The sequence below is a fragment of the Sminthopsis crassicaudata genome, chromosome 4 (assembly GCF_048593235.1).
Source record: "Sminthopsis crassicaudata isolate SCR6 chromosome 4, ASM4859323v1, whole genome shotgun sequence".
Classification (NCBI taxonomy): Eukaryota; Metazoa; Chordata; class Mammalia; order Dasyuromorphia; family Dasyuridae; genus Sminthopsis; species Sminthopsis crassicaudata.
Genome location: NC_133620.1, coordinates 303,388,158 through 303,439,779, shown reverse-complemented (window position 1 = coordinate 303,439,779; position 51,622 = coordinate 303,388,158). Strand labels below are relative to the sequence as shown.

Genomic DNA, 51,622 nt, shown 5'->3' with positions numbered 1-51,622 from the left:
ATGAAAATACCAGAGCTGAACAAAAAGTTTGACCTTCAAATATAGAACTCAAGAAAAGCATAAAAAGATTAAAAGGAAAGAACTCTTGAGAACTATATTTCTGTTATGGGTATACTTAGTGCAGATATAATTTGATTTTATTTGATAATATGAAAAAGAAACTAGAGATGGAAAGGGGATTGTACTGGAAAAAGAGGAGAATGAAGGTAAAATAAGGGAAATTACATCTCATGAAGAGGCAAAGACCTATTATAATTGAGTGAAAGAAGGGAGGGGGATGAACATTGTGTGAATCTTACTCTCATCAGATTTGGATCAAAGAGAGAATATCAGACATACTTGGTTTCACAGATAAACTTATCTTATAGACGAGAAGTTAAGGAGATAAACGGAATACAAGAAAAGTTAGGTATGATAGATCTTTGGAGAAAATGTATTTATTTTTTGCTGGGGCAATTGTGATTAAGTGATTTGCCCAGAGTCACACAGCTAAGAAGTGTTAATCCTGACTTCAAGGCTGGTGCTCTATATTGGAGAAAACTGAATGGAGACAGAAAGGAGTATACTTTTTTTCTTGGTGATTCATGGAACCTGTACAAAAATTACCATATATTAGAGCATAAAAACCTCAAAATCAAATGCAGAAATAATAATTACATTTTTTTCAGATCATGATGCAATAAAAATTACATGCAATAAAAGGCCAGGGGAAAATAGATAAAAAAATTAATTAGAAACTAAACAATCTAATCCTAGAGAATGAATGAATGAAACAACAAATCACAAATACAATCAATAATTTCATCCAAGATAATGACAATAATAGACAACATACCAAAATTTGTAGGGTGCAGCCAAAGTGATTATTAGGGGAAATTTTATGTCTCTAGATGCTTAATTGCATAAACTAGAGAAAGAGAAGATCAATGAATTGGGCTTGCAACTAAAAAAGCTTGAAAAAGAACAAATTAAGCCCAACTAATTACTAAATTTGAAATTCTAAAAATAAAAGGAGATATCAATAAAATTGAAAGTAAGAAAACTATTAAATTAATAAAATCATGAGTTTGTTTTATGAAAAAAAAACAACAAAATAAATGTTTAGTTAATTTGATTAGAAAAAGGAAAGAAGAAAATCAAATTTTTAGTCTCAAAAAATGAAAAGGGAGAACTTTCTACCAATGAAGATAAAAGTAGAACAACAATTAGGAGTTATTTTGCTCAACTATATGTCAATAAATTTGATAAGCTAAGTGAAATGGAGAAATACCTATAAAAATATAGATTGCCCACATTAGCAGAAGAGGAAATAAATTGCTTAAATAGTCCCACTTTAAAAAAAGAAATAGAACAAATTATTAATCAACTCCCTAAGAAAAAGTCTCCAGCACCAGATGGATTTACATGTAAATTCTACCAAACATTTAAAGAACAATTAATTTCAATACAATGCAAACTATTTGAAAAAGTAGGAAAAAATGTAGTCCTACAAAATTCCTTTCTGACACAGGTATGGTGCCCATGCCTAAACCAGATTGAGTGAAAACAGAGAAAGAAAATTATAGACCAGTTTTCTTAATGAATATTGATGCAAAAATCTTAAAATATTAACAATGGGATTATTCTCAGGATAATCTAGGGACTATGACCAAGAAGGATTTATACCAGGAATGCAGGACTTGTTCAATATTGGGAAAACTATTAGCATAATTGACTGTATCAATAACCAAATTAACAAAAACCATATGATTATCTCAATAGATGCAGAAAAACATTTGATAAAATCCAACATCCATTCCTAATAAAAACACTAGAGAGTATAGGAATAAATGGACTTAAAACAGTAACATCTGTTTAAGACCATCAGCAAGCATATGTAATGGGGACAAACTAGAACTATTCCCAATAAGATTAGGGGGTGAAACAAGGTTACCTATTATCATCATTACTATTCAGTATTGTATTAGAAACATTAGCTTTGGCAATAAGAGAAGAAAAAGAGATTGAAAAAATTAAAGTGGGTAATGAGGAAATCAAATTACCACTCTTTGCAGATGATATTATGGTATGCTTAGAGAATCCTAGAGAATCAACCAAAAATTACTAGAAACAATTCACAATTTTAGCAAAGTTGCAGGATGCAAAATAAATCACATAAATCGTCAGTATTTTTTTTTATATTATCAACAAAGTCCAGCAGCAAAAGATACAAAGAGAAATTCCATTTAAAATAACTGACAGTAATGTAAAATATTTGGGAGGCAAAGTGGGGAACTATATGAACCTAACTACAAAACACTTTCCATACAAAGTCATATCTAATCAATTGGAAAAATATCAAGTGCTCATGGGTAGGCTGAGTGAATATAATAAAAGTGACAATACTATCTAAATTAATCTACTTATTTAGTCTCCTACTAATCAAACTCCCAAGAAATTATTTTACAGATGTAGAAAAAATAGCAAAGTTCATATGGAAGAACAAAAAGTCAAGAATTTCAAGGGATTTAATGGAAAAAAATTGCCAATGAAGGTGGCCTAGCTGTGCCAGTAATAAAACTATATATATATATATATATATATATATATATATATATTTATATATATTTATATATATGTATGTATTATAATGGTCATCAAAACCATTTGGTCATAAGAAATAGAATAGTCAAACAGTGGAATAGGTTAGGTTCACAAGACAAAATAGTCTTTCTTTGTTGAGGCAATTGGGGTTAAGTGACTTGTCCAGGATCACACAGCTAGGAAGTATTAAGTGTCTGAGACCAGATTTGAACTCAGGTTCAATGTTGACTTCAGGGTTGGTACTCTATCCACTACACCACCTAGATGCTCCAGATATGGCTCTTTTCAACAATCAGGTGATTGAGACCAATTCTAATGATCTTGTGATGATGAGAGCCATTTGTACCCAGAGAGAGGACTGTGGGAACTGAGTGTGGATCACAATATAGCATTTTCACTTCTTTTCTTGCTGTTTACTTGCATTTTGTTTTCTTTCTCATTTTTTTCCCTTTTTGATCTGATTTTTCTTGTTCAGCAAGATAATTACATAAATATGAATTCTTAAAGAAAAAGAAAAGAAAAATAAAGAATGTAAAAAAAGGGATTAATAAGTCAAGTGCTAAAAAAAATGAGACAGATTTTCTTACAAGGAAGAGAGAAAATAGCTTGTTCACTTTTGTCATTTTTACATGAGATAGAAACATTAAAAGGATAGGTGCTGGCTTGGAATCCTGAAGATCTAAGTCCAAACTTGACCTCAGACATTTACTATGTGATCTTGGGCAAGTTTGCTTCAGTTTCTTCATTTGTAAAATGAGCTGGAAAAGAAAATGTCAAACCACTTTAATATTTTTGTCAAGAAAATTCCTGAAGGGCTCCTGAAGAATTGGAAACAACTAAACTGATTGATCAACATACATGTTGATCTATAGAGAAAGAATATCTGACTAGTAGTTCCTAGCAGCTTTGTCTCCACATGTAAGTTGCTGGGCCAATTACTCACTTATACTATTGATTGGTTTGGTCAATTTTAGTTAACCTTGTGAACCTCAGTTTGCTCACTTGTAAACTGGATTAGATGATCTTTCACTTGAACATTCTGTAACTTTATGCTATCCTGATTTTTAGTGAAAATGGGAAAGGAGAAGGAGGAAAGGTTGAGGAAGGGAAAACCTCATTGGTTCATGGTCAAGGAAGGGGCAATCTGAGGACCAATGGGATAAGTGAAAGCAAACAACAGATCCTGAAACTATAGACAATGTAACTTTTTGAAAATCAGGCTACCATTAAGAGAACCCAGGAAGGTGAGGTTGGGTATTTTCTTTTTCCTTTCTTACTTAATTCTATAGTCATTCCTCTTCTGTCTTTGAAATAAATTCTGCTAATTCTCTGAGTGAAGGAAAATTCAGTCCAGGTATGTAAAATATATATTTCTGTGCAGGATTTTGTCTCTCTTTTGATTATCCTTCTAGATGTTTCTTTGTCTCTCTTTCCTTTCTTTAGTTTTTGAAAAATTGACCCCCGGTTTTTTCTTGTTTTATCTTTTCTATCTCTGCCATGTACTTTTAAAAAAATTTCATAAACTATACTTCCCCACTTTCATATCTGGTGTCTCCACGTTCAAGCATTTCTTTTCATCTTGCTCTTATCCCTTTTTCTTACCAGGTAAATGGTTTCTGCTTTTTAGTTTCTGCATTTTTTCTCCTTTTCCCTTTCTTCTTGTTCTATGTAATAATATAGGACAGACCTATATTCTTTCCCTAAGAGCAAGACACATTTATCCTCTCCTCAATTCAGAGAAAGTTTTAGCTGGGTTGTTTTAACCAAGAGAGATCTTTGAAGGTGGTAATTTCTCATAGGTGTTGAGGTCCTGGGACCTTTTTTGGAAAGGTGGAAACTCCAGTGTGCTGGAGTTTAAAGAGATTGCAGGTAGGTCAACAAAGCCATTTTTCTTCTAGAATTTTCTCATTTATTTTTTCATGAAAGAGAAGCCATTACAAGTTACTTTCTGCACACCTCAAACATCCTGTATTTAGGAACAGGGCGACCTGGGACAAATGGCTTTTAGACCTTAATCTCTGTGAGCTTCTGATTCCTCATTTGTAAAATGGAGTTGAACTCAGTGAGCCTGTAAGCACCTTCTAGCTCTATGATCCTATGAATTCATAATTTTTTTCTTGTAAAGAGATTTGGTATAGTTTCTTCATTGTCATCAAGTGGGCTTCCCTGATAAGCTAGAAGATTCCTTTCTATGAAAGCAAAGAATAATGAAAACCTGAGCTGGAGGGAGTGTTTTATTTAATCTTTTGTGTCTTCACTAGGACCTAGCACAAGACTAACATTCAGAGATATGCTAGTAAATATTTAATAGTTGGCTCTCTGAGGAAAAAAAATATGTAGGAAATACTTATTAGGTTAATCTTCATTATTAACATTTTTACCACTTTCTAAAATTGAACAATCAATAAAGCAATAAATGAGTCCCTTATTTGTAGCATTTGCTTATTAAGCAGTTAAGTGGCTTTTGTGAATAGAATGCTGGGCCTAGAGTTAAGAAGAACTGAATTGAAATGTAGCCTCAGATTCTTACTAGCTGTGTAACCCTGGGCAAGGCTGTTTGCCTCAATTTCTTTATCTGTGAAATGGGGGCTATAATAATATTTAGTTTCCAGAGTTGTTTTAACAATCAAATGAGATAATTGTAAAGAACTTAGCACAAATGCCTACTATGGGGTAAGAGCCATATGAAATGGGGGCTATAATAATTAGTTTCCAGAGTTGTTTTAACAATCAAATGAGATAATTGTAAAGAACTTAGCACAATGCCTACTATGGAGTAAGTGCCATATAAACATTAATTATTATTATTATTTTCAAGGAACAAATGCTCACATTAAAAATTAACTGTTAAATTAGAGGTGATTTTGGAAACATGGTGGATATGTAATAATGTGTTGGGGAAATTAAGGGTCAGGATCAAAACCTTTACTGCTCAGTCAGGAGAACATGTATTTAGAGGTGGAAGAGATTTCAGAATTTATCTAGCCCAATCCCAATCATTTTATTAAATTTTATTTTATTTTTTGTGAGGTAATTGAGGTTAAGTGACTTGACCAGGGTCATACAACTAGTAAGAGTCAAGTGTCAGAGGCCACATTTGAATTCAGGTCCTCCTGACTTCAGGGCCAGTGCTCTATTCCTTGTACCACCTACTTGCCTCTTGAGTTGTTTTACAGGAAAATGATCCTGATTTACACAGATAGTAAGGTAAGAGGCAGGATCTGAACCCAGATTTTCTTGCTCCCAAGACAGAAAGAGTATGTAGAAAGGGTTTGGGGGAAAATTTCTTGACCTCTCAGATCTGTTTTCTGCTTTTCTCATGGTTGTTCTGTCTAGACATCAATTCATAAGATGAGTCCCCCCAACACAGACAGAAAATCCCCTATGAATATGAAGGAAGCCTTGTGTCTGGGAATCAGCCACTTTCTTACTGCTAAAGGGGATGTTTATTATAATTATACCCTTTGTTAAGGGTTTTTTCTCCTTTTACCATTTTCTATCTTCCCAGGCTCAGACTAAGAAAGAAGCAGGACGGTTGCTATTCACCATGAAGTGGCTCTTTGTCACCTTTGCCCTCATCCTTAACATCACCGGTGAGAGAAAATATACATTAGGCAGTTCTTCCTTCAGGAAGGACCTGGAATCTAGGGGATAGGGAAAAGGGAAATTTTTTTCATTCTGAGAGGGACCCTATGAATCTATATATAAGTGAACTTTTGTGGCCTTGCTTTTGAGGCCATTGAGAGGAAGGTAGAAATGGAAACCCATAGCAGAAGTTTAGACTCCGAAAATCACATGGAGGTGGGGGTAGGGGTGGGGGGATGGGGGGGGTGTAGGAGGGCATGGAGGTCAGGCAGACTTGGGATAGAAACCAGAAATTCCAATATCTGCCTCAGTAATGAGGGCTGATCATGCTGTTTCTGTCCTAAATTAATTTCCTCTTCTGTGTTCTGGAGGTTCTGAAGTTCTGCAGAATCAGAAGGTGTTGGGATACCAGGTATATGTTGAATTGATGGCTGAAAGAATTCAGGCTGCAAACCAAGCAAATACTTTTATTGAAGTGTATGCACACAATGGGCAAGCTAGACTCCTTGAAGGAGTTAGCAGATTAGCAAAACAGGACAAGGATATTTAGAGAATAAATTGTGCTGATTACATCATAAGATAGGTAGATTTTGAGGTTACAGGAGGGGTTTGCTAATATAGGGAGGCCTAAAGCCTTGGTGGAACTGAGCATGCAGAGAAGCTCACTTAGAAGATGATTATTGTATAATAAGGATATTATAAGAAGGTTGCCTACACCATGAGTTCACCCAAAGGACAGCAGAGAAGTGATGTAAATTGTGTCTCCTTTTGGGGGAGGGCCTGAAACTGTCTCCTTGAATCTGTGAGAGAAGGGTGATTTGGGGTCCTAAGCTCTCCCCTGGGAGGGACACACCCTTCTGTTCATAAGGGAAACAGCCGACATAATCTCATTCAATTGGAGATCTTGGTCAAGGACATAATCACCACCCTCTATTGAATTGAAGATCAAGTCCCTAGGAACTGATCCCAGTGGCTCAAACTCCCAGTTAAGTGATCACATTCAATTGGAGATCTTATAGTCAATAGTCCTCTATTGGGTAGCTCAAATTGCTCCCCAGCCCCAGGCCAAGATTTACCAGATATAATCAAGGATTGGTCAACCTATCTTCACAGATGTCCTAACAAGACCTTACCCACTGTTGAAGATATCTTTTTCTCAGTTTAACCTAGCTTTGTTATATTCCTTGCCCACTAGAAAGTCTGTCTTCCTAGTAAGCTGGCTTCTTAGTGTAATTAAATACCATTCTCTGCCACAAACTTCATGCCTGTATTCTTTGGGGTTTGAGAATTCTTTCACAAAGCCTGCCACAGACCAAGGGGATTCCATTGCTATTTGGGGACCTCTTTCTCTCTATTCTCATATCTCATCATTTAACCTCATCATTTGGTGATGGGAATCCCCGAGAATCTGGCTGAGGTAAAGCCTTTTCTTGTTGTCTATTCTGTAGCTAGGACACCCAAAAATTTCCAGGAAAGATTTGGGTCATCATTGGAGCTTTCAAGCTTGAGCATAATTCTTTCAGGATGCCTGAAAATGGGAATTCCTCTGGTCTGATAAAAGCCTCCCTTAATCAGGGAGGGTTTTTTTTGTTTTTGTTTTGTTTTGGTCATTTCTCCATCTCTGGGGATGCCTAGAGACCCGATGAGGCTCTATAATTGAGGAAATCTGGGGCTTGTAGCAAAATGGGATAATCTCTCCCCAAGGATTCTCCCTAGAAAGTTTCTCAAAAAACAAAAACAAATTTGGTTTAAAAGATCTCAAAACTAAAAAGCTTGAATTAAAACAGTATTGCAGGATGCTGCTTAAATTTGCTGGAAGGAAATCAAATTCTCTCCTTCCTGCTCCTCTAGGGACATGGGAGCCCTCCTCTACACCCCTATGCAGTCCCTATCAGGAGGCTTCTCCCTTCTAGAACAGGACCTTATGCCTGACAATATCTCTTTAACTCTATCCCCCTCACCTGAACCAGATGCTGAATCTTCCCAACCCCATTTCTCAATCCCTCTGATACATGGGGTGGGACCTCTTTTTCTCCTCCTCAGGATACTGATTTTAACCTCTGCCCCACCTGGGAGAAGTAGCAGATTCTCAGGGAGAGACAATAAGAGCAGAGGTAGCTCTTTCAATGTCAAACCTCTCCCAGACTAAGGAAGAACCTGGCCATTACTCTGAGGACCCCACCCAGATTTTTGAGGGGTCCAAGGCCAATGTCTTCCTTGATCTGTCCTGGAGAGATGTTAATGTTAAACAATCTGCCCCAGATATATGGAGGAACCTGTAGAAGCCAGCTTTGGGCCCTCAAATTTCTCTCCATCAGCTGCTAGAAATAGCTGTTAAAGTCTTTAATGGCAGGGATCAAACTGCAGCAGAAGAGAGAGACCGAAGAATTAAAGTGAGATTTGGAGAAAAGTCCCGACTCTTGGCTGCTGACATTTCTGAGAACCACAGAGGTTTGTGCTTTAGGTGTCATGGAAACTGTCTGAGGAAACTCCCCAGTCCTTGTCCTGAATTTGAGCAGGAGGGGAACTGTAAGAGGGATTGCCTATAGGAGCCAAGCTGTCCCCCCAAATGCCCTGCCCTCTAGCAGAAGTTTGAGCTTTGATCAAGCTCCCCCTCACACCACCACGACATGGGCATCTTGGCTATCCCCAGATGTGGCCGGTAGGACCAATGAATTTCTTTTTGCTATGGGAGGAAGGACTTCTTCCTTCTCGCTCTGGTACTCTAGTCTCACCTGCCTCTCCCCACCATAGAATGGGGATTGCAGGGGAACTTAAGAACTGTTTTGAGACTCTTCCTCTGCCTCACCAGCTTAGTGATCTGTCATTTAAATGCTCGTTTCTTATTATTCCCTCCTGTTCTGCTCCCTTATTGAGGCATAATTTAATGGTGAAATTGGGGACCCAATTTTCTCTTTTCAGACCTCCAGATGATCTTTTTGGGCTGCTCTCAAAACTCTCCTATATTTCCTCTGAAATCTGGGAGAAAATAGATTTCTCTGCTCCAGTCTTAGCCAGGATTGAGATACAGTCCTGAAAGGCAGGGCCACTCACTGGGCGATCCCAGACCAGTTGCCTAGAATGGCTCTTGTGCCTTAAAGAAGAAACCTTAAAACTTACTTTGGGATAGTCATTAGAGGTTTTAACCTCCTACCAGGCTCAGAGAATTTTAGAAGCCAAAGGACATCAGTGTCTCGATGGTGAGACGCTTGCTAGATATTAGGTTCTCCTACCTGACCTGACACTCTGGGTGTATCACACTTGTAATTCTGCTACCTTGCTCCCTGACACTAACCAGTTGGGAGACATCATTTATAATTGTGAGGAAGTTTTAGATTCTGTCTACTCCAGCAGACATTAAACTTAAAGGACATTCCTCTTGACAACCCAGATGGTGAATGGTTTACAGATGGGTCGAGCTTTCTTGAAAATGGGGAAAGGCAGGATATTCTGGGGTGACTCTCAATGGCACACTAGAAGCTAAGCCATTGTCTCCTGGGACTTCTGTCCAGAAGGCTGAACCCATTGCTCTAACCAGAGCTTTGGAACTGGGAAGGGAATGAGAGTGAATATCTATACTGACTCCAAATATGCTTTTCTCTGTAAAGTAAGTTCTCCATTCTACTTCAATGTTTCTAAGGGACCTTTTAAGAGGAATGCCTCTGACTGGAACCCTCCCCAACCTATAATTCTCTCTACCCAATGGTTAACCTTTTTTAAGCACTATGGTAGTACTCTAGGACACTTAAGTGCTCCTTTCACTGTATATAATGCCGGTGCCTCAAACACTACCCCTACCCCTTCAAGGAGACAAAGATGGGGATTTGGGGAAAATGTTCTTTGGTACTTAAAGGCACAGGATTTCTAGTACCCTGGGTGGGAGACTTAGAACATGAAAACATCCTTTCCAACCTGACTGCCACCATCAACCAGCTGGCCAGTGAACCGGCACACTCCCTCCAGGAGATCCAAGAATCTTTGTATTCTTTTGCTAACATGATTTTAGATAACCGAATGGCCTTGGATTACCTCCTTGCCTCAAGAAGAGGTGTTTGCGTCCTGGTCAATGCCTCTTGCTGTATGTACATTAACAACTCAGGGAAAGTTGAACTTCATACTGAGAGAATTTTAGAGAAAGCTGACTGGATGCAAGACATTCATGGAAAACTCCTCACTCCCTTCCCCTCCCCCTCCAACCCATTTTCCTCTGGGTGGGGTTCTTGGCTATGGTCTCTACTAACTCCTATACTAACTCCACTTCTAATTATTATTTTTTTACTCATATTTGGCAAGTAGTTAATTCCTTCTTAACTTTTCAGCTAGGAAGTTCCATGGGCATTCAGGATTGTTGAATGTGCCATTAACACCCCCAAGGTGGCCCACAGATGGGACTGGATGCATTTTTTGCAAAAGCCCCATTCTCAAATGTCACCATCTCCACCCTGGACGACACCCCACATTTAATCTGCTCTGAGATTTGGTTCTTCTAGGCTTCAAGCTACAAATCTCTAACTGCTCCTTCAGCCTGAAGATCATAGGATAACTGACTGGGACACATAACATCTCTTAGATGCCGCTGCTGCTATCTTCAGATCTCACACTTCCCCTCCTAGCCATTCCCCAGAAAGTAGGGACAGCTCTACAACCCTTGTCAATTTGAAGTAGCTACTGAAGATGAGACCTTTATCCCATTACCCCAAATAAATTTTGGTCTGAACTGCTTGAGGGGGAAAAGGGCTCTGAGACTGTGTCCCCTTTAATATATGGGGGAAGGGTGATTGATGGTCTCAAGCTCTCCCTGGGAAAAGCCCACCTTTCCCAGATTATGCCTTTTTCAAGCTAAGTGGTCTCATTAAATTGGAGATCTTGGTCAGGGACATAATCACCACCCTCTATTGAACTGGAGATTAGTCCCTTAAATGGCCTTCAGCTCATGGGCCTGGGAAAACCCCCCAAACGTCTCAGAAGGGTAAATAAAAGGGAACTCTGAATCTTTGCAGATGTCCTAACAGTACCTTGCCCACTGCTGAAAATATTTTCTTCTCAGTATAACCCACTTTTGCTATATTCCTTGCCCACTTGTCTGTCTTCCTAGCAAGCTGGCTTCTTAGTGTAATTAAATACTACTCTCTGCCACAAACCTCATGCCTGTATTCATTGGGGTTTGTGAATTTTTTTGCAAAGTTTGACACTATCCAAGGGGTTCCCATGGCTTTTGGGGATTTCTTTCTCTCTATTCTCCCACCTCATCAAAGGGAAAGAAGAAATAGGAAACAAATTTCATGGTCCCCTCAATGAACAAAAGAAAAGATCAACAGTATTTTATTATTCTGGTTGAGGAATGGGAAAAGTATAGGGAAATTAAATCCAAATCATAAACTTAAATTTATTCATTTATATTATGTTATCATATTTATAGTATTTATTCATATTAATCCATTTATTCATTTATCATATATTTACTATGAGCAAGGTATTGTTAATCTCTGAGGATACAATGATGAAAACAATAAAGTACCTGTCCTCAAGGAATTTACAATCAGAATTCTGAAACTAGAGGCAAGCACTACAAATTATTAACTACTTGACTTTGGATAAGGCATTTCCTTTTTCTTGATCTCAGTTTCTCATGAATGTGATGATGTCTAACATCCATTCTAAATTTAAAATTATGTGGCTTTGATTCTTTTTTAAAAAATTTATTAATTTTATATAAATTTATTAATTTTATAATTATAATTTTTTTGACAGTACATATGCATGGGTAATTTTTTTTTTACAACATTATCCCTTGTATTCACTTTTCCAAAATTTCCCCTCCCTCCCTCTACTCCCTCCCCTAAATGACAGGCAATCCCATATATAATAAATGTGTTCCAACATATCCTAGATACAATATATGTGTGTAAAACCAAATTTCTTGTTGCACGGTAAGAATTGGATTCCGAAGGTATAACCTGGGTAGAAAGACAATAGTGCAAACATTTTACACTCCTTTCCCAGTGTTCCTTCTCTGGGTGTAGCTGTTTCTGTCTATCATTGATCAACTGGAACTGAATTGGATCTTCTCTATGTTGAAGATATCCATTTCAATTAGAATATATCTTCATACAGTATCGTTGTTGAAGTGTATAGTGATCTCCTGGTTCTGCTCATTTCACTCAGCATCAGATCATGTAAGTCTCTCCAAGCCTCTCTGTATTCATCCGGCTGGTCATTTCTTACAGAGCAATAATATTCCATAATATTCATATACCATGATTTACCCAGCCATTCTCCAATTGATAGACATCCATTCATTTTTCCAGTTTCTAGCCATTACAAAAAGAGATGTGTGACTTTGATTCTAATGAGGGTTATCTAGGGTAATGATTAGAGAGCTGGTCTTGAAGTTAGAAAAACCTGCTTCCAGTTGATGTAAACTCTGTCCCCTTTAATCTTTGGGGGAAGGGTAGGAAAGGAATCTTGGGAGAAGGGTACTCCTGACTATCAAACCCTTCTAGCCTCTACCAGAGGCCCACCCATTCATGAGGGAAACTCCCAGATAAGTAATCTCATTCAATTGGAAATCTGGGCCTGAGGCATAGCCAAGGTCCCTCTATTGAGTTGAAGATTAGTCCCTCCAACTGCTCCCAGCTTGGGGCCAGGGCAAATCTGATAAAACTGAAGGCCTCTCAATCCATTTCTGCTAATTCCTAATCAGGAGTTTGTTAGCTAACAAAGCTATTTTTTTTTTAGTGTAAATAAACCCATTCTTTCCACAAACCTTGAGCCTGTATTCATTGAGTTTTGCAAATTCTTTTGCAAAGCATGCAACTGGCCAAAGGGGATCCCGTTGCTGTCAGAGGATCTCTAAACCCTCAATTCTCACACCTCAAACACAATTCTATCTTAGACACTAGTTGTGTGATTCTAGGCAAGTCCTCTAATCCACTTAACCTCTTAAGGTCCCAAGGAAACTCTTAAGATTATTAGTTACTGTGAAGTGTTAGGGATGCATGATAGAAATTTACATACTGATTATTATCCCACACCAATGAAATCACAGATCTATACCCACCTTCCAAAAAAACTTTTTTTTTTTAATAGAAGGGAGAGTTTTTATTTTCCCCTCCCTCTGTTCCATACAATCTTCCTTAAAGTTATTCCTTCTTTCTCATAAAATATTTACACCCAAAAGTCTCTTTGATGGGATTCTAATTGTTGCCCTCAGCTCCAAATCTCACAGAAATCCTTAATCATGGACCTTGCTAAAACAACAAGCAGATCAACATTCTCTGTGACCATATCATCTGGTTTAAATATAACATAGAAATCAGCCAATAAGAAAGTACTGCCAACAGCAGTTGAGCAGAAGGAACTTTCCCCACTGTGGCACCTCTGCACTATCTATCCTTCTGATGAGGTGCAAATGATGAGATGTGAGTGTAAAGTATGCACTAGCCTCTTGAGTTTTTGTGGTGAGTTTAAAGCACTGTCTCCCCTTAAAATGTCATATAATAGTTGCAATTGATAGGTAGTCAAGCCTAACACCAGATGCATTCATTGGATATTTCCTATCAATTTCCGAAAGTCATTTAAGACGTTTAGCTTCTCTGTTCTTAACAGAAGTTTTTGTACTGTAAGCACCTTAGTGTATATTTCATATCCTAAAATTGAAAAGGAGCATGTCTTTGAATTTTTTCTGGAGCTATATGCAATTTGTACTTCCTTAGTCTTTCTTTGGTCTTTTATAGACATACTTCTAACATTTGCTCCTCAAGTACACATCCCAATATATCATCCATGTAATGTAATAACATTACTTTTGGAAATGCTTTTCTTACTGGAGTAAGAGCAGCAGCAACATACATTTGACACATAGTAGGGCTATTTTTCATTCCCTGTGGCAAAGTTGTCCATTCATACCTTTTATAAGGCTCAGCTAAGTTAATGCTGGGCACTGAAAAGGCAAATCTTTTCATATTCAGAGGGATAGAGTAGAAACAATCCTTAATGTCTGTAACCCAAAGAGGCCATTCTCTAGGCAACTGAGTAGGAGATGGAAATTCAGGCTGAAGAGTTCCCATAGTTCCATCTGTTCATTTACTTTTCTTAAATCAGCCTCCATTTTCCAGATATCTTTTTTACAACAAATATAGGGGAATTCCAAGGACTTAGAGAAAATTGTAAGTCCTTGGTCCTTGGTCCTTGGTCAAGTTGCTCCTGTGTTATATCTAATAAGGCCTGAATTTTATCTAGCTAAGGGCCACTGTTCTATCCACACTGGTGTATCAGTTTTCCATAGAACAGGAACAGGTGAGAGTGTTGGCAGGCCTTCAACAACAGCCCTGATTAAAAAACCCGAAGTACTCATTTGTAATCCTGTTGTAAAATGTCTCTTACCACACATTGATGGGGATTTTTTTCAACTAAAAAACTCCTGTTTCACTTTCAAATGTCCATCTTAAAAGGATAACACTGAGTTCAGCTGCTATTAATCCTCCTACACCAGCCTTAATCTTTGGCCAGTGACTGGGCCAGCTGGCACCTCTAATGAATGTACTTTCTGTACCTGTGTCTACCAATCCTTCTAATGGTATGCCATTTACATAGATAATGAGCAACTGTAACAGCTGCTGTCCAGAATATTCCTGGATTCTTTATTATTATTGCTTAATATTGCCTATTAGGAGTTTGTATCAGTAAACCTGATTCTACTACTTCTCCTGGTTGATGTCACACATTGTCTACCTGTATTAGTGATTGGGATATTATCTACACATTCTCCAGTTTCCCACATCAGTGTATGGATGAACACTGTTTTGTAAGTACTCTCAGGAGGTGAAATGGTTAAGCCTACTGTGCCTGGAGGCAAGGGATTCATAGGCTGGAGAAGAATAGATTTCACTTCCTCCAGAGGATTTCTCAGTATTCCCACCTGCATACAAGTCTATTCTCCCCAATTGTAATCCCATTTCTCCCATCAGATTGCTTCCTGGCTGATTGATTATGTAATCCCTTTCTCCCATCACATTGCTTCTTGGCTGATTGGTCATCTCTGAGTACTGAATTAATAAAGACTCTATGGGTAAAGCATCGGCTGCCATCATGTCCCAAGTATTTTTTTCTTTGGGCTCTGAGGCTGGGCCCTCCAGCCTGTTTCCCTGAATCAATCTACATTCTGATGCCTCTGTTGCATTTTAGACATGGGGTTTTGGGTCTTTTTTTCCAATCCTGTTTTCTCACTCTGTCTTTATGCTCTAACATTGAGCTTTCAAATGCCCTACTTTACCACATTGAAAGCATTGACGAGTCTCTCTGGAAGTCCCTTGCCAAAAGGGACTCTGTCTTCCTATGTTCAGATCTTGGGAAGTCTGCATCATAGCCTGAGTAAAAAAGGTATTTGTGCCCACTGTGGCAAAGAGTCTTATGATCTTCTCTAAAGGAGGATCCTCGTGTAGTCCTAGTATAATTCTTCTACAAACCTCATTAGGATTTTCTTTAGCAAGTTGCCTTCTCATAATTGCTTCTGCTGCATTTTCGCCAATAGTTCATATGACAGCTGTCTGCAGACATCCCACAAAATCAGCAAAGGGTTCATATGAACCTTGCTCTATTTTTGTGAAGGCTTCCCCTCTGTCTTGCTTTCCTGGGAAGGTGCCCCATGCTTTGATAGCAGCAGCAGCAGCAGCAGCAGCAGCAATTTGTTCATATGCTGCTATGGGGTAATTAATCTGTGCTGAAGTGTTTGTGTAAGAACGTACACTTGTTAGTTGGTCACAGGTGATTAGTGTATTTACTCCAGGTTGCCTATTTCATTGGGCTTGTATCCTACAGAGTTCACTATTTTCAGAAAGCCACAACAAGTTTTGTCCAGGTTCTAAGAATGTTCTTGCTATAGATTTCCAGTCACTAGGGGTTAAAATTTCATAAGCCCAGTTCTGTAATAACATCCTAACATAAAAGATGATGTAGACCCATAAAGAGTGCAAGCCTTTTTCAGATCTTTGATAATTTCTAGATTGAAAGGAGTCCTTCCTTGATTTGAAGAGTTAAACTGTTCAATCACAGGATAAATTTCTATTGTCAAATCAGCTGTATTCTGTCCTTCCTCTTTGGGTTTAAGTAGTACCTTTTGCAGTTGAGTTATGGTGGGGTGGTTGCTAGGGAGGGGTGCTGGTGATATTACTGTCTTTCTCAGTCTTCCTCCTCCCTCCATCCAGGAAAGTAAAGTTGATGGGGGGGGGGATCAAGAGCCTGCTCAGGTGTAGCTGAGGTGAAGCTGGGCTATGAGAGTGAGAATCACCACACCCTTTAATTTTATTTAACTCCTCATGCCTTTCAGCGATATTTTCATCAACCTCTCCCTTATCTTCTCCTCATGCTTTCTTGTCTGACTGTTCTCCTTAAAACTTTTCTTTTTTCTAGAACTTTTGGGATTCTTTAAGTCCAATTGTATTATGTTGTATACATAGAATGTTTCCTTAGAAATTGAATCAGGACCATTATCATTGTAATATTCACATAGTTGATCTCCTACTAGTTTCTAATTATCTGTCTCTATTTCTTCTTCCCTGGAAAACCAAGGGGACATGCATTCTAATGTTTCCAAGAGTCCACCAATCTGCTCCGGTTACAAGCAAACCTTGCCTCTCTATTAGTCTAAGTATGCTTTCTATAGACCTCCCTCGGGGTGAGGGTGGGGGAGAATTTTTTCCTAATATCTTTACCATTTCAGCTAGAAAATGAAAGTTACTAGTTTAGCTCTTAACAAAGTTCCCTGTTTGTCTATTTTAATAGTCACCCTATTTCCTATCACAAGGACTTCTTCACTGAAATTGTGGTCCTTGGTCCACATTGGGGCACTAAATGTAAAAACCCTGGAAGGCCTCAGGATCAGTCAGAGTCAGGATTATTCAAAGTCCTTGGTCTTTAGGGTTAGAAGTGAAGGAGGCAGGCAATCTGCCATGTGGCTTGCCAAATATGTATCCTGGATTCTGGAGCCCAGAGTCTCTAGCCTCTCTCTTCCTTGTCCTGCCACCAAGTGACCCTGACTTCTCTCCCTCAGCCCTCCAATCCTTGGCTATGATTACCTCACCACCAAACATTTAGCAAGCCCCAATCATGAGGAGAGCCATCATCTAAATATATGCTTATAGAGCTATTATCTTACATGGAATAGGTAATTAGCCTCAAGTGCTCTCTTGTCTGATTCAAGCACACCTTTTTCAGAGTTTCAGCCCTCTACATGCAAGAATAGAGAGAAAGAGATCCCCTAACAGCAAAGGGATCTTCTTGCCTGGTGGCAGGCTTTGCGAAAGAATTTGCAAATCCCAATGAATACAGGCACAAGGTTTGTGGTAGAGAATGGGATTTAATTACACTAAGAAGCCAGCTTTCTAGGAAGACAGACTTCTTAGTGGGCAAAAAATATAGCAAAGGTGGGTCACACTGAGAAGGAAAGATATTTTCTGCAATGGACAAGGTCTTGTTAGGATGTCTGCAAAGATTTGGGGTTCAGAGTTCCCTTTTATTTAGCCTTCTGAGGCATTTTGGGTTTTTTCCAGGCCCATGAGCTGGGAGCCATTCAAGGGACTAATCTTCCTCATCTCCTCCTCCTCAGGAATCTTATAATGAAGAAAGGGAATTATTCCTACTGTAGGTATCAGTAACACAGAATTTAAGGCTTTCTTTTCCAGGGGAAGTTAACTTTAAGTTACTTTAGTAGCTAAAAGATCACTAAATTAAGCTTTTTTGAATGACATCGAGGGCATCAGAGGGCAGATTAAGAGAGTTCCATTTTTCCCATAATCATAGTAGGTAGATATTGTATATAGCTCTGTCTAACTCTAAACCCAATTTTCTCTAATTGTAAAATCTTATATGAACTACATGATTTTTGCCCAGAATCTCAGAAGTCAATTCAACTTAAAAAGATATTCATTTAAAACTTACTATGTGCCAGGTACTGGAAATTCAACACATTAAATGGTTTTTACCCTCAAAGAGCCCTTAGAACTAGAACGGAATTTAGAGATTATCTAGTCCAACCTGCTTTTTTATGTTGTGTTGGCAGGTGCTAGATCCCCTTTCCTAAATTAATCAGAGACATGTTCATGTACAAAGAGAAAGTGAGGAGAGGTCCAGATGCATGTGGGAGTCATTCCAACTCCCACCATATGCTCCTGAACCAGACTAGCAGGATGTAGAACATCTGGTTAAATAGGAAAAGACCCAAGTCTTTTTATTGGATAGACTAAAAGGAAGTAACGATCTTTGACCAATGTTATCTGCTTTCTGTGGGTCATGTCACTTCCGGTGGGTGTGACTTCTTGAGGGTTTGACCTTTAGAGACCACATGACTCCCTGCAACCCAGGATTCAAGACTGGGAATAGGGATCATGTGACTTCCTGAAACCTAAACCCTAAGACTTCATTTTCCTTCTCTGGGTATAGGGATCATGTGTCTTAGGCCTAGTGTTAATACTGAGAAAACTTCAATCAGTCCCATTCAGTGTGAAGATAAATAATTCAAGGTGACAAAATGATCTCTGTCCATTTCAGTGATAATAGTCTGTAAGTCATTCCTCTTCTAACTTGGTATTGTATATAGCTTTCTCATCTACTACCATTTGTTAATTTATTACTCTTCAAGACACCTTTTGTTAATGATAGAATTGGAACTAGAACATAGTCTTCTATCCCAATTGAAACTCATGCTAAGATTATGTCATGCTAAGATTCCTACTTACTCTGAACTTTGGTTTACAAAGGAGAATATCCTCCTTCATTATTGTGGGTGTTGAAGAGGAACAAGAAAGACCTTGTAGATATCATACCTCCCATTCTCCCCATCTATCACTGATTTTGACATTGTTAGAATTGTTTGTTTATGGAAGAAAGGGATTGAGCAGTGTGTTTTGAGGTGGGATAGGGTCTGATTCTTCATTGGGAATAAATAGGTAAAAACAAATAAAAATATTTTATATAATCTCTTTCCCTCTCTTATCTTTCTCAGGATGATAGGTTCATAGATTTAGAGCTGGATGGAGCCTCAAAGACCAATTAATTAAACTTTTTTTTTTTTTAAACAATTTAGAAATTTAAAAACCCAGAGAAGTTAAATGATTTGTCCAAGATAGCAAAATCCCTGAAGTGCATTGAATGCAAATGACAGAGAAGCCAGTTTTAGTTGAATGTAAGGAAAAACATTCTGAAACTTAGAGCTAAGAGTAGAATAGACTGCCTTGAGAGGTACCAAGTCCTCTATCACTAAGGTTTTTAAGGGGGTGTCAAATAAATACTTGTCAGAGATATTGTAGAAGGGATCCCTGTTCAGATATAGATGGGACTAAATGGCATTCTGTCTCTGACATTGGATAATTCTGTGATATTTAACAATTTTAAAAATCTCTCTGGACCTCAGAGTCGCTATGTGTAAAATGAAGATCTTACTTTTACATGCTTCCTTACAAGATTGTTTAGATGGAATACAATAGTGTTTGTGAAAAGACTGGGGAGGTAATAAAGAACTATATAAAAATGAAAGGTGTAGTTATTCTTAAATGATGTTAATTAGGGGCTGAGGTAGAATTGGTTTTTATATGGATAGAGATTCAATCTTACTGAAGGCTAAAAAATTTCTAAGTATGGTTCACTGTGGAGAACATAAGAAAAAACAGATATTTTAAAGTCATTTTCCTTTCTATTTCTTTCTCTTTGAAGGACCCAAGAGGGTACATAGAGAAGTTCAAAATAACAGCTCTACTAATCTGAGTTGCCTATCATGTGTAAAAGCCAGGAATGAAGACAAAGAAAAAAGAAATGCTGAGGGAAAGATAGATGGACCTCTTGTATCCAACCTTTTGGGACAGCAACATTTGGTGCCACCATTTTCATGGCATGACTTGAAAGAGGAATGGAACAGACCATTATCATCCATTGTGTTACAAGAGGAAATAATCCCCCAAAATGATTCCAATGGCCTACTCTGCCCATCTTGCAATGCACTAGGAGCTCAGCGAATCTGCAACAAACAATTCAAATGGTGTACCCACAAGAACAAGAGTTGCCTCACTATCTACGGGAACACAAAAATGGGTATTTTTTTTCAATCTTTACACTTCTTTGGGTCACACCTGGGGAGAAGCTCATCCAAGGGACAATGAGCAGTTTGTGAGTGGATGAAGGGAAGGAAATTTACATATGTGCTGATAGGGGCAGGAGTGTAGGATAGAAAAAGTTGGACTGGAAGAAGAGAGCAGAATAGAAATAGGATAGGAAAGCTGAATGAGAAGGAAATGGGATAGTGATAGTACCTTTGGAGAAGGTAGAAAGTCGGGAGGATGGGGAAGTAATAGTAGTGGTCTGAGATCTTAGACGTAGGTCAATTTTCTGATTTCCTGGGTATGTACTTAACTGCTTTGGAGAGATATAATGAGAACTTACAGATAAAAACTTAAGCTTTTCAGTTTCATTCTGGCAACATGGGAATCTTTTCTGGGTTTGAACAAGGATGGGAAGGAACAGTTGTAGTTTATTTTTGGGGGTTTGTTTGTTTGGCTTTTATATTTTTGGGTTTGGGTTTGTTGATTTTAAAAATCAAACTCCCAAAAGGGAACTGAGAAAAATTGACTCTTGGATAATTAATAGCTATGCTTTTCTGCCTTTTTGCAGAGGAACAGTCATTTCAGGACCATAGTTGGTGATTTGAGAACAATTCTATTGATACTTGGTTTATTGGAGACTGGAAGGATTATGAGACTTATGTTAGAAAAATTCCGATAATGACTGTGAATTAAGCTTCAGAATTTTAATCAGAATATTGTCTGAGTTAGAAGGAAACTTAGAAGTCACATAATCCAAAACACACCTGACAGAAAATTAGTGTATATAGTATCTCTAACATGTATTCAATAATGATGGAGAACACACTACCTTGAGAAGCAACTCATTTGACATTTGGATAGTTCTAATTGTTAGGAAGTTTTTTCTTATTTTCTTATTATTTTTAATAATAACTGTTTATTTATTTTATTTTATTTTTTTTTTTTTGAGGCTAGGGTTAAGTGACTTGCCCAGGGTCACACAGCTAGGAAGTGCTAAGTGTCTGAGACCAGATTTGAACTCCGGTCCTCCTGAATTCAGGGCTGGTGCTCTATCCACTGCGCCACCTAGCTGTCCCCTCTTATTTTTTTTTAATAAGGCTTTTTATTTTCAAAATATATGCATAGTTTTCAACATTCACCTTTGAAAAACCTTGTGTACCAAATTTTATCCTTCCATTTTTCTACTCCTTCCAGATGGCAGTAATCCAATATATGTCTTTTTTATTATAACTTTTTATTTACAAAACATGCATTGGTAATTTTTTCAACATCGACCCTTGCAAAATCTTCTGTTCCAAAATTTTCCCTTCTTCCCCCCTTTCCCCTAGATGGCAGGTAGTCCAATACATGTTAAATATATTAAAATATATATTAATGCAATATATGTATACATATTTATACAGTTATCTTGCTGCACAATAAAAATCTGATCTAGGAAAAAAAAAAAAAACTTGAGAAGGAAAACAAAAATGCAAGCAAACAACAGAAAGAGTGAAAATGCTGTGTTATGGTCCACACTCAGTTCCCATAGTCTTTCCTCTGGGTGTAGATAGCTTTCTTCATTAAGGAACAATTCGAAGTGATTTGAATCAGCTCATTGTTGAAGAGAGCTACATCCATCAGAATTGATCATCATATAGTATTGTTGTTGAAGTATACAACGATCTCCTGGTCCTACTCATTTCACTTAGCATCAATTTCATGTTTTTCCAGGCCTCTCTGAAATCATCCTGTTAGTCATTTCTTAAAGAACAATAATATTCCATAACTTTATATACCACAACTTATTCAGCCATTCTCCAATTGATGGTCATCCATTCAATTTCCAGTTTCTAGCCACTACAAAAAGGGCTGCCACAAACATTTTTGCACATATGGCTCCCTTTCCCTCCTTTAAAATCTCTTTGGAATATAAGCCCAGTAGTAACACTGCTGGATCACAGTTTGATAACTTTTTGAGCATAGTTCCAAATTGCTCTCCAGAATGGCTGGATGTATTCACAATTCCACCAACAATGTATCAGTGTCCCAGTTTTCCCACATCCCCTCCAACATTTGTCATTATCTTTTCCTGACAGCTTAGCCAATCTGACAGGTGTGTAGGTATCTCAGAGTTGTCTTAATTTGTATTTGGAGCACCTTTTTATATGACTAATAATAGCTGCAATTTCTTTCTCTAAAAATTGTCTGTTCATATCCTTTGACTATCAATTGGAGAATGGCTTGATTTCTTATAAATTAGAGTCAATTCTCTAGATATTTTAGAAATGAGGCCTTTATCAGAACCTTTGGATGTAACAATGTTTTCCCAGTTTATTGCTTCCCTTCTAATCTTATCTGCATTAATTGTTTATACAAAACCCTTTTAACTTAATATAATCAAAATTATCTATTTGGTGTTCAGTTATTCCAGTTCTTCTTTGGACACAAATTTCTTCCCTCTCCATAAATCTGAGAGGTAAACTGTCTTATGTTCTTCTAATTTGTTTATAATATCTTTCTTTATGTCTAGATCATGAATCTATTTCGACCTTATCTTGGTATATGGTGTTAGGTGTGGGTCAATGCTTGGTTTCTGCCAGACTAGTTTCCAATTCTCCCAGCAATTTTTGTCAAATAGTGAATTCTTATCCCCAAAGCTGAGGTCTTTGGGTTTGTCAAACACTAGATTGATTGCTATAGTTATTTGCTATTTTGTCCTGTGAACCTAACCTATTCCACTTATCAACTTATCTTAGCCAGTATCAAATAATTTTGATGACCGTTGCTTTATAATATAGTTTTAGATCTGGTACAGCTAGGCCACCTACATTTGATTTTCTTTTTCATTAGTTCCCTTGAAATTCTTTATTATTATTTTTTTTTAAATTTTTTTTTCTGAGGCTGGGGTTACGTGACTTGCCCAGGGTCACACAGCTAGGAAGTATTAAGTGTCTGAGAGCAGATTTGAACTCAGGTCCTCCTGAATTCAAGGTGGGTGCTCTATCCACTGCACCATCTAGCTGCCCCTGTTCCCTTGAAATTCTTGATCGTTTGCTCTTCTAGATGAATTTTGTTGTTATTTTTTTCTAGGGCAGTAAAATAGTTTCTTGGGAGTTTGATTGGTATAGCACTAAATAAATAGATTAGTTTAGCTTGTATTGTCATTTTTATTATATTTGCTCAATCTTTCCAAGTCTTGATATTTTTCCAATTGTTTAGATCTGACTTTATTTGTGTGGAAAGTATTTTGGAGTTTTGCACATATAGTTCCTGACTTTCCCTTGGCAGATAGATTCCCAAATATTTTATACTATCAGCAGTTATTTTATGTATTTATTTATTTTGTCTTTTTTTTTAAATAATAGCTTTTTTATTTACAAGATATATGCATGGGCAATTTTTCAGCATTGATAATTGCAAACCTTTTGCTCCAACTTTTCCCCTCTTTCCCCCCACCCCTTCCTTCTGATGGCAGTATAAATTAAGTACAACATATCTATATATGTCCAAACAGTTGTTTTGCTGTACAAAAAGAATTAGATTTTGAAATAGTGTAGCTTGTGAAGGAAATCCAAAATGCAGGAGGACAAAAATAGAGCGATTGGGAATTCTATGTAGTCATAGTCATCTCCCAGAGTTCTTTTGCTGGGCATCATGTAGTTTCCAGTTTCTGGCCACCACAAAGAGGGATGCTACAAACACTCTTGCACATATAGGTCCCTTATCTCAAAGTTGTCTTAATTTGCATTTCTCTGATTAATAATGACTTGGAGCATCTTTTGATGTGACTAGCAATAGTTACAATTTCTTCATCTGAGAATTGTCTGTTCATATCCTTTGACCATTTGTCAATTGGAGAATGGCTTGATTTCTTATAAATTAGAGTCGATTCTCTATATATTTTGGAAATGAGGCCTTCATAGGAACCTTTGGTTGTAAAAAATGTTTTCCCAGTTTATTGTTTCCCTTATAATCTTATCTGCATTAGTTTTGTTTGTACAAAAACTTTTCAATTTGATGTAATCAAAGTTTTATACTTTGTGATCAATAATGATCTCTAGTTCTTCTTTGGATATAAATTCATCCCTCTTCCACAAGTCTGAGAGGTAAACTATCCTATGTTTTTCTAATTTATTTATAATCTCATTCTTTATGCCTAGGACTTGAACCCATTTTGACCTGACTTTGGTGTATGGTGTTAAATGTGGGTTAATGCCTAGTTTCTGCCATATTAATTTCCAATTTTCCCAGCAGTTTTTGTCAAACATTGAGTTCTTATCCCAAAGGCTGGGGTCATTAGGTTTGTCAAACACTAGATTATTAGAGTTGTTGATTATTTTGTCCTTTGGATCTAACCTATTCCACTGATCAACTAGTCTATTTCTTAGCCAATACCAAATGGTTTTGGTAACCACTGCTTTATAATATAATTTTAGGTCTAGTACAGTTAGGGCACCTTCATTTGATTTTTTTTTTTTTTTTCATTAATTCCCTTAAAATTCTTGACCTTTTGTTTTTCCATATGAACTTTGTTATTTTTTCTAGGTCATTAAAATAGTTTTTTGGGCTGATTGGTATAGCGCTAAATAAATAGATTAGTTTAGGTAGTATTGTCATCTTTAGTATGATCTTGATGGGAATGGTTCCAGTTTATCCCCATTACATATGATGCTTGCTGATGGTTTTGGTTTTAAATAGATGCTACTGACTATTTTAAGGAAAAGTTCATTTATTCTTGTACTCTCTAGTGTTTTTAATAGGAATGGCTTTTGCTGCATCTATTAAGATAATCATATGGTTTTTGTTAATTTGGTTGTTGATATAGTAAATTATGCTAATAGTTTTCCTAACATTAAACCATTTAAATGTTTGGTAGAATTCACATGTAAATCCATTTGGTCCTGGGGATTTTTTTCTTAAGGAGTTGATTAATAGCTTGTTCTATTTCTTTTTTTAAAAAATGGGACTATTTAAGCAATTTACTTTCTCTGTAAATCTGGGCAATCCTCTATTTTTGTAGGTATTCTTCCATTTCACTTAGGTTATCAAATCTATTGACATAAAGTTGGACAAAGAAACTCCTAATTATTGCTCTAATTTCCTCTTGGTAAAAACTTTTCCCTTTTCATTCTTATGACAAACAATTTGATTTTCCTCTTTCCTTTTTTTTAATCAAATTAACTAAAGGTTTATCTATTTTGTGGGCTTTTTCATAAAACCAACTCTTAGTTTTATTTATTAATTCAATAGTTTTTTTACTTTCAATTTTGTTAATCTCTCCTTTTATTTTTAGAATTTCAAGTTTGGTATTTGATTGGGGGTTTTTAATTTGCTCCTTTTCTAGCTTTTTTAGTTGCAAGTCCAATTCATTGATATTCTCTTTCTCTATTTTATGCAAGTAAGCATCTTCAGATATAAAATTTCCCCTTATTACCACTTTGGCTGCTTCCCACAAAATTTCGCATGTTGTCTCATTATTGTCATTCTCTTGGATGAAATTATTGCTGTTTCACCTATTCATTCTTTTTTTTTTTTTTTTAAATAGCTTTTTATTTACAAGATATATGCATGGGTAATTTTTCAGCATTGACAATTGCAAAATCTTTTGTTCCAAATTTTTTCCTTCCCCCCACCCCTTCTCCCAGATGGCAGGTTGACCAATACATGTTAAATATGTTAAAATATAAATTAAATACAATATATGTATACATGCCCAAACAGTTATTTTACTGTACAAAAAGTATCGTACTTTGAAATAGTGTATAATTAGCCCATAAAGGAAATAAAAAATGCAGGCTAATAAAAATAGAGGCATTGGGATTCTATGTAGTGGTTCATAGTCATATACTAGAGTTCTTTCACTGCATGTAGCTGGTTCAATTCTTTAGTGCTCTATTGGTGGCCACATCCATCAGAATTGATCAGTGTATAGTATTGTTGTTGAAGTATATAATGATCTCCTGGTCCTTCCTATTTCAGTCAGCCTCAGTTCATGTAAGTCTCTCCAGGCCTTTCTGAAATCATCCTGCTGGTCATTTCTCATAGAACAATAATATTCCATAACATTCACATACCACAATTTATTCAGCCATTCTCCAATTGATGGGCATCCATTTGGTTTCCAGTTTCTGGCCATTACAAAGAGGGCTGCCACAAAAATTCTTGCACATACAGGTCCTTTTCCCTTCTTTGAGATCTCTTTGGGATACAAACCCAGTAGCAACACTACTGGATCAAAGAGTATGCACAGTTTGATAACTTTTTGAGCATAGTTCCAAATTGCTCTCCAGAATGGCTGGATGTGCTCACAATTCCACCAGCAATGTATCAGTGTCCCAGTTTTCCCACATCCCCACCAACATTCTGCACTATCTTTCCCTATCATTTTAGCTAATCTGACAGGTGTGTAGTGTTTTCTCAGAGTTGTCTTAATTTGCATTTCTCTGATTAAAAATGACTTGGAGCATCTTTTCATATGGCTAGAAATAGTTTCAATTTCTTCGTCTGAGAATTGCCTGTTCATATCCTTTGACAATTTTATCAATTGGAGAATGGCTTGATTTCTTATAAATTAGAGTCAATTCTCTATATATTCTGGAAATGAGGCCTTTATCAGAACCTTTGACTGTAAAAAATGTTTTCCCAGTTTATTGCTTCCCTTCTAATCTTATCTGCATTAGTTTTGTTTGTTCAAAAACTTTTCAATTTGATATAATCAAAATTTTCTATTTTGTGATCAGTAATGTTTTTCTTTGGATATAAATTCATCCCTCTTCCACAAGTTGGAGAGGTAAACTATCCTATGTTCCTCCAATTTATTTATAATCTCATTCTTTATGCTTAGGTCATGAACCCATTTTGACCTTTTCTTGGTGTTCTCACCTATTCATTCTTTAGGATGAGATTGTTTAGTTTCCAATTACTTTTTGGTCTATTTTCCCCTGGCTTTTTATTGAATGTAATTTTTATTGCATCATGATCTGAAAAAATGCATTTATAATTTCTGTATTTCTGCATTTAATTTTGAGGTCTTTATGTCCTAATATATGGTCAATTTTTTATATAGGTTCCATGAATTAATGAGAAGAAAGTTTACTCTTTTCTGTCTCCATTCAATTTTCTCCCAAGATGTATCATGCCTAACTTTTCTAGTATTCTATTTACCACTTTAACTTCTTTCTTATTTATTTTGTGCTGTGATTTATCTAGTTCTGAGAGAGCAAGATTGAGATCTCCCACTATCTTAACTCTTAGATCTCTTAACTTCTCCTTTAGGAATTTCCATGCTATACCACTTGGTGCATATATATTTAATATTGATATTGATTCATTATCTATCGTACCCTTTAGCAAAATATAGTGCCCTTCATTATCTCTTTTAATTAGATCAATTTTTGCTTTTGCAAGCTACCCCTGCTTTTTTTACTTCACTTGAAGCATAATAGATTCTGCTCCAGTTTTTTTTTAACCTTTACCCTGTATATATCACTTTGCTTTAAATGTATTTTTTTGTAAACAACATATTTTTGAATTCTGGCTTTTAATCCAGTCTGCTATCCACTTCCACTTTATGGGAGAGTTCACCCCATTCGCATTTATGGTTAAAACTATTAATTCTGTATTTACTGTCATCTTATTATCCCCAGATTATACTTTTCCTTTTCCCCTTTCTCTCCTCCCCAGTATTTAATTTATAAGCACCACTTACCTCAAGCAGTCTACCTCTTTAAAATCTCTCCACCTTTAGAGTTTCTCCCTCTTTCTTTTACCTTCCCCCTATTATTTCTATTTTCCCTTCTATTTAGCCTACCCTTTACCTTTTTGCCTTTCCTCTCCCACTTTTAAATAGAGATCAGGTTCTCTATAAACTAAATATGTTTAATATTTTTTCTTTGTACCAAATCTGAAGAGAGTAAGATCAAACAATGATTATCCCTCTCCATTTTTTCCCCTCATGTAATAGGTTTCCTTTGCCTTTTCATGAGATTTAGTTGTCCTCATTTCATCTTCAGTTTTCCCTTTTTCTGGTACCATCCCCTTTCTATCTCTAATTCCTTTTTTTATATATAACAGTAAAATCAAATTATATATGCACTCTCTAAGTGTACCCATAACAGAAATACAGTTCTTAAGAGTTCTTTTACTCTCTTCTCTTGAGTCCTATATTTGGAGGTCAGTTTTTTTGTTTAGCTGTAGTCTTTTCAATTCAAATAATTGGAATTCACCAATTTCTTCCCTGGAAGAAAATGCTCACTTTAGTGGGGTAGTTTATTCTTGGCTGCATTCGAAGTTCTTTTGCCTTTCAGAATATCACATTCCAGGCCCTTCCATTCTTTAAGATGGAAGCTGCTAGATCCTGGGTAATCCTTATTGTTGTCCTCAGTATTTGAATTGTTTCTTTTTGGCTGTTTTTAATAGTTTTTCATTGATCTGATAATTATGAAATTTAGCCACAATATTCCTGGGTGTTCGGTGAATATTTTCATACCTTCTGATTCTATGATATCAGGGTAGTTCTCTTTGATGATTTCCTGAAAAATAGTGGCTAGGCTCTTTTTTCATCATGGTTTTCAGAGAGTCCAATAATCCTTAAATTGCCTCTTCTAGACCTATTTTTCAGGTCAGTTTTCCCAAGTAGGTATTTTACATATTTTTCTTTTTTTTCTTCATTATTTTGGTTTTGCTTGAGTGATTCTTGATGTCTCATGGAATCATTCATTTCCATTTGTTCGGTTCTGAATTTTAGTGAATTATTTTCCTCATTTACTTTTTTTTTTTTTTTAACTTCTTTTTGTATTTGTCCAATTGTGTTTTTAATTGAGTTTTTATGTCTATAGAATTTTTTTCCATTTTACAAATTCTTTTTTTTTTTTTTTACAGTGTTATTTTCTTTTTCCACTTCCCAATTTCTGTTTTCCTGGGAATTATTTACTTCTTCCATTTCATAAATTCTGTTTTCCTGGGATTTCTTTACCTTTTCCATTTCACAAATGCTGTTTTTCATGAGTTTTCTTTTTCTATTTTGTCAAATCTATCTTTTAATGAGTTATATACCTTTTCCATACCCTCTTTCAGAATTTCCCTTTCCTTTGTCCATTTTTCTTCTAGCTCTCTTTTGAGATCCTTTTTAATTTCTTCTAGGAAAGTCTTGTGTAATGGGAACCAGGTTTTATCACCTTTTGGGGCTTCATCTGGAGATGATCTGCTTTTAGTCTCCTTAGGGTTTTGAAATCTGTTCTTCTCTTTCACCATAAAAACTATCTGTTGTTAGAGTTCTGCTTTTTTACTCATTTAAAAAAAAAAAAAGTTGGTATCTGCTTTTTAGGCAAGGGAGTTTTTCCACGTTTTCTTTGCCAACCTGTTGCGGCTGCATTGGGATCATGCTGATTCACTCCCAGAACTAAGTGGGTGTGGCCAGATTTGGTGTGACTCTGGCTCTTCAGGGTTCACTATTTGCCTTTGGTGTTTGTGTTGGATGTTTTAGAACTTCTTTGTTAATCTACTGGCTTGCAACCAGGGCAGAGTAGCTAACACTGGTGTAGATTCCTCCTTGTAGTTTCTCTTCTGTGTGCAGTCTGCACCACCTTGTGGAGACCTCACTCTGCCCAGGGTCTGCACAGTGTGTGTGCTGGACTCCGTGTTTTGCCTGCCTGCCTGCACCTGGCCACCTCCCTCTGTGCCTCACTAAAACAACTCTTTTCTGGCAATCTTCGAAATTATCTTTTTAAATAATTTGCTGCACTCCCAATATTTGTGGATTCTGCCAGTCCAGAACCAATTCAGAGGCTGAATTTGCTAATTTGTTAATGGTCATAAGAGAAGATCAGAAAAAAGAGTGTGTCCTATCTGTCATCTTGGCTCTGCCCCCAGCTTTTTCTTACATTAAACCAAAATCTACCCCTAGTTTTATATTCTGGAACCAAACAGAGTAAATCTAATTCCTTTTTCATATGATCCTATCTAATATAAAATGTAAATGATGCATCTACGTCTTCAGTCTTAATTTGTTATAAACTGACCTCAACTAATCCTTATATGTCATGATCTTCCAACCATTTTCTTCAACTTGGCATTCTACCTAAAATGTGACATTCAGCACTAAACATAATAATTTTTTGACCAGAGCAGAATTATATGTCTGTGGCTTCCCTGGTTTCTGATTGGATCTTTCTCACATTAGCTTTTTTGGTTACCATGTCATGCAATTTAGCTTATAGTTCACTAAAACCCCAGATCTCTTTCATATGAATTGCCATTTAGCCACCTCACCATTTTATTCAAACCATTGAAAAAATGTTAATCAGCATTAGGGACAATTATTTCTATTTTAGACACTTTCCACTTAAGATTTTTTTTTTTTTTTTAATTTTATTTAATGGAGAGATTTACTGGAACCAAATGGATCCATGGTTGGTCCCATGGCTGACTCAAAGAATCCAGCCCCCATGTCAAATACACAAGATTCTTTTATAGTGTAACACAAACAATGACATAATGGGGGAGGTACCTGGATGGGGCTGACCTAATGAAGGGAGACACCTAGGATGACATAATGGGAGGTACTGGAGAGACTCCTGATATTTTAATGATGTCTAAATGGATAAAGACCTTTATCCCATCAAACATTAAGAGAGAATGACTATAGCCCAAGATCTAAGATATAAGACCTTTATCCTAACTTTAAGAGGGAATGATTATAACCTGAGGCAGAGTAACTGAATAGGACAATTAGGGAAACTGGGTCAGGACATTAAAAGAGAACTGTGGCACAACATTCCACACTCTCTCTCTTCTCACTATTCAAATCTTTGAATTACCTTCCTCTAAAAGGAGTCTTAGCACCATAATTTTGACCAACCCTATGTAAAGTAAATAAACCAAATAATAACCAAAGTTAAGCTAGAGCAATGCAAGGACTTATGGCAAGGACAAGTCTCTTCCTGATAACCCCAGAGTTAATCAGCAATACACAGAGCTCCTTATTACAATCATGTCAGGTCCTCTGCAGTTGGGGAGCATATGGACAGTTCATGTGAGTTAGGTCTGTGGTCATTTGGCCATTTAACTCAGCCTCTGCTTATAGGGCAGCAAATCTCAAGATAATTGTGTTGCCCATTTAGAAGGGCAACCCACTGCAGGGGAGAAGGGTGAGGCTTGGAGTAGCTCCACCTGTCCTTACCTAGAGGAACAGACAGGACTGTAGAAAGGATCAGATTTCTGAGCAGATTATGCACAGTTAGACCATCAAGGCAAACAAATCCCAAACTTTTAGAGGCCTGATACCAAATTGCAAGGTCCTTTTAAATATACTGAAATAGTAATTAAGGAACTGGGGTAACATGAGTGGAGAAATAAATCAGAGAGACTGCCAGTCCCATGACAGGTGTCTTTGATTTCTGGTTGTTTCTAAAAAAAAAAAAAAAATCCCCAAAACTGAGTCTGCCAGGGCAATTCAACAGAATAAAGGATTTCAAAGTTAAAGCATAACCAGCAAGTCAGTCCAGTAAATTTAAGCAAGGAGTAAAGGACTGTTTAAAGGACTTCCAATTAAATTTGAACTAGTAAGATACAGGGTGGGGCAGAAGTGCCTAAGAAAATATACCAGTTTCCCCAATTTTCTTTATCTTCCTCCCTTTTTTTCTTATGGAAAGTTATTATCAAATGATCATTCCACATATAAATCCCAAGTCCACTCAAGATTTTTCAAATTGACAGAAAGTCATTAATGAAAGAAATTAAAGAAAGTCATATATAGTCAGGTAGCCATTCTATTCTACATAGCTATATTCAACTTAGAAGTAGCCTACATATCCCCAGGAGGGCTTAGGAGTTATTAGCAAACACTTGGAAATGTAGTTAACTATAGTTCCAATACTACGTCATACTGTCATAGTATGAATAACTCTTTCAAAAAAGGAAATGAGGCTAGTTTGACCTGGTTTATTCCTAATGAAGCCATGTTAACTTTTGATCACTACTTCCTTTCCTGGATATTCAGTAATCATCTCATCATGACAGTTACAGGGGCTGGACCTGTGATTTCATTGGTATAGGAAATTCTGTTAGTTTTCAAGAGTAGTCTAGAACACTCAGAGGCTGTTAGTTGCCAAGGGTCACAAAGACTGTATATATCCGAAGTGGGAATTGAATATAAATCTTCTTGGCTCTGAGGGTGGCTTTTTATCTACTACACCATATGCTTTTCTTTATTAATGCATTCTAAGCCTTTTTTCTTCCTTCCCTTCTTCCCTCCCTCCCCCTTCCTTTCTCCTCTCCTCTCCCCTCCCCTCCCTTTCCCTCTCCTTCTCCTCTCCCTCTCCTCTCCCTCTCTTCTCCCTTTCCTCTTCACTCCTCTCTTCTCCTTCTCTTCTCCTTTCCTTCTGTCTGTCTTTCTAGCTATCTTTCTTTCTTTTCTCTAGAAATAAAAGTCACTTGCTATAGTTTGCAGACCCCCACTTTCCCCTTAAAAAAGGGACAATTGCCTTTCTGAAGTCTTATGACATTTGTCTTATTTTCAGCAATCTTTAAAGATCACTGACTGGCTCAGGGATCATATTTCCAATTCATTCAATAATCTATATAATTCATATAGATGTGATGATTTGAATTCATGGAGGGCATCCAGTTGCTCTCTGTGTCCTTAATTATATTGAGTTTCATTTTTAATTTAAAGAAGAGAAATACAGCCTTACTAATCTTTGTTAGGTATACTTCATCTCTGCCTATAAATTTGCCATTTATTTAAGCTGTGATCCAGAAATCCTAATTCTGTTCTCAAACTCCATCTTCTTAGTTTCACAAATTTGCTTTTATTTTTAAAATTTCTCTTCTTTAATCAGCAGCAGTGATAAGAATACAGCTTATGCAAACTTATGAAAACATATTCTTTTTTTAAACCTAGAATTTCATAATCTTTAGGAATATTTTCTAGGCTCTTTCCTGAGAAAGTGAGCAAAATTCTGTTCCCATGATCCCCTTACTCTCTTCCAAGAGAAGGATGCTGTGTTTCATTGTATGTTCTATGTGATCAAGATTGGCTATTACAGATTCTTGGAATTTGGCTATTTTTGTGCTCTTAAAAAATGTTATCTTTGTATATATTGTCTTTATTTATTTTACATTACAGAATTTCATTTAGATTTTTCCATGTTTCTTTGAATTCCTTATATTCACCATTTCATACAGCAAAATATTTGGCAGTGGTCCTCAAAGTTATAAAATAGGAGGCCTCAGACTGTGGGAGGGCTGGACCATAGTAAAAACAAAACCTCACACTCTGTCTCCACCCTTCAGCCCATATGCCATAACCTGCCCGCTGCATAAACGTCCTCAGCCCACTGCATCTGGCCTGCAGGCCGTAGTTTGAGAACCCCTGATATTTGGTTACCATTTGGTTATCACATACCATAGTTTGTCACTTTTAGGTTGAAGAGCTCCTACTTTGTTCATTGCTACTCTAAAAACTGTTACTTTGATCTCCTTATGGTACATGGCCTGTAATAGAATCCCTGGGTCAAAAGGTATGAACATTTTACTCATCTTTATCACATAATTTCTTCCAAGATAAATGAAATAATCCAGATCTCTGCCTATTATTTTTATTTGTATTAGAATGTCTGTCTTCCCTGAGCACTTCCAACTTAACTGTTTAAAATTTTTTGTCATTTTCACGAGTTTGATAGTTTTGATAATAATACATAATAGCTAAATTTATTTAGCTCTTATAAGATTTGTTTATTTGAAAGCGTTACAAAATGCTTTGCATTTTATCCTCACAACAACCCTGTGAAGTAGGTACTATTATTATCCTTATTTGACACATGAGGAGACTAAATCACAGAACTATTAAATGTCTGAGACAGGATTTGAACTCATTTGAACTCATCTTCCCAACAGCTTCTGAGAAAACAAAACAAAACAAAACAAAAAAACAACAAACTATAGTTGTTTTAATTTGATTTTTCTCTTATTACTTCTTTGGGGGCATTTTTCAAATAGTAGTTGCTTTTGTCACATTTTTCAATATTCTAAATTCCTTCCACAAGTTAGTATTCTTCTCTGTCTCTTCAGATATTTTTTCCTTTGCTCTTAGCTTGAAGTTACTCTTTGGTATTTTTAAAGTGAAACTCAATTCTCCCTGATGAGTTGTGGAATTCTGCCCTCACCCCTTCCTTTTCCTTCTGTTTTTCTTTTCCTTTACTTTAAAATGGAGGCAGTTGGGTTTAAATGACTTGTCAGGGTCACACAGCTAGTAAGTCTAGTTTTGAACTCAGGTCCTTTTTGAGTTTCTTCAGTTCAGGTGCTGTGCCTGAGGTGCCCTGTGCCACCTTACCTTTTCCTGGCTTCTGTTGTAGAAGGAAGACCAATTTATACTTTCAGCATAGATAATAACAGTTACTTGACCATGGCAGAAAGACAAACATTGCTGAATTTCCAGAAATTTGATCTTCATTTTATTGTTAAGGAACACACAGAAATAGAATATAAGAGATGGAAGGACCTTCAGAAATGATCAAGACCAATCCTATCTGAACACGAATTACTGCTAGATATCCCTCTTAAGTAGCTATGTAATTTCTCCTTGAATATCTCTATTTAGGGAGAACCCACTGAGATTTTCCCTCTCCCTGCTTAGTCCCTTTCTCCTTCCCCTCTCCCAGGCACATCATTCTACTTTAATATGTTTCTTAACCTTGAGGGAAATCTATTTTTTTCCGCAACTTTTACCTATTGCTCCTCTGAGACTGAGAAGAATCAATTTAAGTTCTCTTTAATATATTGGCCTTTCAAATCCTTGAAGTTAGGTCCCATCTCCCATTTGCTCCCTACTTTGGGAGATTTTGTCTTCTTTAATATTGCCTGATTTTATTAATTTTCTTGGCATTCATGTCACACTTCATTTTTTTTCCATAGAAATTTGTCCATGCAGGCCTCCTCCTCCTGTATTTATCAGTTGATTTTTGTTTTTTGAATATGAGATTTTATATTTATCTTTATTTATTTTCACTTGATCAGATACAGTTCAAAGTTCTAGCATATTGATAATTTTTTTATTTTTGTTGGCAAGAGGCTCACAAAGGCACATTGACAAAGCAAACTTTCAAAAGAAGCAATAACTTATACTTTTTTGTGAAGCTGATATTAAAAATGTCAAAATATGAGACATTTAAATCAATTTCACCATCATCTTTGTTCTGTCTTATATTTCTCAAGGTCCATATCTTCTGGTAGGCAATGTTAGAGACTGAGCTCCTTTTTCTGTCTGTGATAATTTTTTTCCTGCAAGAACACTGAAATAAACAGATGGTATGCTTTCTTTGAACTGAATTCAAATTTTGCCTCACACACTAGACACTGGGCAAGTCATTTAATGTCTCAATTGTAAAATGGGGACAATCATAATACCTCCTTCCAAGGGTTATTCTGATAAAGCGAGATAACATTTGTAAAATGTTTAGCACAATGCCTGGTATTTAGAAAACACCATATAAATGTTTATTCCTTTCCCTACTTTCAATGGTACATATTGTGACATGTTCACAGGTGCCCCACCAACATTCAAGATTATTATTATTTAGTCTCATTGTGATCCAAATTTGGGGATTTCTTGGCAAAGATACAGCTTGGAGTGGTTAACTCTTTTCTCTCCAGTTCATTTTACAGATGAGGAAACTAAAGCAAACAGGGTTAAGTGACCTGGAAGTCTTTCCCTGAGCCACCTCCCTGCCCAAGAGCTGAAGAGACTTTTTCTATATACATAAATCTCTTGACACTGTAACAAAGGAAGATACTGGCTTTCTATTAGTTATCCCTGTTTTTTGTTTGTTTATTTTGCTTAGGCAATTGGGGTTAAGTGACTTGCCCAGGGTCACACAGCTAGGAGGTGTTAAATGTCTGAGAACAGATTTGAACTCGGGTCCTCCTGAATTCAAGGCTGGTGCTCTATCCACTGCACCACCTAGCTGCCCCTGTTAAGGTTCATTATCAAGATAAACTAAATGTGTAAAACATTCCTACACTTAGAGGAAAAGACTTCTGGCTACAATGAAGATTCAAGCGAGAAGAGAGATTTAGAAGGACTGTCTTGGGATGTTATGTGTGTTTCAGAAGCATAGATTCTGATCCCAAAAAGAGTCTTGTCTTCTTTCTTTGTGGTTACCTTTGGTTGCTACCTCTGGCTGCTCTTCTACTTTTCCAGCTTCACATGGCTTCTTATAGTTTAACTTGCTTCAGTTTCATACATTTTCTCTTCATTCCATCAGGAGATGGGATGTTCTCTTTGAAGCTTTTTCCTAGACTCATTGCTTACTCTTAAAAATGTTATCCAGGAGAAATGTTCTGTATTTTATCACTACTGTTTCTTTTCTGAGTCACTCTATAGACTTATTTGCACCTCATAGGGACCACATGAATTGACTACTTTTTATAGTTAAACAATATTGTATTTGCTCTCTATACTGTGATTATGTTTATGAAATTCTGAATTCCTTACATAGTATAAACGAGACTAAACATAAGATGTAATCTCAAGGCTCCCCAACGAGACCTTTTAAAAAAATTCTGTGACAAATTCTTTTCCTCCTTCCAGCCACTTTTCACCTATTATAGAGGTAAGCAATATACTATTTATGCATGTGAAGTCATGTAAAGCATATTTCCATATTATCCATGTTGCAAAAAAAAAAAATAAAGAAAAATAAAGAAAATGAAAAAAAAAGCATGCTTCAATCTGTACTCAGTTCATCAATTTCCTCTTTGGAGGGAGATAGTATTTTTCTTTTTTTTCCCCCATTTTTAAAAAAATTAATTTTATAATTATAACATTTTTTTTTGACAGTAAATATACATATGTAATTTTTTACAACATTATCCCTTGTACTCCCTTCTGTTCTGAATTTTTCCCCTCCTTGCCTCCACCCTCTCCCCTAGATGGCAGGCATTCCCATACATATTAAATATGTTATAGTATATCCTAGGTACAATATATATGTGCAGAACCGAATTTTGTTGTTGTTATTGTTGTTGTTGTTGTTGTTGTTGTTGTTGCAAAGGAAGAATTGGATTCGGAAGGTAAAAAATAACCTGGGGAGAAAAACAAAAAATGATAACAGTTTACACTCATTTCCCAGTGTTCCTTCTCTATGTGTAGTTGATTCTGTCCATCATTGATCAATTGGAATTGGATTAGCTCTTCTCTATGTTGAAGATATCCACTTTCATCAGAATTGATCATCATATAGTATTGTTGAAGTGTATAATGATCTCCTAGTTCTGCTCATTTCACTCAGCATCAGTTGATGCTGAGTCTCTCCAAGCCTCTCTGTATTCATCCTACTGGTCATTTCTTACAGAACAATAATATTCCATAACATTCATATACCATAATTTATCCAACCATTCTCCAATTGATGGGCATCCATTCATTTTCCAGTTTCTAGCCACTACAAAAAGGGCTTCCACAAACATTTTGGCACATACAGGTCCCTTTCCCTTCTTTAGTATTTCCTTGGGATATAAGCCCAGTAGTAGCACTGCTGGATCAAAGGGTATGCAAAATTTGATAACTTTTTGGGCATAATTCCAGATTGCTCTCCAGAATGGTTGGATTCTGTCCCAGTTTTCCCACATCCTCTCCAACATTCATCATTATTTGTTCCTGTCATCTTAGCCAATCTGACAGGTGTGTAGTTGTATCTCAAAGTTGTCTTAAATTGCATTTCTCTGAACAATAGTGATTTGGAACATGCTTTCATATGAGTGGATATAGTTTCAATTTCATCTTCTGGAAATTGTCTGCCCATATCCTTTGACCATTTATCAATTGGAGAATGGCTTGATTTCTTATAAATTAGAGTCAATTCTTTGTATATTTTGGAGATGAGGCCTTTATCAGAACTTTTAACTGTAAAAAAGTTTTCCCAATTTGTTACTTCCCTTCTAATCTTGTTTGCATTAGTTTTGTTTGTACAAAAGCTTAATTTGATGTAATCAAAATTTTCTATTTTGTGATCAATAATGATCTCTTGTTCTCCTTTGGTCACAAATTCTTTTCTCCTCTACAAGTCTGTGAAGTAAACCATCCCATGTTCCTCTAATTTATTTATGATCTCGTTCTTTATGCCTAAATCATGGATCCATTTTGATCTTAACTTAGTATGTGGTGTTAAATGTAGGTCCATGCCTAGTTTCTGCCATACTAATTTCCAGTTTTCCCAGCAGTTTTTGTCAAATAATGAATTCTTATCCCAAAATTGGGGATCTTTGGGTTTGTCAAACACTAGATTGCTATAGTTATTGACTATCTTGCCCTGTGAACCTAACCTATTCCACTGATCAACTAGTCTATTTCTTAGCCAATACCAAATGGTTTTGGTGACTGTTGCTTTATAATATAGTTCTAGATCAAGTGCAGCTAGGCCACCTTCATTTGATTTTTTTTTTTTCATTAATTCCCTTGAAATTCTCGACCTTTTGTTCTTCCATATGAATTTTGTTATTTTTTCTAGGTCATTAAAATAGTTTCTTGGGAGTCTGATTGGTATAGCACTAAATAAATAGATTAGTTTAGGGAGTATTGTCACCTTGATTACATTCACTCGGCCTATCCAAGAGCACTTAATATCTTTCCAATTATTTAAATCTGACTTTATTTTAGTGGCAAGTGTTTTGTAATTTTGCTCATATAATTCCTCACTTTCCTTTGGTATATATATTCCCAAATATTTTATACTATTGACTATTATTTTGAATGGAATTTCTCTTTGTATCTCCTGCTGTTGGATTGTGTTGGTAATGTATAAAAATGCTGAGGATTTAAGTGGATTTATTTTGTATCCTGAAACTTTGCTAAAGTTCTGAATTATTTCTAATAGCTTTTTAGCAGAGTCTTTGGGATTCTCTAAGTATACCATCATATCATCTGCAAAGAGTGATAGTTTGCTTTCCTCATTACCTACTCTAATTCCTTGAATCTCTTTCTTGGCTCTTATTGCCGAGGCTAGTGTTTCTAGTACAATATTGAATAGTAATGGTGATAGTGGGCAACCTTGTTTCACTCCTGATCTTGCTGGGAAAGGTTCTAGTTTATTGCCATTACATATGATGTTTACTGAAGGTTTTAAATATATGCTCCTTATTATTTTAAAGAATAGTCCATTTATTCCTATACTCTCAAGTGTTTTTAGTAGGAATGGATATTGGATTTTATCAAATGCTTTTTCTGTATTTATTGAGATGATCATATGGTTTTTGTTAATTTGGTTATTAATATAGTCGATTATGCTAATAGTTTTCCTAATATTGAACCAGCTCTGCATTCCTGGTATAAATCCCACTTGGTCATAGTGTATTATCCTGGGGATGATTTTCTGAAGTCTTTTTGCTAATGTTTTATTTAAGATTTTAGGATCAATATTCATTAGGGAGATTGGTCTATAATTTTCTTTCTCTGTTTTCAGCCTACCTGCTTTAGGTATCAGTACCATGTCTGTGTCATAAAAGAAATTTGGTAGGATTCCTTCAATCCCTATTTTTAAAAATAGTTTATATAGTATTGGAGTTAGTTGTTCTTTAAATGTTTGGTAGAATTCACATGTAAATTCATCTGGTCCCAGGGATTTTTTCTTAGGGAGTTGGTTAATAGCTTGTTCTATTTCTTTTTCTGAAATGGGATTAGACTATTTACTTCTTCCTCTGTTAATATGGTCAAGCTATATTTTTGAAGGTATTCTTCCATTTCATTTAAGTTATCGAATTTATTGGCATAAAGTTGGGCAAAGTAGCTCCTAACTGTTCTAATTTCCTCTTCATTAGTGGTGAGTTCCCCCTTTTCATTTTTAAGATTAACAATTGATTTTCCTCTTTCCTTTTTTTAAATCAGATTTACTAAGGGTTTGTCTATTTTGTTGGTTTTTTCATAGAACCAACTCTTAGTTTTATTAATTAATTCAATAGTTTTTTTACTTTCAATTTTATTAATCTTACCTTTTATTTTTAGAATTTCAAGTTTTGTGTTTTTCTGGGGGTTTTTAATTTGTTCCTTTTCTAGCATTTTTAGTTGTAAGCCCAATTCATTGACCTTCTTTTTCTCTATGTTATGCAAGTAGGCCTGTAGAGATATAAAACTTCCCCTTATTACTGCTTTGGCTGTATCCCACACATTTTGGTATGATATCTCATTATTGTCATTTTCTTGAGTGAAGTTATTAATTATGTCTATGATTTGCTGTTTCACCCAATCATTCTTTAGTATGAGATTATTTAGTTTCCAATTATTTTTTGGTCTATTTTCCCCTGGCTTTTATTGAATGTAATTTTCATTGCATTGTCGTCTGAAAAAGATGCATTTATTATTTCTGCCTTACTGCATTTGATTTTGAGGTTTTTATGTCCTAGTATATGATTAATTTTTGTATAGGTTCCATGAATTGCTGAGAAGAAAGTGTACTCCTTTCTGTCTCCATTTAGCTTTCGCCAAAGATCTATCCATATTGAACTTTTCTAGTATTCTATTTACCTCTTTGACTTCTTTCTTATTTATTTTGTGGTTTGATTTATTTAATTCTGAGAGTGCAAGGTTGAAATCTCCCACTATTATAGTTTTCCTGTCAGTTTCTTCTTGCAGCTCTCTTAATTTCTCTTTTAAGAATTTAGATGCTGCCCCACTTGGTGCATATATGTTTAATATTGATACTGCTTCATTATCTATGCTACCCTTTAGCAAGACATAATGCCCTTCCTTATAATCTTTTAATTAGATCAATTTTTGTTTTTGCTTGATCTGAGATGAGGATGGCTACCCCTGCTTTTTTGGCTTCACCTGAAGCATAGTAGATTCTGCTCCACCCTTTTGCTTTTATTCTGAATGTATCACCCTGTTTCAGGTGTGTTTCCTTTTAACAACATATAGTAGGATTCTGGCTTTTAATCCAGTCTGCTAACTGCTTCCTCTTTATGGGGGAGTTTACCCCATTCACATTTATGGTTAGAATGACTAATTCTATATTGCTTGCCATCCTTTTAACCTCTGCTTATGCTTTTCTCTTTCCCTCTTACCCCTGTCCCCAGTATTAAACTTGTGAGCACCACTTGTTTTTCATAGCCCTCCCTTTTTAGTATCCCTCCCTCACCTTAAAGTTCTTACCCATATTTACCCCCTTTCCTCACAATTTCTGTATTCCCTTCCCCTTAGCTTACTCTTTCCCTCCCACTTTTCAGTGAAGTGGAAGAAGTTTCATCATAAATCGAATATGTCTATTGATACACACTATGTTCATCCCCCTCCTTTTTTTCTCTCAAATACAATAGGTTACCTTTGCCTCTTCATGAGATGTAGTACCACCACTTTACCCTTTTTTATGATATAATTTCCTTTCCACCTCTAGTTTCTAGGACGAATTATACATGTGTTCTTTACATATCTTTATGGCAGAAATATAGTTCTCAAGATTTCTTTTTATCTTTTTAGAAATCCCTTGACTTCTGTATTTGAAGATCAAATATTTTGTGTAGATCTGATTTTTTCATCAAGAATAGATGGAATTCATTTATTTTGTTAAATGTCCATCTTCTTCCCTGGAAAAGGATGCTCATTTTTGCTGGGTAAGTTATTCTTGGCTGCATACCAAGTTCCTTAGTTTTTTGGAATATCATATTCCAGGCCCTTCGTTCCTTTAATGCTGCTAGATCCAGGGTTATCCTTATTGTGGCTCCTCCATATCTGAATTGCTTTTTTCTAGCAGCTTCCAATATTTTTTCATTCGTCTGTTGGTTCTTGAACTTGGCCACTATATTTCTTGGCATTTTGATTTTATGGTCCCTTTCAGTAGGTGATCGATGAATTTTTTCAGTGTCTATTTTACCCTCTGTTTCCAAAACGTCTGGGTAGTTCTCTTTGATAATTTCCTGGAAAATAGTGTCCAGGCTCTTTTTTTCCTCACATTTTTCAGGGAGTCCAATTATTCTCAAATTGTCTCTGCTGGATCTCTTTTCCATGTCTGTTGTCTTTCCAATAAGGTACTTGACATTCTTTTCAATTGTTTTGTTTTTCTGGTTTTGCTTGACTACTTCTTGGTTTCTCCTTGAGTCATACATTTCTACTTGTTTGATTCTAATTTTCAATGATGTATTTTCTTCACTCACTTTTTTTATATCTTTTTATAATTGTCCAATTGAGTTTTTATCTTCTATGGATTTTTTTTTCCATTTCATCAATTTTATTTTTTAGAGAGCTGTTTTCTTTTTCCAACTCACTAATTTTATTTCTCTCTCTCTCTCTCTCTCTCTCTCTCTCTCTCTCTCTTTTTTTTTTTTTTTCTTTTCTGAGACTGGGGTTAAGCAAGTCACTTAACCCTTGCCCAGGGTCACACAGCTAGGAAGTGTTAAGTGTTAAGATTTGAACTTGGGTCCTCCTGAATTCAGGGCTGGTGCTCTGTCCACTGCGCCACCAAACTGCCCCCACTAATTTTATTTCTCAATGATTTGTTTTCTTTATCCATTCTGTCTTTAAATGCGTGGGATAACTTCCCTAGACTCTCTTGCCAAGCTTCCCTTTCCTTTTCCCATTTCTCTTCTAGCTCTCTTGTGAGAGCCTTTTTGATTTCCTCTATGAGAGTTTTGTGTAGTAAGGAGCAGATCATATCCCCCTTAGGGGATTCCTCTGGAGACAGTCTGTTTTTAGTCTCCTCAGTGTTTGAAGTATGTTCTCCATACAAAAGCTGTCAATGGTTAGAGCCCTTTTGAATTTTTTTGTTCATTTTGTCAGAGTAGGAATCGAAGAAAACAAATTGACAAGAGAAACAATTGGTCTGTTTCTGGGTGGGGGATGGGGCTGAATGGTGTTACCGGACTCCTCTACAGACTGCAGGAGACAGCAGAAAGGCACTAACAGGACAGAGATGGTTGCATGCTGCATCTCCTCTCTGAGGCTCTGAGGCTCTAAGATCACGCTGAGTCACTCTGGGTGTTTGTGGGAGTAGCCAGGTGGGGAGAGACGCTAGCTTTCTGGGGTTTTATTCTTTACCTCCTGTGTTTACACCTTTTCTGCTGCTCCTGGCTTGCTGCCAAGATGGAATATCCACACTGAGGTAAAGGTTGTTTCACAGAAACGGAAGAGATCACTCTCCTCCCCCCTCGGGTCTGAGCAGTGTGAGCTGCCTTCCTCGCTCTTGCTCCTGTCCTCAGCCTGCTCCCAGTCTGCTTGTCCCCTCCTCTGAGCAAACACAGACCTTTTCTGGTGAATTTCAAGGATGTCTTCTGTTGGTAATTATTTGTGTGTTTTTTTCCTGTCAAGCATTAATTCCGAGGCTTGTCATGAAGTAAATTCTGAGAGAAAACATGGAGCTCGAGCAGCTGTGTGCGTCCTCGCTGCCATCTTGGCCGGAAGTCCGATTATCTGGATAGTATTTTTCAATCTGAATTCTTTGGAATTGCCTTAGATCATTGTATTAATCAGAGTAGCTAAGTTTTCCACAGGTATCATTACAATGACTGTTAATGTGAATGATGTTCTCTTAGCTCTGCTTATTTCTCTTTGCATCAGCCTGTATAAAAATCTTTCCAGATTTTATCTGAATCCATCTTCATTATTTATTACAACAAAATAGTATTCCATTACAATCATATATGACAATTTCTTTAGCCATTCTCCAGTTGAAGGCTATCTCCTTAATTTCCAATTCTTGTAAGAAAGAGCTGCTACAAATATTTTGGTACATATAAATATTTGGTACAAAAAGATCTTTTTCCTTTGATCTATTTAGGATATAGATCTAGTAGCAGTATTTCTGGGCCAAAAGTATTTCTGCACAGTTTTACAGTCCTTTGGTCAGAGTTCCAAATTGTTCTCTGGCATGGTTGGTCACAATTCTACAAATTGTGTATTAGTATACCTATGTGTCTACAATATCTTCAACAATTGTCATTTTCCTTTTCTGTCATGTAAGTCAATCTGATGGTTGTAGGATAAGTATTCAGAGTTGTTTAAATGTTCATTTATCTAATTATTAGTATTTTAGAACATTTTAAAATTATAATTATTGGCAATTTTCATTTCTTCTCAAAACTATTTATATTCTTTGACTATTTATCAATTGATGAATGACTCTTATTTTTATATTTAGCTCAGTTCCTTATATATTAAACAAATTAGACCTTTATCTAATTAAAGAAAGAGACCTGCTATAAAATTCTTCCTCCCTCCCCACATTCCTGCTTTCTTTCAAAATTTGGCTGCATTGGTTTTGTTTGAGCAAAAACTAACTTAATATAATCAAAATCACCCACTTTATGTAACTCCCATGATCTTTTCTATTACTTATTTAGTCATGAACTCTTCACCTATCCAGAAATCTAATAATTTTTTTCATACTATCTTAATTTGCTTAAGATATCATTCTTTATCTCTCTTGTCATGTGCCTGTTTTCACTTTTTCTTGGTATATAGTATGAGATGTTGGTCTGTGCCTAGTTTATGCCAAGACTGCTTTCTAGTTTTCCCAGCAGTTTTTATTGAATAATGAGTCCTTGCCCCCCAAACTTGAATCTTTGTGTTTTTAAAATATTAAGTTACCAGGGTTAATAACTTCTGTACCTTATGTACCTAGTCTATTCCATTGATCAACCAGTCTTTATCTTTTCCAGTACCAGGTTATTTTAATATTACTGCTTTGTCAAGTAGTTTGAGATCTGGTACTGTTAAGCTAGTTTCCTTTCCTTTGATTCTTTTTTTTTTTTATTTCTATTTTTTAAAAAAATTTTTATTCTTGACCTTTCATTCTTCCAGATGAATTTTGTTATATTTTTTCCTAGCTCTCTAAAATAATTCTTTGGTAGTTTGGCTGTATGACACTGAATAAGTAAATTAATATAGATAATATTGTCACTTTAATTATATTGGTTCAATCTACCCATGAGTAATTATTATTTCTCCAGTTGTTTAAATGATCTTTATTTGTGTGAAAAGTATTTTACATTTGTGTTTATATAATGCTGTGTACTTCTTGGCAGGTAGACTCCCAAGTATTTTATGTTGTTTTCAATTATTTAAATGGAATATTTTCCCCTTGTATCTTCCTGCTGGATTTTATTGGAACCATATGGAAATGCTTTTTATTGTGCAACTTTGCTGAAGTTGCCCCACTGTTTTGCTCCAGTTAGATCTGAATAGCTGCAAATATTCTGAAATGAGTCATTTCTTATTACATTCTCAATACAAACAGCTTTTGGTTCATTATCATTTTTTTTTTCTAAATTCCTGATAGTATGAAAGCAGTGGCTAGCTAGGAGGTTGGGTCTGGAGTAGAGGGTCTGATTCAATGAGACTCTTTTCCTGGGTTCAAATCTGACCTTATAGACACTTACTAGGTGTATGATCCTGAAGACATCACTTAACCCTGTTTGCCTCATTTTGAAAATGAGCTAGAGAAAGAATTGGCAGACCACTTCAATATCTTTGCCAAGAACTCCAAAAGTGGTCATGAAGAATTAAACAAGATTGGAAAAAGATTAAATAATAGCAAACACAACATGAAAGCAATAGATCTTAATCTGTTTATTGTTGCTTAGATTTTTCAATTTTTAATTCGGCAACAGTTTAGAAGTCTTCATTTATAGTTTTACTATAGTTTGACATGTTAGATTAAATTTACATCCATTGTTTATCTTATCCTTTCATTGATATGAAACTTTAACACTTTGAAGATTGGTATTCCATGATTTGAACCCATGCAGCATACCTGGAAGAATGCTAAAAAAGCTAAAAAGAGAGACCTTTGTTTCAGGGAAATGTTTGGGATCCTTAACAGTGCTGTTCTAAGGATTAAATGAGATAATAGGAATTTTGTAAACTTTAAAGCTCTAATATGTGTTAACAATTATTCTTATTAATGTGAAAAGCTTTATATAATTTTCTAAATGCATTATAACCTATTCTTTTAATCTCATTACATTTCAGGACCAGTTCATTTTGCCTATTTGTGGCATCTACTAAAGATACTTCGGAATACTACCAGTTTAGTTTCAGATTACTGCAATAAAGTGAATGATGCAAAAAAGTGAATTACATAATGCTTTTTTTTTGTTTTTCAATACATATACAAGTTATATTTACTCTATTATCATACTTTATTAAGTGTGCAGTAGTATGTATCTAAAATGTACAGACTCTTATTAAAAATACTTTAAAATCATCACCTGAGCCTTCAGCAAGCAATAGAGTGGTGGTTGCTGAAGGGTGGGATAGCTGTGATAATTTTTGAAAATAAGACAACAATGAGGTTTGGCTCATTGATTGATTCTTCCTTTCACTTGAACATTTAGAGGCCTTATAGCATTATTAATTGGATTAATTTCAAAATTGTTGTGCCTCAGGGTATAAGGAGACATGAAGAGAGGGAGAGAGATGGGGAACGGCTGATTGGTGGAGCAGTCAGAACATATATAACATTTTCGATTAAATTTGCCATTTTTATGAATGTGGTTCATGTCACCCCAAAACGGTTATAATAATATCAAATATCACTGATCACAGAACATCATAGTAGATATAATAATAGTAAAGAAATTTGAAATTTTGTAAGAGTTATCAAAAATGAGACATTGTGTTAGTACTTGCAATTGCAAAAAATGGTGCCAATAGACTTACTTGATGCAGGGTTGCCATAAACCTTCAATTTGTAAAAACAAAACAAAACACAGTATCTGCAAAGTTCAATAAAATAAAACACAATAAAATTAAGTATACCTGTATTCACTGGTAGACCAAATTCATTCAGCTGCATATAATAGTCTTGACAATAGGCATTCCTCAACCACTTGGTTTTTTATGTACATATTTATACTTAAGCTCTTTTGGGTGATTGTGTATTTTATTTAGCTTTGTAATATTCTGGGGATTAGTGCAATCAGTCTAATGCTGTTACAAATGGTATTTAAACTGTCTCATTATCTAGAGGTAATACTTTTCAATTAGAACTGCATTATGGAGAATGTCTAACAGAATGCCAAATGTACTTAGTGAACATTGTTCATATTTTTATGTTTTACTTTATATGATGCAAAAGGTCATGGGAAAAAGTTATTTCTGTTATATCTTTCAAGGAATCTTGCATGACTAACACATGCATGAAGATATCTTGGAGGAGAAAGGTTCTTTTTTATTCTATGGTACAAAACCTAGCACTAATTATGTGACTATAAAATTGTGATCTCCTATAGAATGAAATGAGTAAAAGCCTGTCTATTCCAGTTTCATACAAGACTATTCTTGTGTGAAAGATTAGTCTAGAACTGAAATTAGTCTTATAAAGGGAATAGTTCAGTTCAGCTGGGATGTAGAAAATGTGAATAGGAATAGTATGAGATAGGGCAGGGCTATTAAATTCTAGAGTCAGAAACTTAAACTTTTAGCAAATACCAAACTTATTCCTTGGAGAAGCTTAAAACAGAGACCAAGACACTCAAAGTCTCTGAGGGTATGGAAAGTAAGATAAAGTTTCACAGAATGACTTAAGTGAAATTAGGGATATAAAAATATAACTCATTTCTGTTTTTTTTGCAGGTAATTCTTATTATGACATAACAATGAAGAGATGTGGCACTGAAGAAGACTGTCAAGGAGAAATTAAGACTTTATATGGTTTTCCATTCTTGATTAAGGAGAAGATCTGTGTGAATGCTAAAGCCATTGAGGAATCCAGAGGTCCAATTTTGCTTTCCATTCCAGGTCTACTTCCATGGATGTTGGCTTTTCTTATTAAACTTATGACAGATGATTTCTGTCTCTAGCCAATCAGCCAGGATCAGCATTTTCTAATGAGAACATCGTCTTTTTAAAAAATTAACATCTACTATTTTCACTGATAGCTTTGATTTTCTGTTAAGTGTTCTAGAAGTTATTTACTCAGCTTTTTTCCATTTCCTTCTCTTAAAGCAAAAGACTCTGTATGATCTTCATTGTATAAATGTGAGATCAGTTCTTTGTATTATACTTAGTTTCTTCCTAGTGTGACAATAAAAAAATTAAGACAGTTTCTGGGTAATTTAATCATTTTATTAAGAGAACCAACATGTTTACTAATAAAAGAATGGTCATCTGACTGTCTCTCTTGGACCAAAGCCCCCCCATGATGATGGGCTCAGAGTTTATATGCCCTTCTAAAACTAGGTGTTCCTGAGGGGTACTCATTACCTCTGACTAATTAGTATAACGTGAATTTAGGCTATATTAAAATTAGGGCCTTGGGGTATTTGACTTAGGTTACTCAAATCTTGGTCAAAAAGACATCAGTTTCCATATCACTTGTCTGACAAAAGGGAGAATCAATATTTTCCCAGTCTATCTGAGCAAACATAATGAGCAGCATTGCTCCCTATTAGCCCACATTTCAGCTTTCTTTTATTGTCTGATTAGATCTTGGCCTGGGTACATCTTTAAGAAATATTTCTCACATTGGTTAGTTTCTATATGAGGAAGTAGACAAGGTGAAAACCCTTGGTCTTAGTAGAATAAATAGTTATTATAGTTACTGCCACAACTAGGGGCAATAAATTCATTCATCTCCCACTTCATTTTATAGGAGAATTATAGGGATTTAGTGCTGGCTCTCTGTTTTTAAAATTTTAATAGCTTTTTATTTTTCCAAATACATGCAAAAAAGTTTTAAAAACTCACCTTTGCAAAGTCTTGTGTTCCAAATTTTTCTCCCTCTCTTCCCCCCTCCTTTAGACAGCCAGAAATCCAATATAGATTAAATATGTGCTGTTTTTCTAAACATATTTCTATATTCATCATGCTACTCAAGAAAAATCAGATCAAAAAATGAAAGGAAAAAAAACAAGCAAATAAACAAATAATGACAAACAAACAACAACAAAAAGATGGGGAAAAAAAAGATGATTCACATTCAGTCTCCATAGTTGTCTCTCTGGATGTTGATAGCTCTTCCTATCACAAGTCTATTGGAATTAGTGCTGGCTCTTTGAATAGCAGCTATCTCCTGCTATTATTATTATTATTATTATTTTTTTATTTATCCTGAAGACTAAGGATATTCTCAGATCACACAATTTTTAAGATGAAAGGAGACCCAGAATAAAAGTATTGTAGTAAACTACATCTATTTATTTATTTATTTTTTTTTTTTTGCCAGGGTGCTAGTTTTGACCTGTCTATGAAATCCAAATCAGGACTAGAAAGAGATTCTAAGGTGGAGATAAGTATTCTTTTCTTGTGTCATGATTTTGTGTCATGGAAATTCCTTGGTTTTAAATGAAAAAGTCCTACAAATGTGTCAACTATAGATTTTTTTCATTTTAGGGAATTTCAGTTATCTACTTGCATGCGTGCCCCCCCCCCCACACATGTCTACTCCATACCTCCACATACATATTCAGACAAAACATGACCAAATTCTGCTATGTAATATTTCTGTCATTTGCCATTTTTTATATCTGAATTTACATAACCTTTAAATTTATGATTCGGTAGATTCTATATAAACACATACCATTTTGATGGAATTAACTATTCAGCAAATATCCCATTAAGGTAAATAAATAGTCAATTTAAGGTCCAGTTCAAATCCCAACTTAAATTCAGCAAACATTAATTGAGTACCTACTATGTACAAAACATGTAAGAAATTCCAGAACAAAAACAAAACAGTTGAAGCCTCTGAAATTTTTTCTAGAAAACTTCTATCCACACTGACTCATTCCCTCCCTGTTAATCCCTAGCACATATGTATACATTGCCACACAATTTAACATTTGATTTTTTGCTATCTCTTATAATTTTCTCTGTCCTCTATTTAAGATTCTTTTGTCTTCAGCAAACTAGTAAGAACCTCTAGGAAGGTTTATTGCCCAACCTGATTGCTGTGCTGGTGGTAGACAAAGATATTCATTTGAATTCTTGGAACTTCAAATAAAAGTGCAACAGACTTCTACACATAGCTTCATGTCACTAATTTTTAATATGTTGGCTAGGTAATAATACTGTATGATGCTTAACAACCTTATAAATTAACCTTTAATATGGCTAAATATTTGATTACTTTTTAATACTATATACCTGAAATAGAAGGGACTTCAAAGATCATCTAATCAAACTTATTCTTTATCTATAAAATATACAAGTGAAGAAACTAAGGCTCTTGTATGTGGAATGGCTAGTTATTTCTGTAAATCTCATATTCTTTTACTGAACTGCAAACACTATGAAGGCAAGAATTTGGCTATATCTACCTTTGTATATACATAGTATATATATACATAGGAAGTATATATTTTTTTTTAAATTTTTTTTATTATATATATATATATATTTTTTTTTATAATATTATCCCTTGTATTCATTTTTCCAAATTACCCCCCCTCCCTCTATTCCCTCCCCCCGATGACAGGCAATCCCATACATTTTACATGTGTTACAATATAGTCTAGGTACAATACATGTGTGTGAATATCATTTTCTTGTTGCACAATAAACATTAGAATCCGAAGGTACATGCAACCTGGGCAGACAGATATTAGTGCTAACAATTTACATTCACTTCCCAGTGTTCCTTCTCTGGGTATAGTTATTTCTGTCCATCATTGATCAACTGGAAGTGAGTTGGATCTTCTTTATGTTGAAGATTTCCACTTCCATCAGAATACATCCTCATACAGTATTGTTGTTGAAGTGTACAGTGATCTTCTGGTTCTGCTCATTTCACTCAGCATCAGTTGATTTAAGTCTCTCCAGGCCTCTCTGTATTCCTCCTGCTGGTCATTTCTTACAGAGCAATAATATTCCATAACCTTCATATACCACAATTTACCCAACCATTCTCCAACTGATGGACATCCATTCATCTTCCAGTTTCTAGCTACAACAAAAAGAGCTGCCACAAACATTTTGGCACATATATGTCTCTTTCCGCTCTTTAGTATTTCTTTCGAATATAATCCCAGTAGTAGCGCTGCTGGGTCAAAGGGTATGCACAGTTTGATAACTTTTTGGGCATAATTCCAGATTGCTCTCCAGAATGGCTGGATTCTTTTGCAACTCCACCAGCAATGTATTAGTGTCCCAATTTCCCCACATCCCCTCCAACATTCATCATTATTTTCATCTTAGCCAATCTGACAGGTGTGTAGTGGTATCTCAGAGTGGTCTTAATTTGCATTTCTCTGATCAGTAGTGATTTGGAACACTCTTTCATGTGAGTGGATATAGTTTCAATTTCTTCCTCTGAGAATTGTCTGTTCATATCCTTTGACCATTTATCAATTGGAGAATGGTTCGGTTTCTTATAAATTAGGGTCAGTTCTCTATATATTTTAGAAATGAGACCTTTGTCAGAACCTTTGTTTTTAAAAATATTTTCCCAATTTGTTAC

The 51,622-nt window shown here is 35.8% G+C and overlaps 1 long non-coding RNA gene across 1 annotated transcript; it reads left to right on the top strand.

Annotated features, from left to right (window-relative positions):
* Positions 1 to 4,647: 4,647 nt before the first annotated feature.
* LOC141541311 (uncharacterized) lies at positions 4,648 to 48,251 on the top strand. The gene is made up of 3 exons (XR_012481740.1): positions 4,648 to 6,176; positions 19,876 to 20,250; positions 47,797 to 48,251. It is a non-coding gene; the product is annotated as an uncharacterized LOC141541311 (long non-coding RNA).
* Positions 48,252 to 51,622: the final 3,371 nt, after the last annotated feature.